At 44.9% G+C, this 60,948-nt stretch overlaps 2 protein-coding genes across 3 annotated transcripts; one reads left to right on the forward strand and one right to left on the reverse strand.

The window, feature by feature from the left end:
• Positions 1 to 562: 562 nt before the first annotated feature.
• On the forward strand, positions 563 to 5,517 carry TESC (tescalcin). 2 transcript variants are annotated; one of them, XM_082774453.1, is made up of 8 exons: positions 563 to 666; positions 3,306 to 3,375; positions 3,804 to 3,884; positions 4,166 to 4,305; positions 4,392 to 4,453; positions 4,526 to 4,633; positions 5,104 to 5,151; positions 5,221 to 5,517. In XM_082774453.1, exons 1-8 carry the CDS (start codon positions 609 to 611, stop codon positions 5,296 to 5,298), a joined length of 645 nt encoding a protein of 214 aa, XP_082630579.1. In that variant the 5' UTR covers positions 563 to 608; the 3' UTR covers positions 5,299 to 5,517. The 2 variants fall into 2 exon arrangements, with proteins under 2 accessions (XP_082630579.1, XP_082630580.1); XM_082774454.1 differs by lacking the exon at positions 3,804 to 3,884.
• A 3,527-nt stretch (positions 5,518 to 9,044) lies between these two features.
• FBXW8 (F-box and WD repeat domain containing 8) lies at positions 9,045 to 60,499 on the reverse strand (the record flags this gene model as incomplete). Its single annotated transcript, XM_082773800.1, has 12 exons — positions 9,045 to 10,410; positions 10,630 to 10,774; positions 11,494 to 11,610; positions 13,547 to 13,720; positions 17,394 to 17,521; positions 27,449 to 27,658; positions 28,939 to 29,135; positions 36,433 to 36,590; positions 49,726 to 49,814; positions 50,428 to 50,592; positions 57,412 to 57,516; positions 60,197 to 60,499. The coding sequence occupies 11 exons, from the start codon at positions 60,497 to 60,499 to the stop codon at positions 10,630 to 10,632; spliced, it is 1,791 nt and encodes a 596-aa protein (XP_082629926.1). The 3' UTR covers positions 9,045 to 10,410.
• Between the last annotated feature and the right edge of the window lie 449 nt (positions 60,500 to 60,948).

Below are 60,948 nucleotides of genomic sequence, written 5' to 3' on the forward strand. Positions count from 1 at the left end.
AAATCAAATAAAGCAAACCATCCCCCCTTGGTACCTGCTGCCAGAGTGTGCTGCTTTGCTGCGCCGCCCCACTCCTAAAACCCTAAAACCCTTCCTCACTTCCCCAGGGTGTTTTTCTCTCCCCCTACACTGGGGGAAGGCGGTTGTGGTGGGGCCTGGCAGAGGCTGAGGGTGCCAGAACCCCCCTGCTCCCTGCTGCAGCCCCCCTGGCTGGGCTCATAGCCTCAGGGGAAGAATTTCAGCCCTTTATTTTTTTTTGGGGGGGTCCCCTACCACCTTTGCCTCCCCCTCCCACATTTTTCTCCCTCCGTCTCCCCACCTTCCACAGGTCACAGGCGCACGGCACGGCCGGGGGACCCCCTTTTACCCCCCCTGCCTTCAACCACCCCCGATCCCCCGGCCTCTCCTCTCCCCGGCAGGGGGCTGTTAACTCTGAAACCTACCGACGGCGAGGCGGCGGGGAGCTCAGGGACCCGGGGGAGCCCCGCAGCAGCCGCCACCGCCGCCGCCTCCTTTCCCCGTGCGCCCGCCCTTAGCGGCGGCGGAGCCCGGTGCTGCGGCCCCCGGCGCGCCGCCTCCCGGCCCGGCTCGGCCCGGCACGGCCCGGGATGGGCTCCGCGCACTCGGTGCCCGCCGAGATGCGGGCGCTGGCCGACAGGACCGGCTGTGAGTGCCACCGAGGGGGGGGGGGGACACGGCACCTGGGGGGGACATGGGATGGAGAGGGGGTAGGGGACGTTGGGGGGCGCATGGCACCGAGGGGCGCGTGGCACCCGGGGGGGGGATGTGGGATGTGGAGGGGGATGCGGCACCTCTGGGGGGGGTGGCAGGGCACCGGAGGGGGTGTGTGATATGGGGGGGCTGTGTGGGGATGGGGACATGGTACCTGGCTGGGGGGGGGGATGCGGGTCACCTGGGGGGAATGTGGCACATGGGGGGGGGACATGGCACTGGAGGGGGCTGTGTGGCACCTCGGGGGATGTCATCGCCCCAGGGTGCTCAGAGCAGGCTGGGCTGGGGGCGAGGGGGCTCTGCTGGGCTTGGGTGCAGGGGTCCGGCACATCGCCCTTCCTGCTCCTTCCTCCCCCTCCTCCTCTTCCTCCTTCCTGGCCAAGGGCCGGGCACCGCAGCACCCACCGGGGACCCCAGGGTGAGCCCAGCCCTGCCTGCATGGGGAACATGAGGGGGCTGTGGGGTGGGTTTTGGGGAACGTCCCGGCCTGGGGATGCTGCCAGGCTGCCCAAGGGTGGCACCCACATCACGGGTCAGTCCTAGAGCAGGGGCGTACAGAAAGCAGCTCCCAAAAAAGTCCCGTTAAAACAAGAGGGATGGGGGGATTGCATCAACTGGTCCGACTGCTGGGGAGGGCTCAGGGACAGGGCAGTACACCCTGTGCCTTGAGGTCCAGAGGCCAGAGGTGTCCCCATGGTGCTGGGAGCCCTTTTTTGGGGACTATGCCTGCTCCTGGACATGGTGAGAGGCCATGGGGGCAGTGCAGAACCTCTCCGGAGCATCCCCTCCCCGGAGCATCCCCTTTAGCTCAAGCAGCACAAACAGCCGCAGGCTGGGAAGCAGCAAACCTTCCTTTTAATATATATCTATATGTTTCCCCCCACCTGCTTGGACACAGGCCCGCTGTGTCAGAGAGCTGAGGATGCTTCGCAGCGGTGCCAGCAGCCGCTGCTGCCCTTGAGGCCATCCTCCTGCCAGGCAGCCTCTGCCCTTTGGGCAGGTGCAGCGCTTTCACCCTTCCCAGGAGCCTGGCTTTGGGGAAAAAGAGAGGAAAATCCCTCCCTTTGCCTTGGAGCAGGGGGAGACACAGGGATGGACCCACAAGCATCTGTCTGGTGGTCCCAGTTTTTGTCCCAGGGGTGTTTTCTGGGACATGAAAGCTTTGGGGCTGCACCCACGGCCCCGATGCCAGTGGCTCCGTGGCCCGGCTGCTCCCACGGCGCCGGCGATGCTGGCACGGGGCGCTGGGAAAGGTCGCGGCACCACGGCCAAAATTGGAAAGTGGAGGCCAGAGAAAGTTTCCATGTGCGTGGACAGCAGCAAGGCACGAGAGGGATTTAGGGAAAAAAAAAATTAATAATAAAAAAAAAATAACCTCATATGGGTGAATGGGGCTGCCCGTGCGTCACCGCAAAGCCAGGGTTGAGATTGGGGACTGGAGGGGGGGGAGAAGGATTTAGGGGAAAAAAAATAACTCATAAGGGTGAATGGGGCTGCCCACGCATCAACGGGGAGCCAGGGATGGGGTCAGGGGCTGGAGAGGGGGCTCAGAGCCCCCCGGCCCCATCCCATGGAGGGGAAAGGGCGAGCTGCCAGCGCGGGCAGGCAGGGAGCCACCGCGAGGCGCAGGTGGGTTTCCAGAGCATTAATAGGGCTCTGGAAACGCTCGGCAGGATCAATACGGTTTCTATTTCAAGGCTGCGAAACAACAGCAAAAAAAAAAAAGCAGCGAGGGACGGTATTTAAACATAATAAAAGAGAGAGAGGGAGAGAGAGAGAGCCAGCCAGCGTGGGCTTGGTATTGACCTGTTGTCTCCCAGCTGCCGGAGTTAACCACTCGCAGCCCCCCAGCTGTATGTCAGGATGCTTTTCTCTGTAGTTTAGGATGCTTTTTTCTCTTTCTCCACACAGCCAGGGGAGGCCGACGGCGGTGCCGGCTCCGCAAACAGCCCCGGGCTGTTGGCTCCTGGGCTCCTGGGAATTGTCACTGTCAATATTTGCAGCAGAGCGCCAGCCTGGTGCCGCCTCGGGGGGTTGCGGGGCTGGGCTCCAGCCCGTGGGGAGCAGCTGGGAGAACAAAATAAAATAAAATAAAACCCCGCGGTGGAGCGAGGCGGCTGTGGGACAGCCCTCGGGGATCGGTGGTTTGAAGCTTGCCTTTGGTTTTTGGGTGCCAGTGCAGCTCCCCCCACCCAGCCTTTCTTCCTCCCTGATGGTACACGGGTGGCTGCTGTCAGTTTGGGGGGTTTTCTTCTTTTTATGTTGTTTTCTGTGTCCCATCAGCTTCCCAGCATGCGGCAAAGAAACAGCACTGACTCCAGGCTGCAAATGCTTGGGGACAGTTTGCTGGGACAGGAGCAGGAGCAGGAACAGGGGCAGGAGCAGGAGGCTCTTTGGCTCTTGCTGGGGCTGGGGGGGCTTTGGCGTCGTCCCCAGGCTTTGCAGCAAGTTTTGGTGCCCAGCGGTCTCCTGGTGGCAGTGGGGCTGTGCCCCCTGGCAGGACACGAGCTGGGTGTCCCCAGGTGTCCCGTGGGGAGCTCAGCCCCCTTCTCCTCTGCTTTTTCCATCGGCAGTCACCTCGGAGCAGATCGAGCACCTGCACCGGCGATTCAGGCAGCTGAGCCGGGACCAGCTGACGATCCGGTACGGCGTCCCCCTCCCTGCTGCAGGGAGATCCCCCCACACTTTTAGGCTGCCCTGGGGGGATGCCCGGCCGTGCCATCCTTCCCAGCCACCCCAGGAAGGCTGCAGCATTGCAAACAAGAAGAAAGAGGTGGTGAAGCAGTGGTCTGGGAGCAAGATCGCCCCTGCCAAACTTCCCCTTTACCCCAGCCCTAAAAATCAGTTTGGGGAGGGCGGAGGTGAGGTTGCTCAATAGCAGCCCCAGTGGGTTTGGCAACTGTATTCTCCCCAGTTTCAAATTGCTTTCATGCTGAACTGGGGCAAATTCATGCAAAATCATTCTTGTTGTGATTGCTTTGGAAGGACGGGGCCAGGACTTCTGTCCCAGCCCGTCAGGGGCTGCTGCAGCGCTCCCCCCTCCTCTGCTGTCTCTGCCTTGTTCTTTGCAGCAAGGAGAACTTCGACAGCATCCCCGACCTGGAGTTCAACCCCATCAGGGCCAAAATCGTCCATGCCTTTTTTGACAAGCGGTAAGAGCACCCCCGGCCCCACGGGGAGGGCTGGGGCCAGCTCCTGCATGAGGGATGCTGAGGGCAGGGTTTAAAGCTCCCGTCCCCGAGGGCTGAGATGGAGCCAGGCTGGAAATTATGGAAATTGAAGCTGAGTCTTGGGGAAAAAGCTGGTGCCAGCTCTGAGCAACACGATACCATGGCTGAGTAGCACCGGGGCCACTGGGACCCGAAAGCTTTGGGGCGGGATGGGGCGAGGGGCTCGCGGCTTCGCCCGTCCCCAGTGGCTCCGCTCTCGGCAGGAACCTGCGGCAGGAGTCGTCGGGGCTGGCGGATGAGATAAACTTCGAGGACTTCCTGACCATCATGTCCTACTTCAGACCCATCGAGATGAACATGGACGAGGAGCAGCTGGATCGCTTCCGGAAGGAGAAACTCAAATGTGAGGCTCGGCCGTGAGCGCGGGGCGGCCGCGGGGCTGTGGGACAGCAGGATCTGACCCTGCCACCCCCCTCCTGTCCCTGCCAGTCCTCTTCCACATGTACGACTCGGACCACGACGGGAAGATCACGCTGCAGGAGTACCGAAATGTAACGTGGAAAGGGGGGGACATGGCTGGGACCCCAGCGGTGCCGGCCCCTTCCTCACCCGCTGCCCCGCAGGTGGTGGAGGAGCTGCTGTCCGGGAACCCCCACCTGGAGAAGGAGTCGGCGCGCTCCATCGCCGACGGGGCCATGATGGAGGCAGCCAGCATCTGCGTGGGACAAATGGTGGGAGAGGGATCCTTGCTGTACTGCAAGGGTGTCAAAAAAATGGGGCTGGAAGGGGCCATCCTGCCCTGAGCATCGTCCCCTCTCTCGAAAGGGCTTTGGCTTGAAGTTTTATTGCAGCCAGCAGCTTTTCAGCTTTGTTTTTTTTTTTTTTTTGTTTTTGTTTTGTTTTTTGTTTTTGTTTTTTTGTTTGTTTGTTTAATTGTGTTTGTTTTGTTTTGTTTTTTTTCCCCATGTGAGAGCACCCCAGGGTGAGGCACCCCAAAGAGCACCATGCTCACAGCTTCAGTGCTTACAAAAGAGGCAGCTCCCTGCAACCCCAGGGATGCTGCGCTGGCTGGGAGCTACTCTTGGGCTGGTCATGGGGCTGTGCACCCATGGGGCCATGTCCCGTGGCCCCAAGGGACCAACCCGCAGGGGATCTGGTGCCATGGGCGCATCCGTAACGCGTTCTCTCTTGCTGCACACAGGGCCCGGACCAGGTGTACGAGGGCATCACCTTCGAAGACTTCCTGAAGGTTGGTGGCCGGGCTCAGCTCCCCACCAGGAGCCCGAGCCCGGCCCTGCTCACCCCCGGCCCCTTGCAGATGTGGCAGGGGATCGATATCGAGACCAAGATGCACGTCCGCTTCCTCAACATGGAGACCATCGCGCACTGCTACTGACCCTGAGGGGCAGGAGGAGGAGGAGGAGGAGGAAGAGGAAGAGGAGGCTGAAGCAGGAGGGCGAGGAGGACAAGGAAGAGGAGGAGGAGGAGGACGAAGCCTCCACAGCAGCACCGAGCACGGTGCAGCCGCCTGCGTGCCTGTCCCGAGCGGGGCCGCGTTCTGCTCTCTAGAAACATAAGAGGCTTTTATCTGTAATAAAAGATATTTCTCTTTTTACTCTTTGCTGAGAAATATGCTGCCAGCGCCGGGTGCCTGACGGACTTCTCCCTGCGCAGGAAGCCTCCCCAAAACCCTGCTCTCCCCTTAAACCTGTGTGACTTTTTCCACCAGGAATTACCCCAGCTCCGGTCCCCCCTGCAGGGCAGGGATGCGGGGACGCAGGCACACGAGGATGCAGGAGGAGGGTTCCCAGCAGCCTGGTGCTGCCGCCCCCACATGTTCCCGTTCCTACAAGCCACCGGAGATAACGGGTTGTTTACTGGTATTAATAACCGGGTGGCTCCAGGCGGATTGCCGGCTCTAAGGCAGCCCGAGATGGGAAGGCGGCGGGGAGGGGGGGAGGGAGAGGAAAGGGCAGTGGTTATTTTTAGAAAAGCTGGAAAGATTTGGTTTTGGTTGTTGTTTTATTATTATTATTATTTTCAAAAATAGCTTCCCCAGTGACATGGAAATAGCCCCTGCCCCGGCAAGCAGCCAGCAGCCCAGGAGCGAACACTGCAGGCTCGGCCACGCACCCGGAGCCAGCACCAGCCCCGGCCGGCATCCGTCTGTCCAGCTGGGTGGTCTGTCCCCACTGGAGGCTGTTTCTGCAGCTTTGCCCCTCTGGAAGGAAACCACGTTGGAGCACGGGCAGCCCCTGGAGCTGGGGGATCCCCCCCTTGCAGCACGTGGGGCTCGCCCTGGGTGCAAGGGCTGGGGAGCATTGGGCTGGCAGTGATGGAGCTCCCAGTGATTCCAGCACAGCGTTTGGGGTCTCCCAGTGCTCCCCGGTGGCAGCCAAATCCTTGGCTGTGCTTGTAGGGCTGCAGGACTCAAGCCCCATCCTCCTCCAGACCCCTCCTGGGCTCACCCCTGGCTGCATCAGCACCAGTCCCTGCAGAGCCTCAGTGCGTGACCTCCCAGCTGCAGGAGCTGGGACTGAACCCCTCCGCCTCCTCCTCCTCTTCCTCCCTGCACTGGACCCTCACTGCTCCCTTCCCTCCCCAGGAACTCAAGAGCCCACTGTCCAGCCCCAATCCCCCAGGTCTGAGGAGCAACCACAGGCTCTTTTCCCCCTCCTCTTACAGGAATTCCCACAGAAATGCTGTGAACAGCCCTGCTGTCCCCACCCAGCTGCAGATCCATGCCCCGTCCTTTTCCTCCGGGACCCACGCAGCGGGCGCAGCACCACTGCAAAGTGTGACCAAAAAAACCCCAACAAACCTGCAGTCCCAGGAGCAAACTCCCTAGCAGTTTTCTTGGAGCATCAGCATTTCTTGCAGCCAGCAAAGGCTGCAAGCAGCATGCAAAAAGAAGGGGGCAGGACCGCAGGGTTATTTATAGCCCTTGAGCTAATTATCTGCACCCGGCTGCTTTGTTAGGGCACAAAAGGGCAGCGTGGGGCAGCCCAGGGCACCTCGTCTGCAGCTTTGCTTCTCTCCTGTTTGTCTCCTCTATGGGAAACGGGATGAGGAGTGTGCAGGAGGAAAGTTACAGGGAGCAGATGAAAGGGACAGCAGGACTCGGGCTGACAAGCCTGAGCCTTGCCGCCAGCAGGGGACCAGGATAGAGGGCCAATGTCACCACTCCTGGTCCGGGACAGGCATTTTCTCTGTTAGTTTCTACCACTTGAGCCACTGCCTCATCTCCCCTTCAGCAGCAGGGAAGGCTCCGAGGTACCAGGGGCTGGGAGGACGCCAGCACTGGCTCAGATGCACTGAGCCATTAGAAATATGCAATGAGAAATCAGCAGCTGAAGGTTTTAGGGGACACTGAAGAGGGAAATCAGCAGCCAAATGTCATTGAAAGGAAAAAGGGCTGCAGAGAGGGGAAAAAAGTGTTGTGTTTTTTTTTTTTTCTTCTTCTTCACCATCACAGCACATCAATACTATGTGCTTCTCCACCAGGACAGGGAAGGACAGCGTGCCACATCCCAGCCAAGGACACAAAACACTTCCATGGGGTCTTTGGTGGTGCCCTAGACCCATAGTATGTGGAAGGGGAGCTGTTTTGTCAGCACAGCACTAGAGCTGTGGGTCTCCTACCTCTGTCCTTTGCTGCAAGGCTGCTCTGCTCCGCACCTCTCATCTCTTTTTTTCTTGAAGCAGAGCTCTGGCTCCTAGAAGCAGCTGGCGGCTGCGATACAGCCACAGCCACCCCCTTTGATCATGCATTCCCTTTGGATAAAAGAGGGAAGAAACTCGTGCTCCAACACTTCTCATGTCCAGGAAAGAAGTACCACACGTTCTCCTTGAATGCCTCCTTCAGCCGTCCCCAGCTGCCCAGGCCACCAGCCTGGTGCCTCGCTCCATCCCCTGCTGCAACGTCAGCCTTCAGCCCCTGGTGAGCCAACAGCACTGGTCCAAGTGCCCTGACTGCAGCTCCTGAACCTTGCCTCAAATCCACCCACCTGAGATGTCCCCACATTGAGGGAGAACCTGTGCCTAGGGGACACAGCAGGGCTTTTCTGATCATATACCGGTAGCACCAAGTCCCAGGGAGGCCCCGGCTGGGAAAGCCAAATTCATCAGCTCTCTCTGCTAAAGACTGGATGGCGACGCTGTTCTCAAAGTTATTAAGGAACAGACTTCATTTGCATCTTCTCCAGGGTTAGCTGACATTTAAACAGTTGCAGAGGCATTTGCTGCACTCCAGCACACACTTCAGCACAGTATTAATGACTACCCACTGAAGTAGGACATCATCCCTTTTCAGAATCAAAAATTAAACTCCCATCACGGATACTCTCCAACAGCCTAAGTGCCCTCATTTGCATTACGAATGCCAGTTAAATATATACACAATCCTCTGCTGTGGTACAACTTTCCTAAACAAATTCCAGTGACGTGAGAAATGGACCACCCTCTGACCCACCCAGAGGGACTGCATCCAGAGCGGGCAGGACAGGGCCTCTTTCCCTACTAGATGTTACCCCAAGTCTTCCAGTACCCCAACGGGGTTGACGTTTGGTCTCAAATTGATGACTAGGAGGTCTTCTCCATGTAAGCCAGCACATGCCTCCATCAATCCAGGTGCATCCATTTTCTAGCAGCTGCCAGGGAGCAGCACAGGGAGACAGACACATCCTCGCCCCTGGCAGTGCAGAAGGAGAGGGAAGTCAGGAGGTAGATGCCCGGAAAAGGTCTCAACCCACGCTGGCCCAAGGCAAACTTATCTGCTGCTTGCAGCAGGGAGATGAAGAAAGACCAAAGCTGCCCTGAGATAACGAGGCCAGATGAGGAGAGTCAGCAGCTTAACGAGCCGAGGATGTATTAAAGTGAGACAGGGCACAGGGTCACGGCACTGAGGCAAGGAGAACAATGAAGGCGGAAGCTTTCTGTCTTCGGCCACATCAAAAGACACAAGGCTTGAGCAACCCCAGAACTTACTTGTACTACAGGAACTGTTATTTATTTGACAGGTTTCAACTAAGCTCTTGTCCCAGCTACACATTCGTGACACTTCTGGCTGTTCCAGGAATAACGGGGGGGGGGGAGCTGGCTTCCCAGAATGGTGGAGGGGAAAAAAAAAAAGAGACCAAAGGCTTCTTGAAAAGATAAAAATTTATTCGTCAGACAGAATGACCAGAATGACTTCCCCCCTTGCACTTCTTACATCAGTCCATAACCACGAACAAACTCACTGTTAAAGCACAAACACACACATGAAGGTTGGCCTAGGGGTCATGGAGAACCACCCCAAGCCAAACACAATAAAGGGCTGTGAAATACTTCTTCCAGGCAGGAGGAGGCAGAACAAAGCTCTCCAGGGGCTGCCTCAGTGACCAGAGGAAGAATTGAAGCAATTTCTGCTTGACAGTGCAGCCAGCCCCTCTCTTGCAAAGGCTGATTTAACAGACTGTACTTACAAACTGATTCCATTAAGCCAGCAAAAAGTTGTTAAAACTTAATTTAAACTTGGTTTACATCACCTTGGCTTGCACCAGGACATTCACAATGGCAGAGGACAAAAAAAATAATTTTACAACAGTAAAACATATCCATACAGGACTTGAGCTCTTGGTCAACCTAACTGGCTCTACCTATTTCTGTGCAACCTGTGATTAAGGTAAATCCTTACTCTCTCTTTCACCTGAGGTATCACATCTTAGCCCTCAGATTCTTTGTAAAATAAGCGCAAATTAGCAATGCAGGGGGACTGCAGGCAGTTCGTCCCCTCTGCTTATTAAACTGACACAATCAATTGCCAGCTCAGCAGTGAGGAAGGCTTTGGCTTGGCCTGGTGACCATCAGGTGGCACGAAAGGCGTGAGCCATCAAATAAAGTACCTTAGGACTAACCTGAGACATGATGGCCTTGTGTTTCAGTGCACAGGGGTTATTCCACCCTAACAGACCTAAGAACAAAAAGTCAAACACACACATGTACATATATACAATCAGAAAACATTTAATCTAGGATTTTAGAGACTTAAAAAAAAATTACGTATTTTAAAATAATTTTGATATGTTTGGCCTGCTGAGTTTCCAGGCACCCAGTCTGGACGAGGCCAACCTTCACGTTTCTCTCCATCAGCCTCTGCTCTCCCAAACACCGTAACCCTCTGAGCATATTCCTGTTTCTAGACACATTCTGGTGCACTTAAAGGAAAAGAAGAATGAGCAGCTCATTATAAGGAAAGAAACTCCAATCACGTAGGGCTCAGCAAGATGCCTGTCTTTTCCCCTCAGGATGGGCAGGCATCTGCAGGCTAGGAACTCTTCGATGCGCTCCCAGCCTGCCACCATCTCAGCAGTCTGCCACTCTGGGTTCTCGCTTCCTGACCAGCCCACGTCCCCTGCCAAGCTGGGATCAGCCACATTTTTCCCCGCAAGCAGTGGGAACGAACGTCTGTTTGCACCGAAGCGTGCTGCTCCCCTTCGTATGTCAGTCTCTATTCCACCAAGCAGACCTTTGAACAGCACAGCAACATGTTTTAGTGGTATGCTCGAGGGCAGTCATACTCTGCTCTGGTTCAAAACCCCAAGGTTTTTGGGTAAAACTCAGCCCTTTTGATGTGCCTGCAGCTCGTGCAATCTTTTTGGCATTCGTCCCTCATGAACCTCCTTTTTGCCTACAGCCACGGACTTGGCAGAGAGCTGGACCACTGAAGCCAAGTAAAGTGAGTTACCTAAATGTTATCGTAGGGAACTGCGAGGCCAATGTTGTAGTTGTAGCCAGTCACTTCGTCGTAGGAGGAGCGGCAAATAGGAAGGACACTTTCTACAGCCAGCTGGTCCACTGAGAACTCGTAGGCATAGATGATTCCTCGATGCCTGTGCAAAACACAACCAGGGCAGCATGCTAGCTTAATCATATATTTTAGCAGGGCAAATTAGATTAGATTAGAGTTAGAAATTGCCAGAAAAGACCAAAATTCAGTGCTTCGGAAGATGAATATAAAAACCCATCCCCTCTGCACTGGGGCTATCTGTGCAGATTCGACATGAGAAAACTCCCACCTGCCTCCTTCCATGGACCCCACCAAGCCCTGGCAACAAACAGGGCTGAATTTAGCAACGCGGAGACATAACTGTCATCTGCTGAAACATTTCTAATCTATTCAGGAAGGGGGAAGGAAGTACATTGTAGTTTGATAGTTCAATTAGACATGCTAACATCCATCTGAGATGCAAATATCAAAACCTGGAGTTTAAATACCAGCAGCTTTCCTTCAGGAGGAGACATCATTACTAATATTAGTCAAGCAAGGGAAGGGCTGTATTCCCCGTCTGGCTTCAGTGGCCTTTAGATTCACCTGCTGAAATATGAAATGCATTTTTTTGTGTGTGTTCAGAAGTAAACAGCCAATTCATCAGCTGTTCTGAAAGTCTTCTCTCTCTCTTTCTCTCTCTCTCTTTTTTTTAAACATGCCATGCCTCTCTGTTACTGCTCTGGATGATGAGTCAGGTGCTTATTGTGCCATTTTTAAACATCTAATAGAACTGATCTTCGCAGTGCCAAAACTCCTACCCTTCAGAGCTGCCTTACTCACTTGCGGTGCGCAGTAAGGTCATCATCCATGATGCTGCTGCCTCGGGGAGTCTTCTCATCGGGGATGTTTGCAGTGATGAGGCTATGGGAATTAAACCAGATATAGCGGACTGGATGTCTGAAAAATAAACCACAGCACTGAGTGAGATGCCACTTGCATTAGACTCTTAAAATCCAACCACAGTAAAGGGTTTGCTCCGGATTAAACAAGAATTCATCTCCATCAGTGCCCCCTCTATGGTCAGGAGCTGGGAAGCTGCACCTTTGGCTCCTCTCCTTCTGTCTGAAGTAGATAAACACAGCTTTTATCACCATCTAGTGGACTATTACCAGAATACAGGCCAGAAAATATTTCAGACACTTGGCAGCACACAAGCCATGCCAGATCCGGGCTGCCTGCTTGCCTCTCTGCTATAAGGACCGCATCTGAGGGATGAGCAGGATGCTTCCCAAAGCCAGCTGCTCAGCCAGGACCTCGCAGCCCCCTCCCAAGCACTGAGCGAGGGATGATTCAGAAATCCACTCTGTGGAACAGGCTACAAGGGCTGGTGTATCCCCCTCACTGGTGAATAAACCGACCCTGAACCAGCGTTTGCTGTTCAAGTAGGGGTAACTCATCAGGTTAAGGGCACTCATCTCCATGGCCCTAACCTTTCTCCTGTCCTCTCCCCTGCTTCTGCCCTCACTTTCCATTCATGACACTGGCTCTTGGCAGGGATAACAACTCGCACACCTCTTTGGTCTACGAAGGCCTTTTTGATTGAAGTGCTCCTTTCCAAGTCCTATATAGATTAAACAGTATTTTAAACATTTAACCTAATGGTTTCACTTTGAGTACATTTTCCCCTCCACACCAAAGCTCAGCAGATCTGCCCTGCTTGCCCTCCTTCTTGGCATGCTCATTAGTGCTGCTCCAGGAGATAATCAATGCAATATTGTCCTTAATGCATCGGCTGCATCACATTGGGCTTTGTAATTCACGGGGTCAAAAGAGAAGGAGATACCTGCTATTAATCAATGACAACTCCAACATGAACTTCTCTGACTGTAAATACCTCATCTGCCTCCTCTGTGGGGAAGAGGCATTAAAAGAAAAAAAAATCAGGATGTATCTGTTCATTTTATTAAGAACAGGGCATCACTCAGTGGCTAAATCCTTGAGGTCTTCATTCAGACAAAGCAAGCTCACTGGGAATTTTACCTTGATCAGAAAATTGTGATTTGTAGTAACTAACAGTCTTCTGTCAATTCCAGGGTACTGATCTCAGCTTGTACTTTCAGCACTGAACATTTTGTGCTTTCAGTACAAACTGTTACTCTCTTATCAGCGTCCCCGAGTTTAAATCCCAATCTGGCTTCGCTCGTCACTGCTAAGGGAATGCACAAAGGAGGTGAACAGGAGCTCAGGTACTGTACCAGGGTGCAGAGGACAGAGACAGACACAACCAGTTACACTGAAGCCAACAGCCAGAAGTCCAGCATTTTAAATCCAAGTATAAAGTAAATACTGGTTGACACTGATAAAGTAAAATACTTGTTGAAGATAGGACAGAGAGAAGAAGCTGAGGTCTAAAGGTTCCAGGGGGGTGGACGGGTCAGAGAAGGAGCAGGGGAAAAGCAGCAGCAGCAAGTCCTTGGAAGTAACACAGAAAAGGCAGGGGAGATTTTGGGGGGAAATCAGTCCTCTGGTGGAAGTTTTTTTCTTTGGGGGTTGGAACTAGATGATCTTTCAGGTCCCTTCCGGCCCAAGCCACTCTATGATTCTACAAAGATGCCAGCTGAGCTCTATGGAAAATCCAGGGGAGAAAAAGCTTTCATTCTCCTTTCCCTAGCTGAAGCACTCTTTTTAACTATGAAGTAAAAAGCCTCTGAAAGCTCATGGTACACAGAAACATGCACATGAATCCAGTCTGGTTCTCAAATCACAGGAAAACAAACAGAACTCACAGAAGCTTTAGATGTGGGCATGTTGTTATTTTGGTCCTGGATCATCCCATTCCCACATTCCTCCTGTCTGCCAGCCCTTGCATAAGATCCCGTGTAGACAAAGTTACCTGGCATGCGTTTCCCAGAGCTTGGTGCCCATCCGCTGATCCCACACGCACACCATGCCCTCTTCTCCTCCGCTGACAATCTTCCAGTCATCCATCTGTACCGCAGACACCCCTAACCGGTGGGCGTAGAGGGAGCACAGCGATTCGCTTTTGCGGAGGTCGTACACCCTGACCCTAAATGAAAGCAGATTAAGGACAGAGATAAAAGCGGCTGTGCATCTGCAGCCACTCATATTAAGTGTATTTTCAACCAAACTGAACCACCAGCAATTCACCCAGAGCCTTTTGCAGAGAAAAGATCACAGGAATCACTTGAAATAGAGTAGGAGATGAGGTCCTGGCTGAGGTCCTTCCACAGCACCAGCTCACTCAGTAGCAGCTTGACACTTTTTTGTGCCACTGTATTTTCACTCGGCCAGCTATTATCAAAGATTTTTTAATGCAGACTTCTCCCAACCTTCAGGCTCTTGCTGTCTTCTTTGCAAGCCAGAAGCGAAAGAAACAGTAAGTGAAATTTGGAGAAAGCTCCCCTAAATCTGTTCCCCTCAAACAGTTAGCAATGCTGTGAGGCATAAAGGATCGTGTATTTGGCATAGCGCTAACATACCCTACCCCTCTACACCCAACCCACGTCTGCTAAGGCATAGGGATAATAATATTACAAATATCAAGGAAAGGACAAGCTATTATTATGAAGATCAAGAAAGTGAAAACATGCAGCAAATCATGAGACAAATCAAGGTTTCTACACTTGAGTTAATCACCAATACTGAAACAGAGCTATCCACAAGTACCCAGCAGACAGTATCTCTTCTGGAAAAGGTTTCAAAAACACTCCTAGTGACTTTGGGCACCTTTTAGGTACATCTAAGTTTCAAAAGTTATTGAATGAAGAGTTTGAAGAGAGACTTATTGAAGATAAGACTATGTTTAATGAAGCAGAATGTTAGAAAAAGAGCTTACGATTTCAACCAGTGCAACAAGTCCACAAGAATAAAGCTAATGGTGTTAAGTTTTAAATCCAGTACATGCCACAAAGAGTATGTTTTCTGATCCTTATGTATCAAGACTAAGAGATAAAGCAAAGTGCATGAGAGAATAAAAAAATGCAGTGAGTGAAAACAGAAGTAAAGGGGAAATACTGATCTCAGCTGAAAAGAAGCCAGAGAAAGTTCCTCCCAGCTGAGGGCTATCAAGAATGAAACCATCAGGTACACATTAATTCAAAAAAAGGCCAAAACACACTTGTTCCAATACATTAACTGTCTTTTGTTCAATACCCCCGCTATGATCCTAATGGTGTTGCAAGTCTTTCCTTTTCCTTTCTCAAATGGAGATTGCATCATATGATTTTACAAATAACACATTTCGGCAACTGAAATAAAAGGCCGCGGAACAGTCCAAAACTCCAACAGAGCAACATCCATCTGACACGCAGAAAAACATGCTGGAACAGAGCGAGGAGCACGCTTTGTGTGGCTCTGCACTCACCCTTAGGAAAACCCCCTCACAACAGTTGCTGATGGCAAAAAGGACTTCTTGCTTTCTCCAAATCCAGCAGAGAAAAGCTTTGGCTACACATTAGAGCTGTGCTTTGGGTAAGGACGGAGCGGTTTGGAAGCGTTCACACTCAGCGCTCTCCCTGTCTTCCTGCATGTGTTCTGTGTGACAATCAAAGCTTCTTCTGTTTGGTAAGCACAGTTGGAAACAAAGATCTGATTGTGTCCTGGTTATTTCATTAGCAAGGACCCAGGTTTCAGGCAGGTGTCCATTCTGGCACACCCCTGGAAGAATTACAGGCACACTTGAGTTGCTCAGATGGTTTTTTGTTTTGTTTTTTAAAAAAAGGGAAAGCATTTTGCAAATCTAATGTGATGCTCTGATGCAGACCTGGCATGGCCCTCCATCTCCTGCCTCAGCAGCTGGGCTCAGTGGGAGCACATCAGATGCATCCTAGTTCAAGGGAGCTGTAAGGAAAGCCTTCTTGTGCCCAGGCTTTGACTCTCCTGTTTGAGTGCTTGTGCAGTAAGCTCACTTGCCTTTAGGAGAAGATGGAACATGTTTTGATCCACAATTTTCAGCAATGGTGTAATACTGGGTTTGCCACACTTGCTCTCCCAATGCTATTTACTCACTGTCTCGGGTCCCACCAAGAAAAAGGCTGCTGTCATGCAGTGCATCAGTACACACTCCCTATTACCAGATCTTGTAGCGGCGTGAAGCACAGCGACGTAATCAAATAAATCACCAATGCTTCAGGAGTAATTTTTGAGAGTTTCACAGGTCCTACCAAAAACATGTTGCTTCAATGGGATCATCCATCATACTTTTCAAAATCATAGCTTTGACTAACAGAACAGCATACGCCAGCAACATTTTGGAAGTGCTGTATTTAATTCCAACAAGACATCTTCCCAGTGGCCACGTGGCAAGGTCTCTATTTAGTACACTTGCTACATAACAGGGCTATGGAGCTTCCAGTCACATCCCACCTGTAGGTAAATTATCCCACATATTAATACCTTTCACGCAGCACTGCAGGAGAAACTGACCTTTGACATACACATGGTCCTGTCTCCTGGATGCCAAACTTATTTGCTGAACTATTGATTCCTAACCTCTTGTTATTTTAGTGATGGTCAGCCCCTGAACTCAGTCAATGCTTGAGCTGAACAACAGAAAAGCTTTCTGGAGGGGAGAGGGCAAGACGTTTACTCTGATATAGAGGGAGTAAATTTTAAATCTCACTTAAAGGATATTAACTTTATCTACTCTCTCATCAATGTGGGAAAGATTAAAATCACAGGTAGTTTTACCGGGGTGCTTTGAAAAATCAATTATCTGCTTTTAGAGGGGGGAAAAAAACTCTCAGGGATTCAATTACACCTATCAAACTTCAGATATTTCCTTTATCCTCTTTGCTGAGGAAGTGTGAGGTTTGATTCCACTGCCTATTCACCGAGAAGGAAAAAAGCTGTTTGACAAAATAATCATTTTTGCAAGCTGCTGCACTGGCGGGACAGAGGTCTGGGATTTGGCAAAGGGAAGTATCCGCCTTACAATCTGATACCCACCACCACACCAGACCACCACCTGCAGCCTGATGCCCAGTGCAGAAAGGAGGAGGGAAGGAACAGGGAGCCATTAGAGACTGGCTCCTCGCCATCCCACATCTCCTTTGGTGCACTGGATCAGACCCCACAAATAACTAGCCAAAAAAGAAAACCTAAAAATTGGACTCAAAGGGTCTTTTTAAGCACTTTAATCCTTTCGCACTGACTGTTCCCAGCGCGTCCATTCCTGGCACCAGATATTGTGCAGGGAAAATCCTACTCCCCAAGCCAAGGAGTTAAAGAGAAAGCTGCTAATCAGCTAAATAGAAGCTGGAATCTGTTCATATGAAAGTCTCTCTTTTTTTTTTGTCACCTGAGGGACATCACAGTGTTCCGAAATACACTCTTGACATCATTTGGCAGACGGACCCATCTCATCCTACATGATTCATCCCTTAGGTTATTTTTTTAATATCAGAAAGTGAGCTTTTAAATGCCAAACTAATTTTGCGGGTGGTGGTGGGGAAGTGGAAGATATTCCAAGTGGTCTCGCTGGGCTGTACACCAACTGCGTCCACCAAATGGCTTAAAAAGAAAGTCTTCCCATGGAGCTTTCTGAAACAAAGCAAACTGGCAGCCACATCCAACTATTACCTAATATTTTGTTCCTGAAGTTCACGCAGGCTGCATTTGAAACATTAGAGGAGAAACAAATTCTAGCAGGTCCAGATGTAGGACAGCAGGACAGGAAGTAAGCTAATTTGAGAAGGGTTACAGCTCTTGGTAGTACCTACCTTCTGTCTTTATTGCCTGTAACGAGCATGTTTGGAGGACTGTCCTGGAGGTTGACGCATGTGAAGTCACCCATCGAGTTGCCCAGCTTCTTTAGACACTGACTTGTTTCCAGGTTGTAAAGAAGAACCTGGCAGAAAGAGAACAAACACCGGCTAAATGTAGCATGAGCCCAACTACATATTGCTGCAGCGGGAAGTAGAGCAGAGTTAGCATTGTCTCAATGCTCTAACAAGTAGCCAACACACACATCTATCCCTATTGAGATGGGCAACAACATACATTAAAAAAAAAAAAGGAGAAAGTTTCACAGTGGAAACCACTGCAAAGCAGGGATTCAGGGCTCATGTCAACCAGCAGCAGATAGGTTTAGGTCTCAGGCAGTCAGAGAAAGCTATATAGATTTTCTCTCTTTTTTTTTTAAGGTTTACATGGAAAAGCAAATCATTTCTTTACCAACTTGAATATTGGAAAGAATAGCAAAAGTAAACAGCATCAACATTTGGTAAGTTTAGACAGATGGACTGTTCAAGACAGACTCAATCAACTAGAGCGAAAATTACAGAGCAGAACCGAGCACTGACTCAGCGCTGACAGGCCCTGCGATAGGCTTTGTGCAGAGCACTCAACAAACAGATTCAGAGACATATAACATCTGAAATGGCAGATCAGATGGGAAAGGAATAAAAACATCTCAGATTTTAAGCAATATCCAAGATGATGCCGCCAAAGACTGGAAGAGAGGTACGCGTTGTTTCCCTTCTGTTCACCCTCCTGTCCGTCGGTTTAATCACATTCGCTGTCTTTCCTGGGGGGCCAGATGAGATTTATCTATATGGGCCTTTCAGCGAGAGGGAAGAAGTATTTTTAGAAACAGAAAAACATACTGGGCAAATCCCAGTGAAGCTCAGCACAGTTCCTGGTTTTACATGAACTTGGAAAAATTATTAGATTTCATGGTGATGCTCCTTTAATTAAAAACCAAAGAAATAAAAAAACAAACCCTATGACCATGAGAAGAGTAACAGTATTTAAAACAACAGAAAAAATCCCTATGGTTTCCATGGCAACATCAGCATGGCTATGTCAATGTCACTTGAATACTCTTAACTTCTACTTTTCTGTAGAAAAAGCACGCAGCTTAATAAATATTACACTGTCTGTGCACATTATTTCAACATTTGCCAGAACAGCGATTGTGATGCTGTCTGGCCTTTTACTTCCTAGCTGTGCAATTTTAACATGCATCTGAAAGGTTGAATTAAGAGAGCAGGAGATCATTTTGTGATGGATGCCTCCAGGCTACAAAAACAAACCTTTATAAACCTCTAGGAATACTGCAAAGATGGGCAGAGACTTTGCAGGTTTCCTCCTTCTGCTCCCATTTCTCCAAGCTAAAAGGAAGGCTTAGTTTTATACATGGATATTATCAGCTTCCTACCAGAATCAGCACATTCATATCCAATTTGCTCAGTTGCTTACATTTATTATCTCCTAACCAGTTCCAATTCCCAGCCTTGTCTTCATTAAGTTATCTGCTGTTTTACTGCTGTTCAAATTACTTGCCTTGAATATGGGTTTTCAATGTTTTTTCATCCCTGAAACCCCCCAAAACAAAGCAACTTTAGCCAAGCTCTGTACAGCAAGAGACACTCTACCTTTGCATGGAGACTTGGGACGTAAAAGTTGCTAAAAATTAATTTGAACTTCCATACCTACTAAAAACATGGCTACAAAATTGTTTGACAATCTTAAGTCATTAAGGTGCAGAGCAACATGCAGCCTTTTTTCACTTGCAGAGCAGTTTCCAACAGCTCACTAACCAAAACCAGGGAGAATGACATTCTGGCAAAGACGCTTTGCAGAGTTTTCAGTGCAAAGGAAATTAGTATCTCTGCCTGGCAACCAAATTTCTCCTTGGAAAGTTTTGAACAAAAGACAAAGTCAATAAACTGCTGAATTCAACTTATAAACAATAAAGGATGGGGTCAACAGCAATATATTCCAGCTCCCAATTTGTGCCCCTGAACCAGCCATTCCCAGCTGTACATTACAACTCTGGAGAAGAGAGGGCCAACTGCTTCTTCCTTCAAAGTCCCCTGGGGCTAATACTTAAAGTGAGCATCCATAAACTATTAATTTCTCTAAATGACCAGAGCTCCCATCCACCCCATAAACATACAATACATACTTGAACATGCAGTTATGACCATGAAAGACTATAATGAAAAATTGCTTCCACACAGCATTTAAAGTTTCCACTGTTTTCAGTCTGAGCAGATGTCCCATATTCTCCTGTTGCAGTCTCAATTTAGACTTGTGACAACCCTTACATGCAGGCAGCAGCAGCTGAAAAATGACTTCTCTCCACCTAACTCGTAGATGCCCATCACTTTAAAAATGTTTGCATCTGTAAGAAAGAGAATCTATAAAAGTAACAGTTCAGATCCATGAAATGGGGGGAAAAGCTTTTGTCTTCATCACCTTCTTCTACCCTTTCCAATTCCTTTTTTTCTCATGTCAGCCTTCCTTCTTTGGAAGATTGCTTTTAATTTTTTTTTTTTTTTTTTGTAACGCACCTGTGTATTTCTAGCCAATTAGCCCTACCATTTGGAAGGAAGGTGCTCTTTGTGGTTTTCAGCATTCAAGCTTCTCCCGTCTTTAAATTGAACTTCTGTCTTGAACAATTTTATGGTCTGTAAATGAATTTCAAAACCTTATGCTGACAACCTGATAGGTAAAGAAACAAAAGGAACTCAGAATGCATTTTAAGGTCTGAATAATAATTTCTTGAAGACAAGGGTTTTAAAAGCATGCTGATGACAATTTTGAAGTTGCTAGAACACTTTTGATGAGCTCTTCTCTAATATCCCAAGGCAACAAGGATTTTCTTTACAAAGGCCAAGGAAAAAGAATGAAAATACCTGGTCAATAGGGACTTGAAATAAGGGCCTGTATGTTAAAGGGCAGATAAAGCATAAGATCTTTAGGAGGTTTATAATCCTATAATGCACACTGCAAGGGGATTACCCTTTTAAAGACATTTATAATCCTATAATGGACACCCAAGACCAGTGACCTAATAGGTACAGAACCGAAGGTAAGCGAACCAAGAGCACTTGGGTGTGAAATGAAGTACCCTGGGATAACACACTAACGAGCATCCCTGCCCCCCCCGGGACTTCTGGGACACAGAGGAGGAAAAGCATTAAATACTCCGTGCAGATGTATCAGGATCTAACACACAAAATAAAAAGCGTTACCTATTAACATTGCTCAAATGAAAAAGTCTAAGTTATTGGCTGAGAGCCAGGCAATCTCCCAGAATGCTTAATAATTCAACAAGCCAGAAATAGCTAGAGTACCTTTACCATTATGTTTAGTTAAAGACCACAGAGATTAGAAAACACATTATCCATCTCAGAGGCGATTCTTTCCATGTTACAAGTCCCTTAACGACCTTTACCATCTCTCCCTCTCTCTCTCTCTCTTTTAATAAGGCTGAGCAAATGGGACTTCATTTTATCCGATTGCCACAGACTGGTGGTATTAATTATTCATGCTCGTACTCTCTTTTGTTAAGGCAGTGCATTAGACTAATTTCCCTCTTTACTGCCTACGTTGGGCAAGTCTCAACCCGTGGTCACCGTCCTGATAGACACGCTGAGAAACTGGCAAGTTCCTTAGAAGAGGCAGAGGAAGAAAGGCAAACTCACTGTACTCCAGGAAACTGCAGATCGGTGGGTACGGGGAACTCTCTTTAAATGCCGTCCAAGAACTCAAGAAAGAAGACTAAATTAATTCACAAAGTATTAAATCTCCGTAGCCAGAAGAGCTAAGCTGTGAGCTTTGTTACATCTCGCAGCTAAGTGAGGTCAAGCATGGTCTATGTACTCTGGTTGAGATACTTCCAAGAAAAACCAAGGAACTGAAGGAAATGCTGTTGATGGAACTCTTCCATGCATGTCCAATACCCCAGCAGGTGTTTCGGGATCCTGCGTCGTTGGAGATGTCTTTTTTGGACGGAACATTAAAACAACAAATCCCCAAGCACTTGTTATCAAAGAGCCTGTGGTACTTTCAGCAAGAGCAGGGGTGTTCAACCCACCGTCCTGGCTGACAGCCAGCAGACAACTGCTTTGTGAAATCGCAAGCTTCCCTTGCAATCACGCTTCTGCTTCTTGTCCCGACTTACCGCATCTCAGGGCTAGTAAAACGCTGTCTCACAACTGGGTGAAGCACTTTTTAAATATATATATATCTATAATATACGTAATTCTTCTTCAGATGAAGTATTAAACAGAGTATCATAAGCACTGGCAAAATATATGCCAGAAAACCATGCCCACAGAGCCTACATCCCTTTCCTTATTGAGTAACACACAATACATTTGAGAACTACTTTCTCAAAAAGAGCTGTCTAGGACAGAGGTTTTTAGCTGTGACTACAAAGAGCAGTAAGCAGTGGATCAAAACAACATCAAAAGCTTCAAAATCTAAGATCCCCAAAGATGCAGAGGAACAAGCAGCAAGACCGGGAACAAAATTTGCATTTATTTTCAGATTATCATTCTCCTCCTTTCCTTCTGTCCATCCCTCTGCCAAACCACAGAAAACATTGCCTGAGTACACATGAATACTGCCAGCAAAAGAAGGGGTCACGAAATTTCAAGTCCACCGTCAATAAAAAGGGAACTGGTTTTTGCTCAGGTTAATACCATTCAATCCAGAGAATATCTACAAAAGTGATAAGGCCACTTCATATGCATTTGCAGGAGAAGTCATCAAATTAAGTACAACATATGGCACACACCGCTGCAAGTATGAATTTTATTTCTAAAGGGATGTGGAAAAAAAATGTTTTCAAAGTTTACAAGCCTCGGGGGCACAGTTTCCCACTGCAACTATATTGAATTGCCTACTGTAAATAAGGCAGATAACACTGCAACAACAACAAAAAAATTTGACTATTAACAAATGCAAGGTCAGCATATTGATACTTGTATACAGAGATAAGTGTTCTAGCTCCATAAATTTAAAGATGAGCTAAGATTTAAAAGGAGCAGATGAGGGAGACAGACAGACAATCAGAGAGAAAGAAAAAGAGTAAATCATACACAAAACAGCCAGTAAAAAAAAAAAATAAAAAAAGCAGTTAATATACATGAATAATGGATGTTTGATTTAAAAGCAGTTTACTCCAATATGATGTAATTTTTGACAATCAGCCAGAGAGACTATTTTGCAAGTTCTTGCCAGATATAAGTCATTGTGTAAAGCTGGTAACACAACCATTTCTCCGAGCATGTGGAAAATTGACTTTCATGCCATCCTAAAGGTGACTTTATGCTGGCAAACAAGCACTCTTATTTCACGTGAGCTTAGCTGCAGCAAGCAGCCTTAAGCAATACTTAAAAACCCGCACAGAGAATTGCAAAAATAACAGTCTGAGCAGCTTGCAGCAAATCCAGCAGCTCAGGTGCCAGCTACCTGTTCCTCCAAATGCCCACACCTGCCAGAAAGTCACGTATAAAGCTAAAAGCAAGCAGAATACAGCTTTTCCTTTTAAGTCTTCCTTTGACTGGAGCCGAAAGTAAGACTCCACGCTGGTGGCAAGCAGCGGAGCCAAGCACCGTGCAGGCAAGCACTGCACAAGCTTGGGCAGTGCAATTCTGCCAATGCACCTGCAACCCCTGCTGTTCCAGCACTGGACACTTTGTGGGCATGGGCTGCCAGCCCCCAGCACTGTGCCAAACCTGATGGGTTTGTGATGTGGACAGATGTCTGCTAGGACCTGGAATGAGGGCACCAGACTCATTTAACTTGTGGCTGAAGACTGATGTAAGAGTCAGGTACCCTGAGATGAATGAGTATTATGTTTACACATCAAACCACCCACCCATTAAGATGCAAGCCCTAGCCCAGAAACGCTCTTTCCCTAACCTAAGAATAAGGTAGGTGAAAGGAAGGCAAAGTAGTCCTTAAAAACTAATAAATTCTCTTGGTTTCACAGATTAGTACCTTAAATATACACAGCACATCCTAGCAGCTATATTTTCAAAACCTGAGATACTTGCCACCTAGGAAACTGTGCCAATTATGAGGTATTCATATTAATGTACAAATAATGAAAAAGAAAGCAGAATGTCATTGACAGCAGTCAGTAGAAAAGGGCTTTTTTTTTTTTCTTTTAACTTGCAAAATTATTTTTGGTCATTTACAAGCATAGAAAAATCAAGATGGATTACTGCTACTTTCCAGCTAGGCAGAGGTTAACCAATGCAAAATCATCCTGTAAAATTTCTGCAAGGAAAACTTCTGGTCTCTCTGCTGGACGGTATTCCTTGCAGTGCCTGACTTACGGGCAAACCCCACATGTTCAAAATCACTCACCAGCAAGACCTGCCCTGCTACGGGTATGAAAACAGGAGTTCATGAAGATCAATTTAGTGAAAATGAGACTATTTACAAGGTTCACAGTGGTTAAGAAAACTGAAAAGCATTTACAGAATATTGAAGTCTTTGGAACTGGAGACATTATGACACCGAAAGAGACCATGCAAGCTTACCAGTACACAAAGAGGAATTCAGTTAAAATTAAGTACAAGATGTAAAGGTTCATGTAGAACAACTCTGACCTAAAAATATCATCTAGGAGAAACTGTGAAGTATGAGATTCAATTTAAAGGATTATTTTAAAATTTGTGATTTCATTTTTTTTCAGTTAATATCAGTTCAGATAACTCATGTTAGCAGGCAGCTGAAGAACTCTGTGGAAATGTTAAATAGAGGTACAGAGAGGCAGTATTTCCATCACTGATGAGAAAAGACAGGTAATATTGAACAGCATTCATCAAGTAGAAGCTAATCATGAGCTCAAAAAAGAAGAAAAAGTGACAGCATAACAAACAACTCCCTGAGATCAGGCATCTGATCGCAACATATCTTGTCTTTTGTTTTTAAGATAGAGGATCTAAACCAATTACTGTCCTCCTTTCACCCCCATCTACCTGTTCTGAAATATTGGATACGTCTGTGCAAAAAAAACCAAAAACAAAATACAAACACACTCTGAAGTGTCTTATGCACGCAACATAAGAAGTTCAAAGTTATGAGTTTGAAATTCCCTTGCATACCGTGAAGTTTCTTTGCTGCAGAAAGATAACAAATACCACCACCTCCCATGACAACAGGAGGTAATCACCAATAACTGCTGAAAACATAAGATGATTTCAGCTAAATTTTAGATAAAGTATTTTTGCTCCCTCAAAAGAATGAATTACCTATAAATTTCACAGAAATAATCCACATCAGGAGAGAACTCACGTGAGGTTACAGTAAGAGCCCAGACTTACTTGACAGCAGAAGGTCCATTCAGGGATGCTCATAAACATACCAACTAGGAGGAAAGCTTCAGTGAGATCTCCCCATCAGTGAGACAAAAGCATCAGCAATGAGATAATGTTAATCCTGACAGCCACAGCACTACCTTCTTCGGAGATTTATATTCTGACATGAAGAGGACCAAAGCCAGCTCTAGTTTAAAACTGTGAATGCCTGTGGAGTTCGAAATTGGTTTTGCATACAATATGCAAAACCTGAATTGAAACACGTGAACACCACACTTGGTGATGCTGCTGCAGCATCGGGATCACGGGTCTCCCAGCTGCATGACTCAGGGGAATGTGCAACTTCTGGACACCATCCCTCAAGGTACGTCTGTTGGATGTCATGAACACTGCTCAAGGTTGAAAGGGAAAGGTTAGGATTTAGTATCTTACCTTATTATTACCCATTTATGAGCCAGGATGGGAACAGAGATCTCAGTATTTGAATTTGGTATTTAAGGAAAATAATACATTGTATGTTCAGTTAATACAGCTGAAACAACCCTTACTAAAGATTTATTTATTTATTTTTATGTTAAGCTAACACAAAAGAGTTGGAGGACCACTCAGCAGACTAGCCTTCAAGACAATGCAGTATCCTTGGGTTTTCAGATGCTTACCAAGGTGGAAATTGAACTTTTCCTATAGATGAAGCATTTATATTCCCCCTCTCTCCTGCATGGATGCCTGTCATCTAGTAAGAGGCAAGTCTATGCCACAGATTTGATGTTTTTCTCCTCTCCAACATAAAAGTGCCTACAAAATTTATGCCTCAGATCTCTACTCTGCTGTCAAATTTGGTTAAAATTAGACAAAGGTTTTAAAAAAGGGGGACAAAGATGGTTGCCCTAACTATATTTTCTTCAGAAAGCAGGTTACAAGTCAGTAACCGTAGGATTGCGTGCCTACACTCAGGAAGAAAAATAAAATCCCTTGGGGAAAACAAAGAAAACCCCAAACAGAAGAAACCCGGCTTTTCCACCACAGCTGCATCGCCAGAACCAAGCAGGGCTGGAATTCTTCATGAATACGTTTCTGAGATCAACTGCTCTCCCAAAGACAGATTGTCAACCTGTGACCAGCGTAATCAACCCAGGCAAAGTCCCTTCACGTCTGTGCGAGGTGAGTAATTATCATAATAGACATTAGTAATTAAATTCCGGCGTGATGTCAGCTGGTGCCGCAATGCCAAACAAGCGTCCTTGTCCAACACAGCCCAGCCGTCTGCACGGCTTCAGCCCCGTCTCCCTGATTAGGATGCGTGCTGATGTGCTGCTTAATGCAACCTGCCATCAAACAGCAAATACTTCCGAACCAAATGAGGAAATATGTCCGGCTTTACAGAGCGGCACTCCGGGGCCTAAGTAGGTTTCTCTCTTCCTTTACAAGGCACAAAGGCGATCACCGATGTAATGCTCCTGAATGAGGCAATTTTACCTTCTAACCTCCCACCTCTGGGGGAAAAAAGAATTGGATTAGGACAGCAAAGGAATTAATAAAGACAGCGTGGCCTCGCAGCATCTCTCAACCCTAGAGGTATTTATGGTGGCCTCTGCATTTCCCTGGTGAATGTGAATTTCAAGGGTAAATTAGATGCAGCTGGACAGATTTATTCATAACACAGAGGTAGTCCTAAATAAAGCATTCCTGGTCTAGTTGCTTGCCAGGGAAAACACTGTGTTTTTACAACACAGACCACAGCTCCTTTCATCTGGTTGCTCACCTCCTGCTTCCTACTCCAGCGGCCTGAAGCACTCTCCTTCCCGATTAGTTATTAGCTTATCACATGCCTGAAGTATAACCACAAACAAACAGAATGAAATTAGGGAACGGGCACATTAGGAAAGATGCAGGAAAGGGATAGATACTCTTCTTGAGGCGCCTGGAAACAGGTCTATCTGCAGCCTGGTCCCTGCCCTGGAGTGGGGCATCATGGTGCAGTTGCTGCATCCAGGAGGAGGCTGCTGCCAACTGTGATCTCCAATGGGATTCCACACACAAACAGTTATTTCTGTTACCTGTGTGAGTCTGAAAACTCCCCAAAAAGCCCTTCCTGCAAGAAAGTATGTTTGAGAGCAGCTGTATTAGAAGCCATGAGTTTTCAGCAGGGTTACTAGAACAGTGTGGTTTTGACTTACCTTGCCACTGCTAAGATGTGCTGAGGAAAGAAGCCATCTGTGTCACTGGGGCTTTAGACCTATGATTATTATTTAGCTTCCTCTAATACAAGAGTCACACCACTCTCACCAGTTTGGAAGTAGCTTAGTTCAAACACCCAAGTGCACACACTGAAAAAACATCCTCCTAGGACTGCACACAGACATGTGCGAGGCTTGACACACTGCTCAGTATGTCCTCATTCGAGAGGTTCAGGGAGGGTATTGTTCTGTTGTTTTTTGTTGTTTTGTTTGTTTTTTGTTTGCTTGTTTTTTGGCGGGGGGCGGGTGTTTGGCTTGGTTTTGGTTGTGGGTTTTTTTTTTTTTTTTTTTTTTTTTTTTTTTTTTTGAGACTAGTTCCCCCTAGAGGATCACTGGTGCAGCACACAGCTGGGACTCAGGAGCAGAGAATGCAAAATATTTTACAGTGAATAGCAGGGAAGAAACAGTCATTAGCATGAAAGGTTCTTTTGTTAATTACGAAGGCGTAAAATTATTATAGAAGATAAATACCTGATTGGGCTCATTCAATAACCAGCCAAAGCCTTTGACCCCAAAGGCTGCTTCATGAGCAGACACATCAAGACACGTGACAGGCTGACCATAGACAGAATGGAGAATTTTGCCAGGATCTTCTCCTTTCAGGACATAGACGATGTCTTCTGCAGCTGCTACTGCCACTGGACTCCCCAGAACATCTGGAACCAGATTAAGGAAGTTGACCTAAAAAGAGCAGACTTTTTATTCTTATTTCAGGCTAAAATTCTTTTACATCTCTACTGCCATATGCTGAACTAGCAAAGCTATTGATAACTATTGGTTATCAGCAACCCTGATTCATCCCAAATTCATTTCAGATGAAGTCTGAGTATCGATTTTGCTTCAGAAACAAGTTTAGCTCCTATGAAATCATGTATTTATGTCCTAAACCAAGAGAGAAGTCAGGACTTGACTACAAGACAACCCAAATTTCAACCCATCTTCTCTTAGGCCTCCAGTGTGACATTGGCCAGATTTACGCGGTCCTTCCCATTTCAGTAAATGGTTAAAACACCGCAGAAAAGCCTTACCATGGGAAAGGTTGAAACTCCATAACAGCACAACTGATTTCTAACCCAGCCTTAGAAGAGTGGTATCTTGAGTGTTTCTTTTGTGTGTGGCAAACTGACATCTCAGTCAGCAAGATGCAGGCGTACAATGGATCCAACTATGATGGAGCATGGTGTTGTTTTAACATTTTTACTGTGATACTTCTTAAAATGTTTGGGGATTTTGTTTATTTTTAAGTACCATAAGATTGACTTAGCTTTGAAAGAGGGGATAAATCAGGAATGGCTTCGATCCCAACTTCTTATCCATTAGCTATGCAGTCTTTTTTTTTTTTTTTTTTTTTGCAATAGAAAAGAAGTTGCAAGACTCAATTTATTCTTACCACACTTCTTTCCCCTTTCCAAAAAATGTTGATACTCTGAGCCACAGTAGAACTTTAGAGAATGGGATAGCTTTTGATTTTTAATTAAAATACTCTCAAAACTTTAGTGACAGAAGGTGCAACCTAAAGAAGCTGCACGACTAGTTACAGCTTCACAAGTGATACTATTAGCTCATCTGCAGTATCCTGCCTCGGAATTAATCAGATAGCGTTGATCTGGAATGAGACCTTGAGTTTTAGCTCCAATTCTATGCGAGAAAACTGATTTACAAGATGAGCCAACTTAGTTTAATGTTGACAAAAAAAATAATTAAAAACAGCCAACCTCCTGCACCATATGGACTTCTATTCATTTTCACTTGTAGCTTAAGCCAGCATTTCACCCTTGCTCTTCAGTAATGAAAGGTTCATCCATTAACCTGCTAAAAAATCGTAGCCTCTAACTGATAATGCTGTTATCTATTTCATGCAACACTCTTGTAAGATTTTTATAAGATTCCTCTAAACCATATCAAAAATAATTAGCAGATCAGGAGCTCCTGGAACGAAGCTGAGTAGCCTGGAGACTCACCAATTTCTGGATTTCAAATGTTCCTGTAGTTTGCCAGAATCCCTTGTCATCAGGGCTTTCCACTTTGACCTCGAAGCCAGATGCTGTTGCTACCGTTGCACCCTCTGAACCAAGAGCTAAGGCTTGTATCCTCTGATTGTGCTGGTAACGGTGGATTGGCTCTCGCCCTGTCATCAGGCTCCAAACACTAACAGTTCCTTATAATAAAAAAAAGTAAACACTTGTGTTATCTTAGAATTTAAGAAAACCTTGAAAGATCACCTGATGATGTAAGCTTATAAACGTTTTAATTAAAAAGCATGTATACAGAAAAGAGAGTCCAGAGCAGAACAGAATTTCAGGTTGCTACATAACAACACATAACAGCTTCAGAGAAAACTTTCCAAAATTATGGGTGCAGGCATTAGAGGCTGTGTTGCTTTCTATACAACACTGACTTTCGGATAACATTGGTACCTACCTTGAGGAAATCTGCTCGACTTCTCTCCCTTTTCCATATTTAGAGAAGATCAGACTTAAAGAGGGACCTAAATTCTTACTCTACTACACACATACTTGATCGCAAGTACCACAGAAATAGCGAGGAAGAACCCACATCCAAACTTAAGTCCTTCTGTTGCACACATAAAAGTTTTAGAGTGAAAGACCTGAAGCTCTACGCACACAGCAGTCACTCTTTACATTTAGTTTGCAACCAGCAGCAAAGCTCCCAATCCTGGTACTCTGGAAAACTGAAAAAGCAAGAGTTCAATGCTCTCAGAAAGCTAAAAAGCGCAAACCTCGAGGAATACAGAAGTGCAAGTCGAGAGACGATGCATTTGCAATCGCACATTTTCCCTGCATAGATCACCGATACTCTATTTAAAAGCATGGTACATTAAAGCAATAATCTGAATAAAAGCAACCTTAAGCAATTAGGAACGTATTACAGAACAGAAGGGCCAGACAGAATGGGAGACTCCTGGGCCACCTTTGCACTGAATTAACTGAGAAGCAATCTTCAGACATGATAGACAGGACTGGAGCTGGAGGAGCCTTCCTTCTACTCAAGTATGGCCATTAATGATGAAATGATTAATGATAGCCATTCCTTCAAAAGGAGACATAAAAGCTCTGACAGACAGCTGTGGACGGGCACCAATGCCAGTTTGCAAACACTCCTCCCGCGTCCCAAAGGAGGTGAAGCAAGAGTGTGGTAATGAAACTGCACATAGTGAAATGGTATCTAAATGAGTTTAAATTGATTTATGTTTGCTTTTGTAAAGATTATTTGGTATCTGGAAAGTGCTACCAATGTGAAATAATGCAGATAATCCTTAAGATCCCTGTCTAATGGCACTCCCACTGAATATTTATATTCCTCGCCATGGGAATGAGTACCATAATGGGGACCATTTTTGTTTTATTAGGGATGCATATTTAAATTAATCTGCTATTTGCCTAAACAATTAGCTGCCTCTGTTTGTTTACACAAAGCCAAAACTGCAATTAGGCTTCCATCAAAAAGATAAGTCCCGACTAAAACTGTCCCAATGGAGTCATAAGGGCTCAGAGCAGAACTTCCCAAAATTACTTCTTAGCATAATGGTAATTATGTTAATTGCTTGAAAGGTAAATAACTGCTGAACTGGTTTTGAAAAACAGAACGCTGGCCTGCATCACGCAGACTTACACTTAAAACAAGTTAACAAATACAAACGGATGGCACGGGCTGTAGTCTCCTCTGCCCGAGGCGCAGGCTTCGCAGCACACCTCGGTCCCTGCACTGCCAGTCCTCAGCTCCTCGCCACGGCAGAGGGGACGGGTCAAGCCTGAGCTCAGGACAGCTGTTTTAAACAAGCAAACAAAAAGGATGATCCAAAATTTTGGTGCTGTCAGGTCACAGATGTTAGACACAGACCTTTTCCTCAGACAGGGAACGTCACTGCTAAACTCCTCCAGGCAGGGTACTTTCAACTTTACTTTTGCCAAAGGTTTATCCCAAATAAAGATCACTTTTGTGGAGGGAAAGAGGAAGCTGCTTTGCTTTTGGGGGGTCTTTTGTTTACACACCTCTGCAATAAGTATTTTCACAGTTTGTTTTCTTGCTTGTTTTTTTACACGCAAAGTTCTGCAAAATTCCAAAAACCATTCTAGTTACACAACCCCCTTCTGACCACATAAGCAAACTGGGAAACCTGGAATTTAGAGTTTTGCTCTCCAGAACCAGGCAGCAAAGCCACTGTTATTGCATCTCAAACATCACAAAGAGAAGACAGTGAAAATGGAGCATGCAATAATACAATCTGTTCAAGACAGGTACGTGGCTTCGTACCAAATGTTCAATAGCAAAATCTGTCCAGGACACCTAAACATTTTATCAGGCAAATACAGCGTGTGCAACACCTGATGCACAATATGGTGTGAAAATATCCCTAGTACGACCAACAAAACTAATTACTTGTAAGGTCACAAGTTAACATCTGTTTAATGAGGCAGCACAACATAAGGAGTAAAAAGAAGAATTGAGAAGTGTTATTTCTCTTTGCATTCCTTTTATAAGGATGAACAACTATTTTCTCACAAAAAGATTACTTCTCCCCTACTCCAAAACAGTGTTCTGCTCTGTATGTACATCCTCCATCCTCACTTCCAGTCAAAACAAGTTTATTCATTTGCATATGACAGCAGGAAAAATTTATGTATATTTTTATGCAGAAAAAGAAAACACTCCACTGTATTTATCAATAGGTAAAACTATTACTAGTTCTAAAAGTGCTACATCCAATGTTCTTTCTTCTCCATTTCATCGCAGAAACAGCAAAATATATTTATTGGTGTGTAAGCCTTTGTAACAGTTAATCTTGTTTGTGTAATAGCACTAAAATGTCACCATTATAGTTAAAGATATTGGTGTGGCAACATAAAAAAAAATTAGGCATAAGATTTACCGGTGCAGATGAGATCACTGCTTTACATAGTCTATCTTCCTGCCTCCAGCAGTGACCAGTTCATTTCCAAAGCAAAAATCTTTGCTAAGGTGAAGTTAAGGTTGCAAGCGTACCATGTATTTTTCCGTGTGAATACTGTAATCTTAAAAACGTTAGAAAGTCATTCAGTCAAAGTTACAAGTAACACTTTCACAGCATGCTAAAACCTGCACTGCCATTGTGATTATTCGGATTGAACTCTAACAGTTAACTCCCAAAATTGATTTGGAAATTACAGCTTAAATGTTGTCGGTTCAAGGAAACAAGTTAAGGGCAAGAGGCTGATGAAGGTGGTGTGACTGCCCGCACCTGATGTTACAATTGCTGTGCCGACCTCCTAGACTGTCCCTTCAGCCCAGGTTGCACAAAGAATCGAGGTCTGTAACTCCTAACCCAACGCATTGTTGAGATGTGGTCTGATGAAAGGTCCACCTATTGCAATTCACTCTCAATTGCAGGATATTTGGATAAAACGTTTAACTGTGAGTCCGTCGTGCCTTACGCAGCGTGCTGCTGTGTGGTCCAATTTTCGCTAGCCTCAGCGAGCATCACACACGCTCCTGCTTTATCAAAGGTGAACGGCTGGAAGCTGCTCTCCATCAACATCAACAGCGCCGGGCTCCAGTGCAGTCCCCTCCTTACAGCTGGAAGCACAAAGCCATCCTGCAAAAGCAGCTGGTTTTTACACCTGTCCTCACCTAGGTTTCTCACCAGTATAATAACCCAACACCTCTGCCACAAAACAAAGCACCTCTTCTCCTATAAACTAGCCTAATCCTCTAACGGGAAAAAGGCTGCATAAACACAGAGGCAAAAAAAAAAACATTAAATCAGGTTTACAACCATCATGACAGGGTGGCCCATGCTCCTAAAAGCTACCTGCAGCTACCTGCTGCCCTCGGCTGAGCTGAGGGAGGGCCACGTCCTGGTGCACAGCATCCTGCGCTCAGCTCCCAGCCACACATTACATCAGCTCTCCCACGTTACGATGCTGCTGCTAGCAGTGCTGACAGCCCTAGAAAATACACAGAACAATTTACATGTCCGTTACCTAAAACAAAACAAACCACAGCGAATACAGAGCGATACATATGCGAGAGCAGGGGCTCTGGACATGCTCCTGGTTTTCATTTTCACTCACTCCAGCTCGTGCACAGCCCAGCTGCACGGAAAGGCCAGGAGCTGCTTAATTCCCATCATCTCCATGACGTTTTTCCTTTTTGTAGGTCGCAGTCCTGCCACTTCCTATTTTGATTGAAGCTCATCAAAAAATAAACAAAACAAATCTGTTCCCCACCTCTGAAAACAGTTCCTATTTGTATTTTTTTTCCTCCAAGCTGGGAGCATAAATCTATTTCCTTATGATTTGGAGGTGCAGATGACAAAGCCTGTACTTCGTTCCCAACTCGGTGACTCGAGAGGCAGAATTCTCTGACCTAGGTGTAAAATCACACACCATTTAGCCAGGCCAAGGGTTTTGTATTGACAGCCACCTGCACACCTGTGTACATCTTACGTGAATAATTATACTGCTGCGTGCTACATGCAGTTTTCTTCAAAGAAACCTAAAACACTCGCTTTCCTTAGTTTGAGGCAGCCTGTTTCCTGCTGGAGCTATTTCACAGCAGGTCCTGGCACTTAGGGGAAGACTCCAAACATATTACTTCATTTCTGTCTCTGCAAACAGGGTACAGAAGGGACAACACCCGCAAGCAGCTCTAAGGGCATCGGAACGGACAAGACAGCAGATTTCCAGTCCCAGAAAGCAGCACTGCCAAAATTCCCTTCCTGGAGCCTGCCAACAAGCAAGCGCCACTTCTGATCCCTGCAGAAGCCACCTTCCCCTTCTCCAGGATGCTTTGTGTCTTGCAAAGGGCCCCCACGTCCTCCCCACACGTCTCAGCGCACTCCCGTAAGCAGGAGCACCACCCCGTCTTGCCTACAACGAGTATGAAGCGCTGCATTCAAAAACCCCCAAAAGACCAAAACCCCAAACCCAACACCCAAGTATGTTCTCTTGTCGCACCACATTGTTTTCAAGTCAAACTATGAGACTCCGGAGGGCGGGGGGAGGGTGATGGCTAAAGTAGACTGCTGTTTCCCAAAAGCTGTGGCTCGCAGCCAAAGGCAGGCAAGCATGGAGCAGATGGAGTCCTGGCAAGGCCCCTACTGTCCCTGCATTAGCAGCATCTGCTCATTACCCAGAACCCTCGCCTGCTTTATCTAATGCTCCAGGAAAAGCATTTTGATTTGATTCATTTCAGTTTGGTAACGTGCAACACAATTAGTGGTAAAATCAAACTGGAGGGCTGCCAGTGCTGACAATAGGAAACAAGGCAGAAGAAATATGAGGCCAGTGGGTTGGAATTCAAAAATCACAACTGTGGATCAAGTTGCCAAGTCCCGTTGCCCCAGGTGTACATGCAGTGCCCCCACTGAGTATTGGCATGGGCAGAGGAAACTTCATTTTCTCCCCATACATTTCTCTCTCATTTACCTCTCCTTGCAGCTTGTTCCTTGGAGGATGACACCGTCGGAAATGTTCACCAAAAGTCACAATTCAATTTTTCTTTAGTGCCATCGCGGAGTTACAATTCACTTTGGATGCAGGCATCCCAGTACGACAAACCTTTTTCCTTGCTGTATTTCCTATGCCTTGGGAAGTGTTTGCTACTACCGAACCAGAAAGCAGTGCTGCAAGGCAGGCACGGCACGAGCAGAATCTGCCTGTTAGCTCTTCCCTGTGATCAGATGCCAAGGACATCACTGCGTGAGCTCTGTTGAACTGGGAGAAACTGATGTTATCTGAACGAGTCTGCTAGCCAGGGATTCGACAGAGAAGTCTAGACTCTTTGCCTGACAGCACCACCTCCAACACTAGCAGATGGTTTCTCTGTGTTAGTCAAACTTACAAACAAAGAGAAAAGGGAGCTGGAAAAGTACAACAAAGAACAATCAAACACATTATCTTCAAAGCCGCCCTCCCCCCCCCATGTTGAAAATAATTCTCTCCACCAAACTGTAAATATGTGCTTTCAGATTCCCGTTAGTAAACGTTTCTAAAAACAGTTTTTACAATTCCCTGTTCACATAGAAACTAATCTATTCTGACCAGGGTTCTCAAATCAGAGTAACTGCCATATCACAGAGCCCATTAAAATTTCTACCCAAAAGAATAAAAGATGCAGAGCTTTATGCAAACTAGCATAGTCACAGCACACACAGGACTGACGACAAGGAGTGTGACAGAAAAAAACCCGAGACAGATTATTAGATTAGTCAGTGGGAGACTAGAAAACAAACAAAAGAACCTCTGCTATATTCATTGTTTGGCACATTGGACAAAAAGCCAACACTTAAAACCCTCACTGTTATAATTTCCTATGACTCAAGTAAATAATATTAATGACTGTTTTGTAATACCAGACTCGCTGTTGTCAGAAAATGTTTCCTATCAACAATTCTTAGCCCCAGAAAACAGTAATAGCACAACCCTGACTAGAAACAACACTACGAAAGCTGAGCTTCTTAAACATTTATTTTCAGATATAAAACATATAATTTACTTATAAAATAAAACATAAGGATTAGAGATTTTGTTTAGATTGCCCATTTTTGGTTTTGCTTCCACATGCAAAAATGCCAAGATTGTAGTATGTGTGCAATGATCTATATCTTAAAAAACAAAACAAAACAAAAGCACACAAAAGGAAAAAAAAAAAAAAAAAAACGAAAACCCCACTGTCTTTATTCACACTTAAGAAAAGGTGTAAGTGCCAAATCACAAAACCTAAAGAAAGATGCTAAAAGCTGAGCTCTGCCTGGGCAACTCAACCTGGGACTCCAGTTGTCAAGCACTGTTCAACCCTGACTTTTTTTTATTTGCTGACCCCAAGTCCAGTAGATGTGTAGTTGGCTTATGACTCTTGTTGCCCTTTATACAAACATCTAAGGATATTTAAAATAATGCCTATAACCAGGATTTTATTAGTTTCATTAAATATTAGGTCACAGTTTTTATTTCTCTATATCAAAGTACATAATAATCCAACAATGCAAACCACTATTTTAGTTAAGAAAATGTGCATCCATAAACTGCACTGGGAACATAAGAGGACACAGACTAATCAGACATGCAAGTTTACCACTATTCCCATAACAAAGCCCCACACTACCCTGAGGGAGTTTTGGATAGAGGAGAATGCTGGTGGAAGAATATTTAATATTTTTATAGCCAAACAAGTTATTTGCTTAAGATACTTTGGCTGGACTACAGCCTGGCACTCAAGCTTTGTGTAGCAGTTCCAGTAGGAATTAAACATCAGTTTTAATGGGTGCTATGTTCCAATGCCTCCTAATGCATTTAGGGTTATTGGCCAACTTTCTCACATAAAAGCAAGTGTGTGCGTGTGTGTGTATATACAGGATTACAGACACACAAAAAGCTGAGCACAGCTGCTTCATTTTTGTAAAGCTTTTTTTTTTTTTTCTCCCCTAAATAGGGAGGAGAGTTGTGGTTACTTACCGTCCTCGTAAGCTGCTACAGCCAGAGAGCTGTTTATCCTCACAAAGGAGACATGTGGCTGAGGTCCAGCATCACCAGGACCGTGCATTGGTTCCAGGATGGGGGCTGTGTAGTCCCAGGTGCGCGTGTCCCACAACCTCACTTCCCCTGATGTGTATCTGGAAAGGAAAGCTATTATTCATTCCAAAAACATCTCAAAAGAGGTAGCCGCAAGAGAAGAGAGGAAGGAACAAGAAGCGTCTGGAAACTCAACGCCATTTACAGCTCCTAGACTGATTCTCCTCGTGTTTACAACCCTATCAACTTTGTTCATTTTATTCCCATTTATTGAATGCAGCACTGAGTCTACTAAGACAGGTAAATTGGAGCTACAAGAACGACACCACTGAGCTACCACAGTTTACCAACTATCAATGTTAGCTTTACAGATAAAATGCAACGAGAGCAGGGCTTCAGGAAAAAAAGAGAAGTTAATCAGTAATGAGTCTAAATTACATCATGGCAAAACTTCAATCTGTTTCCTTTTAGTCTTTAAAAATGTATGATTGTGGTTGTGCCAAAGAAAGGCTGTTTAATCAGAGTATTTATGTACATACATACAAGCATTCACATGCATACACCCATCCAACCTACTGCTCTTTATAGAACTAAGCTCCTCAGTGCCTCACCAACAGATCACTTGCCTACAACTCTGAAGACTAATTAATTTATTCCTAGCATCAAGTGTTGTCTTTAGAATTAAAGCAATGCTTCTTTCTTCACAGAAGACTCCCCTACCAAAATATCAGGAAAAAAGAAGCTTAACATCAGACAAACTACACTTTGCTAATGAGAAAATCAAAAAACAGAAATAAGCTTCTCAGATAATACTGAATATATTTAATGGAGTGAAGGCTGTAACACAGCAACATAAAAACTGTTCTGTGCCACACAACGTACTATTAAAGGAAAAAAATAACTCCTGTGTCCTGCAGGCAAAGTAGAAGAGAAGCTCCCTCTATGACTGGTCAAAAAATATGGTCAATTTGGAACAGCTCAGTAGTTAAAGACAAGTTCTGACACTACTGTGACAATTAACAGTCTCAGATGTCTTTTTCTGCCATACCTGAGATGTGGATTCTGTTGGAAATGAAGGGTGTTTCCTGCTCTGTCAGCTTTGTTGCTATATCTTGCTTTTTAGGAGAAGAACATTTCAAGAGTGTTTCTTAACCTCAAAGGTCTACAGGGCAGAAACTTGCCTGTCCCATATTTATGACGAAAATAAGAAAGGAGTTGTTTACAGAGGTAGCAAAGGAAGGTGCTTAATAAAGGTTCAGAAGATGCTGGACTTCAGGACAGGTTATCCAGCTCTTCGGGGCGGACCATACACCTGGGCTGCAGGCACTCTGGAGCAGATTTCCAACATCTCTGTGTGGAAATTCTCCACTACACACACCTGATTAAAGTACCATAGGAGGTGGTACAAATTGTTAAGCAAAATGAGAAGCACATTAATTCCCTGCACTGAACTAGAAAGCAAAGAGACCTGTCCTTGTGAGACCTGCCTTCCTTTTCAATGCTTTACACCATGAAATAGAAGAAAATGAGAGGATCGGGAGGGATAGCACTTATCCATCCTCCTCCTTTTGCAGATAAGGCCCAGGTCTCCCCATAAATTTTGCTTTTGTTTCCCATTTACAGCAGCACTATTTGAAAAGAATACCACAAGAAAGAAGCTTCCCCAAAGCAAAGAAAGATGTTTTACTCTAGACAAGCTGTCCAGACCAGTCCACAGGAAATATCACCAATTTGCAATATGGAAAAGCTCCCATTTCAGATAGGTTTTAAACTTTGGAGATGAAGCACAACAAAAATTGCATCTGGAATGGGTAATTGCACATATCTGTTGTGGTTGCACTCCTATCCTCACTCCCTCTCCAATGATGACAGGCACACGCTGGAGAGCTTTCACTTCCATACCATGAAGCTGTGCTGCTCTCCCCCCCTCAGCAAGGACCTGCTGAATACAAAGATTTCCTAGGTGTACCTCAGGTATTCCCTGGTGGGTTTGGGGCAGATACTACAGAATACCACAAAAGAGGATCCCAGCCATAATGCTCATTCCCGTTCTGCCAGGAGAGAGAACCATGGAATCCCCTAGGTTAGAAAAGGCTTTCAAGATCACCAGGTTCAACCATTAACCTGACCTAACGAATAACATCAGAGTGGAGCATTTTATTTGCCAGGAGAACCATTGAGTGCCTACCAAACTCTATCTTCATGCATTTTGGTCCAGACATCCCACCGGTGCACTGCAGGCCAAGACAAGTGCCTTAGGTTCATCAGGAAGAGAAAGGAGGAGGGCAGTAAGGCATCTCTGCCCCCATCCTTCCAGCATCCCTCCTGCCCCGTTTCGCTCAGCCCCACCACTCACCTCCTTCCCAGTGCAGCATGGCACCACCTCAGTCCCATGCAGCAAACCTCACCGACAGAGAGGCATTCCAAGACCACACTGGAAAGCTAAATGGAGGTCTGGGTTCGGGCACTGAATCAGAATGGGGAAATGGGAGACATAAAGCACCTCCTCAGCTGACAGCACACCCCGCTGGCCATCGCCATCGGTTCCCAGAGCACGGTGGGCCCGTACCAGAACTGAACTGGAAGAGTGTCAAACGCAGATGAGTCCAATTCCAACCTAAAAAATTTAATGGTTCAACTCCCGGCTTTTAATGCTGTTGTAAAGAGCAACACACTTTCAATTTGTAACCACAACAAAAGGCTTTTAAACTATTAAAGCAATGCCTCGCTGTAAAAAAATAAAAAGGCTGCTTTATTGCAGATAATTGACAAATCTGCCATATCAATATAGATGGCTGAAGAACACGCTGCACTGCACAGAACCTATTCCTAGATAACTTCAGTATTTCTATTTATTTCCTACCACAACATTTTTCTTTTCCTTTACATTTCCCCATGAAAATTTTGCCTGGGCTACCAGCTACTGAATGAAAGAACCCCAGATTGAAGTATGCTGCCACAGAACAGGCAGAGCGCTCCAAACTCATTCAGTTACTGATTTTTCTACCACAAAGGCTATGAAAAACCCACAGAGCTTTCTGCTGGAGACAGAATAAAATATTTTTAATACAACAACAAATACGTACTATTGTTTGAAATAACCAACAGCATTCAGCTGCTGTTTTCCTCCACAGCCTACCATGCTGGGTATACTGAAATCATTATTCCAGTGGCACATAAACACTCTGATATCTAATACAAGCCAGCTGCAAAAACAAAACAAACAAAAAAAGAACACAAACAAAATCCCGAACCTAAAAATCTGTGTTCTCAAGTTGAAACAAAAATAAAACTGTTAAGACCTGATGTATTTCATCAAGAAAGGTTATTCCAAGTCTTTCTTTCCTGAGCACAACAGGGCGCAATGCAAGACTATTGCTTAATGTCCCAAGTTTTTCCTTCTCCAGATACCCTCTGACCTGATGCCTTCCAACTTCCTCCAGTGCCTGGCTTTCAGCTCTGGGGCTGCATGCTCTTCTCCCAATTCACCAGATGCAGCCGCCCTTCTCTTAGTGTTTGACAGACACTGCCCACCCAAGTCACTCAGCTTTTTTGATGGACCTACATTTCACTTCGCTCTTGTTCTTTTAAACATCTCAGTGTATCCACGTGAGTAGAAGCAGCTGGAGAAAGAAGAGATACATTTTTCTTACTATACTTCTTCACTCTGACAGGTCAGTACTGTAACTCTAGACAGATATGTATATACATCTGTAAGGGAGTCTGCAAATTCAACTTAAGCTTTACAGAGGAGTAAAATAAACTTGCTGAAACAGAACAAGAAGTGGAATGCATATGGTATAGAGAAATTGATAAAAATTAAATTCATACGTTATCTACAAACGTACTACAATAAAAATACCTGCTCGCTAATCAAAAGCATTTCAGCATCTCTTTACTGACAGTAATGTCATAATGAGATGAACAATTTCCTCGTGTCCTCTCACATGAGTGAAAGCAGAAGACCGAAGGAGGAGGAGACGGGGGTTAAAAGCTGCTGCTGTCCCACGATGGCTGGGAAGCAGGTGGTGAAGTGCAGAGCACATGTGGGAGGAAGCAGAGATGGAGGCTGTGCACTGCTCTAATGAAGTGGTGCTGAAGAGGCAGACGATTTCATAAGGAGAAAAACATCAGGAAACTGGTCAGAACACAGAATCTCATCTGAAAAAGCTCAACTGTGTTGGATAGCAATAGCCAGAACAAATTTGGGGAAGAGGAGGAGGGGGAGGCTGATCTCTCTCCAGAGCCCCAGATGTCTTTATCGTTGCCTAATGACAATTATACTCAACCAATTAAGACACTGCTATCACAGTTGCATTGTTAGTAAGCCTTTGGCCCTGAGTGTTGATGGCTGTCTAATTAGTGTTTGTGCAAAGTACAACTGCAACTAATATATAAACTGACAAATACACAAAAGAAAAACTGTTAACAGGAACATTTTCAAAACAGTAGACTCTACTCATTCAGTCCATGGCAGCAGCAAAGACAAACTGCTTTCCTTCATGGCCCACTTACTGCTGGCACTGCAGAATTTCACTTCAAACAGGCAGGTCAACCAGACCATCGCTGGCTTTCTGTTGAAAAGGGATGTTGGTGTAAGTCCGTTCCAGAGGCTGCCTCAAGCACACCACTCCAGGGCCAGTCTCACTGCACTGAGTTGGTCTGAACGCCAAAGACTTTTGGTAAGACACCTCACAAATCAGTTTATATTTTTCATATTTTTCTCCAAAGAAATCATAGCAAGAAAATAAAAAAGGAGGAGAAAGAAAAGCCTTTGTTTCACAGTCAGGTTTGATTTCCAGAAGGCAAAGTCTGTTCAGTTTCCAGATACCTGCGGTGATCAACAAAACAAAACAAAAAAATCCAACAACTTTGTTTCAGGCAGTCAGTGACCATCTGTTAATACTCAAAAGATCTTATTATGAAGTCCTTACAATGTCAATGCATTTTATTGAAGTCAGTAGGAATTTCGCTCAAGTAACAATCTCCAGCTATAGCTCTGTTTAAATGGATGCCTGTTGATAAGCAAGTAAAATAATGAGTATTTTGCACTGTCTTGCTGCAACAACGATCTCAGACCTTTCATCCGTATTCCACCAAAAGCACCTAACAAGTCCTTCATGTGGTTAATTAGGGTACCTAGTCAATGACCCCCCTCAGCAGACTTAAGAATAGAGTTCAATTAGCTATGCAAATTGAGTCCAAACACCTTTGTTAGTTGGTTCAATCTGCTCTTAAAGCTTCATTTTTCACTAAGGCTCAAGTGAGAAAGTGGTAATTCATAACGTTCAATTTCAAAAACCTCTTTTTTATTTTCAAAAACCTCTTCATCAAACATTTTGCAAGTTACAAAATGCCTTCGTTGCAACACACAATGCTGAAATTATTAAATAGATTCTGCCACCTTCTTTATACTCAACATTAAGACCCACAGCTTTTCCCTGAAGTGAGGGAGAACGATACACAGCTTACTTACGAGAGTCAGAGACACCTCACAAATAAGGCTGGATGAAAGATGTAGCAGCCCCCCAGCCTTCCTGTGCTCTCATTTACAGTTAGAGATATTGATTTTGCCACTACAAATAAAACCAGCAGATAGCTTGGCAAAGAGGTTTCTTAAGAGAGATTCAGGAAAAATGTCTAGTAGCAGTTACAGAATACAATGACGGAGTAAAGAGAGCTACTTTGTATGGCAGAAAGGAATATAAATGGAACACAATGACAAAAAATGAAATACAAGTGGGATAGAAAAGATTTTTTTCTGCTATTACACAGAGTGGCAGAAAGTTACAACAAAAACACAAGAAAAAACAGATGGAGGTAAACAAAACCAGCACTCGAAACCATCGTAACACTGGTAGAACAACTTGATGTCTGTGATTCCATCCTAACATTACTTTGGGTTGCTGCACAAGAGCAGCAATGAAAAAAGTGACTGAACTTGTACCAAAACTGGTTTGGAAACAGTTTAAGGCTTAACACGTAGGAAGTATATTCTGAGCATCCCTGCCATCAGTTCCTGAACACTTACAGAAACTAAGCTGGAAAAGAGTTTACACCTTCATTCTCATAGCCTTATTTAGGAAATCATAGCTCTAGAAAGTGGGTTAAGCTGCTGCAGAGAACATGAAATTCTTCTGTTATCTGTAACAAAATTAACATTTCACCAAGTTCTTCTGTGTGCCTTACTTTCTTATTAATTTTAAGCACATGCAAATGCCATACCAAGGGAACAGAAACAAGCCAAAGGGTTATATGGCAGGCAAAACATTTTAATGAACACTTTAAAAAGAAGTTAGAGAAAGCCAAACTGTCTCTAGCCATTTCTTTTTTAAGGCCAAGAACCTCCCATCATTAAGAACAAGGCTCCATTAACAAAAACAGCTGCTCTGACCAAGGAAACATAGCACAATGTGTACTGCCTGTGGCTGCTGCCGTGGGAGGGGAAAATATACATTTTTTTTCAAGAGAACTCAGGAGGAATTATGATGTAATTTGTGAAGGACCCGGTACATCAGCTATATTATTTGATAAAAGGACAACCCTATAATGGAACAAATAACACAGTGGCTCCGGTTTCAGACACGGGACAGAAAAGACCGTTTGAGGATGATGTAAATTGATCTGTTTGTGTATCAGAAGGGATGCAAACTGCAACACACTGCAACAGCAGAGAGGAAAAGCATCACCTGAACTTTAAGGCACTGATGGCAACAGAGGCTGGTAGGTCATGAAAACTGTAAAAATGAACTGTCCAAGAAATTCACAAAAGAAGAAAGATGGGCTGGTCCAGCCTCGGCAGAAAGCTGGGTTTTACAAGCTCGCAAATAACTGCTGTGACTTCAAAACAGCAGGCATCACTTCACATACAGCAAATCCCGCTGCGGCAACGCGTTCTTCTGCATCCAATCAAACCTGTAAGTAAACCAATAGCTTAATGGTGGGCCAGGCTGGAAAGGGAGCTGTCACAAAGAGTCAGTATCAAGCTCCTGCTATTGGTTTCACCTGAAAGGCTCTTTTTTCACCAGATGACAGAGAAGCCGATGTGCTTGTCACTTAACACAACCTTACCTACCTCCCGGAGTTTGTCATCTGACCCCTCTGAACTCGTGATGTCATCCCGTTTTCAACCTCCTAAAGGTGACTCACATGAAAAAACAGGTCTGACACTTATTACTTCTTAACAATGACAAGAACGAGTGAAGAGAGCACAAAGGGTTTGGGGGTGGTTGAAGGAAGAAGGCAAGTGTTTTTGCATCCTTCCTTCCTGCTTTGTTTTACATCCAGGCTCAGCCACCGGGAGGCGAGGGAGAAACCTCTCAAAGTTGCATCATTATGCCGGTGAAATTTAAGCAATTAAATAAGGAAGGGGTTTGCTCAGGCTGTTTAAGACTTGGGTTTGTTAACTTTTATTCATTTTCATTACTAATTAATATTTTGGTTTCCTCAGGTCTGCATACTGAATTAAGATGCAAGAGCTAATAATAAATACCTAGAGAATAGCCCACAAGCCCTATAGCAAAAAAACAAATTAGATGAGAGTTGACATGAAGTTTTGAAAAGTGCAGAAAAGTGTTTTCAAGCCTTTCGGGCTAGTTTCACACATCATAATGAAGCTAAAAAGGGTGGCAAGCCCATTTGTTAAAAAGTCATTTGCAGGTCACCTTTGAGCAAGAGGAAAGCAGTGTGGAAGGTGATCTTGGAGAACAAAGAAATCCGCCATATACCAGCAACTGCTTTAAGTCTGTATGTTGCTTACAGTGACTTAAACTGCAAGGCCCACAATGTTCAAAGACACTGCAGTGTTTAAACTCTAACTCCCATAAGACTCCAGAATAAAGACAACTTTATTAATAAAGTTATCTCGGTGCACTTAGCTTCTCAGTATGGCAGAGTCAAAAGGTATCATTACCTCTAGAACAGACGATTCCCCTAACCATGCAGGATATTTAGAGAGTTCCTCTGTTGCCTCTCATTGCCTTTATTAAGCAACACTGCCCAAATAAAGGAGAAACACCATCTGTGCCAGGTAGCTCCACCCTGAAAGGAGAAGTGTTAACCTGCAGATTCATGGAGGGCACTCAGCAGATAGATCTCACTGGCCCTTACCTCAAAAAAAGTATCTAGGAAAGGAGAAGGAGGAAAACCTCTGAAGTTAAAATGTAGAGAGAAGAACCCAGGGCTGACTCCCAGCCTATCTGTAAGGGGTGTTGAGGCTCCATGCATCCACTGATGTGTCTCTGTGGCACAGTGCAGGCATGTGCCACTTAAATCTCCATTTATGCAAGCTCTTAACTATGTACCACACATTCTTAAAAAAAAAAAAAAAAAATGAAAGAAAAAGCATCAGACACCTTTGTATTTTCAGGCCTATGGAACAGTGATCTTACTACAGATCTCTTCTGTTGCTTTCACTTGGAAAGCTGTCAGAGCTACAAACGGCACCAGCAAAGCCAAAGTGCCCTCTCTGCAAGCATAAAAATAACCAACACAATGCTCAACAGAACATCAGCCTTGGGACCGCTGCAGCCGTGGTGTGGTTGTACGCGGTGCAATGCGAGGTGAGGTGACAGCCACCAACACAGGGCAGGTTTACCACGCAGTGCAAGGACACCCACAGGTGAGCACTTCACAGAGCCAGAGAGCCTCACAACACACTACTGACCTGTTACACCACGAGATCCACTGTGCAGTGACACCACCAGCAAGCCCCAGGTTCACACTGAGATCTGTATCTCAAGGAGGACCTGACCTCTGACTACATATGCCTGTCAGCGTGTCTGTCAACACCACCAAGAAAAAAAATAAATACTGATTTTACCATCCAAATATGCTCCTGCTTAAAGAACCCAGATTTAAGATTTTATTAAGAGAAAGTGAGCGAATCCAGGCATTCTGTATTGAAAGCAAACACACAATGGTATCAGGTAAAGCAAACATAAGCATCAGTAGTAATTTATAAGAGCCAAGTAAGCAGACATAATTGCTTTAAGTAAACTCTGACTTAAGGAAGAAACTACATTTGAATTGAGTAGGGAGAGGGGGGAGGACAACATCTCTTTAAAGAAAATCCTTCGAGACATGTAACTGTAGAAAGGCTGGTGAATACAACATTGATTGGGAGTGAGGTAACCACAAACACCGCTGTCTCAAATGAAAAGGGATTCAAGGTCTGACCCAGAAAACAAGCATCGTAACCGCTGGGATAAAATTTTAATGATAAACACAAGATGCTCTGCATGCAGGCCAGATTGAATTATCTGATGTCAGCCAGTAAATGCGAGGCGCTCTGAGAAAGAAGAGCTGCTAGCAGCCACCTTCGACTCGCAGCTCAGGTTGCACTTAATCAGTCCTTGATATTCTGCCATCTTCTGGCTTGAGCTTTGGCAGCAGCACAGGGAAAGTACAAGAGAGTGCAAGAAAATAGGGACATTTCTCTAAGGAAGAGCCAACCCTGTATAGCTCATCTTTGCCTCTTTACAAGAAATTAATAAAGAGATCCACTCCTGGACCAGCTCAGGCAAGCTATGCCTCTGCGGATTACACTCATAGCCACTGTTATAAATCACCCTGTCCACAACCTGTACAAATTCCTTTTTGGAACGATTAGAACAAAAACAAAACCTCTACAGCAACTAAAATAAAGCTGCATCATTCCACTTTCCAGCAGAGTCTGAAGCAGTATAATGAAGCATGCAAGATGAGGTCTATCAGAGCACAGGTTCAAATCAAACACCGTTCTTCCCAGGCTTGCTCCAAGATCCAAAATACACAAATATGATGCTGGAGAACTTTATTCTCCCTTCCTTTTTATTTATTTTATTTTTATAACCGTTCTCTGATCTCCCAAGATCCTGAGCTGAACCTCCTGAAACCAGGGAGCAGCTGCTACGCACTGCCACAGTTTCCAGCCATAAAGGCAGAACGTAATGCCTGGCTGGCCTGACCGAGCTGAGCCAGAGCGCTGCAGCTGCTCCCCAAAGTCAGGCATCAAAAACCTGCTCAAAACTGAGTGGCCCTATTTGTCTCCAGTGCAGCAACCTGAATACAGAGGGAGAAAAAAAGGTAAATGATGCCACAAGCCACTGCTTACAAAAACAAACAAACAAAAAAACACACAAAATTCAACACCCAAAATTAGCTTTAAGATCATCGCCAACTTCTCCAGCCTTGCAAAGTCACAGGCTGTTGTTTAGCTGTATGCACATGGCAAGCCTTGCTGTAAACTATGATTATTCACATGTAAAGCTAAGCACATAAGTGTTTGTGAAACTAGAGATATAATCATTAAATGTAACAGATAATTGATATTTATACTGAGAAGAAAATTGACTTCTGTTAACCTCAGCTATTAAATTACTTCTTCAGTACTGAAAGAATGCAACAGCTAACTATTGATCACTAGATTCATTACACTTTTATGACAAATTTGAAAGCACAATGCCATTAAGTACAGTACTATAAGCTGGGAGAGAAAGGGGTGGGTTATGTTTGGATTTAAACAAAAAAACCTTCAATCTACCTCAATACTTACTAAATGTACATAATGGACAAAGTAATTCCCTGTACGGTAAAGTAATATCCTCATAAGTTTTAACTATAAGTCTGTCTTCTTTGATCTACACTACTACAAATGGAATAAAAACATTTATACAAAAATAATGCAACAAACAACAAATTTGAAAAGATCTGTATGCCCTGCCAGAGATCTGCCAAAAAAACAAGTGTTTTGTTTTATTTTTTATAGGGGGATGAACTGGAAATTTTAGTCTTGAAGACTTCATTCTCTCAGGTAGTGAAAAATCAAAAGATGAGAAAAGAGAAACAGTTGGGAAACAATGACCTGTGTATGATGCTGAAGACACCTGAGGCAGCAGACACATCCAGCTTTTGTAACAGTACCAGTAGTCATGTTTTCTTATTGTTGTATGTTCCTAAATTAGTTGGATAGTTTTTGAGATATTACCGGGAGGAGAGCAGTGTGCTATTGTCTTGTAGACTTTGATCATCACTGGCAAAACAACAAATTCACCTTCTTTGGAGCAAGATACAGAATTGCTTTTGGCTCTCAGCAATTTGCGAGATGCCTGCAGAGATCTCAAGCTATCAGAGCGGAGGGAGTGGCAAGAGGTAAACAGCAAAGGAAGTAATACAATTTTTGTGTTCTACTATCCTAAACATTTAATTTACTGAACAGGTAAAGTCAAACAGCTGAATTTGATTTCCTCATGTTGTTTTATCAAACGTACGCGCACGGCTCCATAAAAGGGCACTTCATTCTTAAAATTCATTTTCTCACTGAAGGGAAATTATTGAAGATTAATTTGAGTGAAAACCTTAATATCACTTTTCCCAGTGGAAGTGCACATGCATCTTTTCCCTCAGTTGTTTCTCACCTGCTCACTTATTTTTGTGAACCTCAATTCCTCAAGAGCACATCTCCTTTCACTATGCCAACTCAGATGAACTCACCAAAAGAATCAAGAGCACTGGAATAACTGGGAATCAGTACGAAAAGATCACCCGAAACCACACATAAGCCTAGCTTCTGTGATACACCAAGCTAGAAAATGGACTAATGAGTTTAACATACAGAACAAACCTCCTTTGTTTATTAATCCTTTAGAAATTATTCTGCCTACCTTCTATGTACTGCATGTTTGGATAAAAACACAATGGAGAAAATGAAGAAAAAGAAGAGCTGGAGATTTTGGCAGGAACATGGAGACAACTGGGGTTTCTGGCTCCCAGAGAAGTACAGGAGGTTTCATTAGAGACAGTGGAACAGACACAGTAGCATGGACCCCTAGCCAAGGCCAGGAAACACAGTGCCCAGGCTGAAGGGCACAAAAGAATGCAGGCTGCAATCTGCAGAGCTGGATCCCAGCTGCAGCTCACAGCAGCCTGGGACCTGCCATGTCCTACAGGAGCCTCTGCAGCCCAAGGAAACTTCAGCATCAGGCAGGAGCAATGCAAGAGCTGCCGTACTCCAGCGGCACGAGTTCTTCATGTCTCTTCCCACAGCCACTGTTTAGGTTAACCACTGTGTGGCACTGCCCGTCCAGAGGTCACACGTTACCCAAGTCTTCCGCAGAAGCATTTTCACCATATTAATGTAACTGATTGCAGCAGCAAAAACATTGCATGGAAAGCTGCGAAAGAGCAGCAATAGTCAATGAGATGACAGGACAGCAAAAAAACAAAGTGAGACCTCCAAAGGGAAAAGTAAAACAAGTGGGAGAGAACCTAGTAAACAGTAATCATAGGAAAAGCTTGAAATCCCCCTTTCACTCCTGTTGTCTCCTAGTTCACACTTGAGCTTTCACTTGCCCAACAGTGTGCAAAAGCATTTCAGTGTATATGGGAGTTACCTACACTTACTATATTTCAAGCCACCTTTCCTTTAACTGACAAGTCAATTTTACAGTATTTTATAGGCAGTTTTCTCTCATACCACAATGTGTAAGCAAACCATTAACTTGGAGTGCTATAAAATACAGGACTCTGGCATATTAGAGGACAATGTCCTCTGCCCCAAGATGATATCATTTTTATTTACTAGTGTGACTTCTTCTGGAAGGCTGGCCATTACTGAACCTGTAAAATTCAAGCAGAATACAGTAAAAACTTACCTCTACGGAGGCAAGACGCAAAAATCTCTGCCAAGAGTTTGGGAGGTTCTTAAGATAGCATTTTAAAAGTGTAAGACAAGCGAATAACTAATACTAAATCACAGTCCTGACAAAGTCTGATATTACGAGAAGAGGAGGTTGAGTTTCTCCACGTTTTTCTTCCTAATTGTCTTTTAAAAATGGGGTAGAACAGCGATAGGCCTAAATTTATCTTGCCACAGGACACACCTATCTTTGAAATGAGAAGTTTTTCGGGGAAAAAAAAGTAATAAACTTTTTCAATATGTGTCTACTTTATTCTGTGCGCTTCTGCAGCAAAGCAGTAGATATAGTTCACTGGAAATTGGAAAGTTCATTGGAAAGTACTGCAGTCTCTCCAGGGACTACTGTAAGCTAGCATTACAATAAAAACTTGCACTGGTGAAGTGATTTGTAGATATATATGTAGAATTATCACTTACCTTAGGGCCAAAGTTTCTCACCCGCAAGGGAACTGCAGCCAAAATTCACCCCTGTTGCTTCAAACTGATGCTGCTTTTGAATTTGTTAAGAAGCAGCCTGAGACTTCGGTGAAGGACAAATGAGCATCACACAACATACTCACCCAGCAATAACGACTCCATCAGAAGAATGTACATCACAGAGAACCTTCCCCAGCTCATACTGCAGCTGACTCACAGCACCGATGCGGTTCTGTGCAGAAAGATGAGACACGGTGTTGGTATTGCAATGCATTCATCTACCAAGTTCATTTGCTTCCTCACAGCAAACTCCAAGCTTTTCTATTGCTCCTGACAAGCTGCAGTGCAGCTGAGAGAGACTAATATATTTTATGCTTGTTTCCTGGAATTTTTTACAGATGGAAAACGAAGGAGAAAGAAGCTATCATTCTCCGTTATCATTCATAATCATTAAGTAGAGAAATGTATCTACCACAACAAAGACATGGCGCTTGCTTTCTGCTAAGATATGTAATGAACTGAGAAGGAGCCTTCATCTTAAGGACTGATTGTCGTTACCAAAGGACGGCTGAAGTAAAATCATCGCTCTTTCACCAAAGTCAAGGGAGTAGCATGGCAAACAGAAAGACTCACTCCCCAAAGTAATCAGTCACAGAGGAGGAAAAAAAAAAAAAAAAAATTACAGCTGGGGCAAAGTCTCATAAATCCCCCAGCAGCTTTTCCCTTTTAACTAGCAAAAAGAAGCTGCAATACAAAAGACCAACTTTTCACCGCCACTTGTTTGAACGTGGTTCCCACTTTTCCACAGCATCTGGATCCCATTAAACCAATCTTTCCCTTTTTACCTTCCAGTTGGTTCTCAAAGTGTGCTCTTTGGCACGACAGTCCTTAAGGGCGAGCTTCCAGCAGGAATGGTCAGAGATGCTCGTATCTAATAGGTATCCTTCCTGTTGGCACAGCCGGTACCACAACACTTCATCTTCTGCAAGTATTTTCCAGGTTCTGCTGACCTAGAAATCAAATATATATTTTCTGTATATATGTATACAGAATTATTATATGTTAAATTATTAGTAGAAGTTCAGTTTTACATAAAACAATATAACATTTCTGTTCATTCTTTTGAGAATAACTGACTCGAAACACTTGGTTTCTGATCCATTAATACTCCACACCAGTGTTCAGTGGCCACAATCCTAACCTGAAATATGAGCGTCACAGAAAATCTGTAAGGCAAAAGAAGCAAAAAAATGATTAAGGCAGTACTGTAAGCAAAAGTATGAATTTATTTTCTTATTTGTAGCTAAGAAAACCTTGCAGATCACACCACCAACCTACTGACAATGCCTGATTAGGTGGTGACAGTGATTTCACAGCATGGCTGAGGTTGGAAGGGACCTCTGGAGATCACCTGGGTCCAACCCCCCTGCCCAGCAGATTGGTTAAACAGGGTCAGGTTTAGGATTTGGAGAGAGAGAAAGTGCAGACTCCATTGTGAGTGGGGTTGGGAAAGGGCTGCCAAAGGATGAGGGCTACCCAAAGTTCTCCGTTGTGAGCACTATTTCATGGCAGCCCTAGGTGGGGTGCTGTCAGACCTGGGTGCTGGCTGAGGTCAGGAGAGAGAGAAAGCACCTTTTTGCAAGGTGTGCACCTCTTGTATTACAGCCTGCATAAATAGAAATGAATTATTCAGGTTATCAAGTAGCCTCAAGTTGCTGTTCATTTCAGAGGGTGCAGCTTCATAATTAATTGCAGGCTTAGATTTAAAGATTCAAGAGGTAATAGGCTATTTAGGTAGCATTTGTAATTCTTAATCTAAAAAAAACAACAGGTTTAACCAATGAAAGCTGCTACCAGTGAGAGCAGCAACCAATCACACACTGTTTCCGGAAGATTAAAAAAACCTTCTCAGTCTGACATCACTTTCTGGATGCTTAATTGGAAGCTGCTGTGTCTCACTCCCAGGATTGCACCTAAAAATCTAGGTCCCCTGTTCATAGGAAACTCACAGGACCACCTCCTCACGTTTACTTGCCATTCAGTCCACGTTTACACACAGGTAAAACAAAGCACTGTGGAGAGAAAAATAAACCATCACTTGTTCTGTATTTTTTGAGATGAATTCCTTTTATATTTTGTTATCTGCATGCATGCATTGCATCAGACTTCTTAAAAACAGAGCTTTTAGCTATGAAGCACAGCTTCACAAAATCATTTACACTACGAGGACCACTGAAAGTGTAAGATCCTTTTAGCTGCTACAGACATGCAGTAAGGCCACAGAGCACAAGCCACTGGAGTGCCCAAGCGTGTGCTGTGGCTTGCAGAGAGGTTGAGACCCAGAAGACCACTCGGTCCCATTAATGTGACCCTGCTTACAGTTCTCCTTGAGTCACAGGAGTGCAAAAACACTGTATACAAACAGATCTCTCCTTGGAACCTTTATGAAGCTTCTAGCTGTTGTATTTACATTGTGCTCTCTGTGTTGGTCTTCTTGTAAGGAAGCACGTGTGACATTTCTGCTTTCAAAAGCCAGTGTCTCATTAGGAGTCAGGAATTGCATCACATCTCATGACCTATTTCTTCCAAGAGACAAGTAGAGGGTTTGATACAAGAGAAAACTTTGAGGAAGACTAAGCAACATACAGATATTTTTAGCACAGCTTGGAGCTGCCACAGGGGCAGTTCAGGCTGGGTATCAGGAGAAGGTTCTCCACCGAGAGGGTGGTCGGGCACTGGGACGGGCTCCCCAGGGTCGTGGTCACGGCACCAAGCCTGCTGGATTTCAAGTTTTTCATTGTACAATTGCTTGTACAATGCTCTGAGACATGTGGTCTGATTTTTAGGTGGTCCGTGTGGAGCCAGGAGTTGGACTCAGTGATCCTGTGGGTCCCTTCCAGCTTGGATATTGTTATTTTCTATCCGTACAGGAGAGCAGCTCTCGAAGAGGAATATCCAAGTCCAGGCATTCTAGTTAGTCACCAAGAGACCTCAGTTCAGAGGACACACAACCCTTTCCCATCATCGAAGAAAACAACCTGGATAGGGCAATAACAACTGCCTTACAAATTACCAAAACAGCACCAAGTATTCTCTAGTATTATATGGCATTCTGCACCAAAAAAAACAGGGACTTCAGTGCTTGATGTTCCTGCAACTATAGGGACACTCTCCTAAAGTTCAAAAGGGAAAAAAAACAAAACAAACAACTGCAGTTTAATGGGGAATTTGCTCATGATTTGATTGTAAAGCAATATAAACCTACATAGTATTGCTCAAAGGAAAAAAAATATGAGCTTTTTGCTGACACACAAAAAAGCAGCTGTTGTGCAGTAGTTGAGCACCCTGGCCAAGCTTGGTGAACAGTACAGGCACCTCTCTCTGCCCCCAAAACAGGGGCACGTTTCTGCTGACATGGAGGAGGTGAATGCACAAACAGAAGTGAACAAAGCCCAACTATGCCCACTTGCTTTAAAAGAAAGAAAAAAAAAAAGCAAAGAAAAAAAAAAAACATAAACCTTTGGGGTTTGCCAAAACAGACGGTGTTTGTACAAACCTTTCTGGTTTCAAGGTCTTAAAAGCGTTTTATAAAGACATTAAAAAAAGGAGAGGGGAGGACGACTACATAAAATTTAGACTGCCTATTCAACTTTCAGGAATAAACATTTAAGGGGAATAGAGATCCTATTCTATTATGATTTTTTTTTTTAAATCAAATTACATCGAATCCTGCTGCTTTACAAGCATGAATTTCCAAAGGGTCCCTAACACAGCCTTTTCTTAATGCACCAAAACTGGCATGACAATCCTTTGTAAAAGCCCCACTGAGCGAGCCTCAGCTGCAAGAAATCTCTAATAAAAGTGTCTCAAGCATTTCACTTTACAGCACCACTGTGAGCTGCTGCATTAAAACCAGCCATTGGCTTGAAGTCAGCTTTATTATATCTGCTTGACTTCGAGTTTCAGGTGAGGCACTGAAAGCCAGAGTATTACAGCTTTATTTATATGCACCCATACATCCTGCTTGTTGGAGAGGAGCTGAGGCACGCAAAGCTCTTATTAAACTATGAGCATAATTATTTCCAAATCTACACCACATACAAACTCCGACAACGATCAATGACAACATCTTACAGGGTTGTTTATAGATTTAGAGTATCCAATTAAATTTTGTCGTTAGCTTTCCTATTATCCTTTTACTACAGTTCTCAACTGTTCTCAGTAAAGAAACTTCGTTTTCCCTTGGGCTCTACACGGGAACACTTTTATATCTCTAGTTCGGCAAGCAGTAATGCTTAGAAGGTCTTCAAAGGCTTTTGCTGACATAGGTTTTGCTATGTGGTTTTGTGTTTGGAGGATTCTTTTTTTTGTTTTTCTTTGCAAAAACAAGCAAAACAAAGAAACTAAAATGAACCCACCTCTTCCAACAAATCCGAAATTCTTCTAATCCTGTCTTAATCAACTGGCTGAAGTCCTAATGAAGGTTTATTCATCCTTCCCCATCTGATAACTGTCTTTGTTTCGTTAGGTTTGTTTTCTTCCCTGGTCACACAAAGATATATTCAAGGTTCATTTGCTGAATCCAGGGGCCTCAATTAGAAATATCTGGACCTTCAATTCGGTACAATGCTTGGCGCCAAATAGTATTTAAGCCAAAGCCATTCAGATGCACATTTACCAGGTGGAAGCTGCTCATCTTTTCAATTCACAGCCATAATGTTATTTTAAGTCTCATTCTGAGCCCCTGAATCAGGAAATCCTTATCCATCCGTTTCTCTGCTCTCCCTCTCCAAACTAGGAGGATGGGTGATTATTTTTACCCACACACAACCACAATAAAAAAGCATGTTCATAAAATAACTGAGATTTTATTTTTCAAACATCTAAACAGTACCAGTTTAACAGTTCCAGAAGCTTTAACAGCAAGCATCTGTAATTCTTGATTCATGCAATTCATTCTTAAATTCCTAGAATGAGTCTCCCTGGGCCTAGATACACAGTTGTCGTGTTGGGAAATGTTTCTAAATCATCTCGAGATGAAAACGCTCACACCTCTGCCCTAGCACTGCTATAATTCAATACACGCTCTCCAGAAGTATTTCACACCACAACATGTCATTTATGCAGCTTTTGGTATTTACTAGAAAGCAGTAACACAACTAAGAACACAGAACTTCCCAGATGGAACATGTCACCTTACCACAAAGCTGGCAGTTTGAAGGTCACATCCCAAGGCCATGAGTGAATTCAATCCCTGGTGCCTGCAGCATCAGCCCTAAATACCACAAGAGGTTCTAGTGTGTTTCAATGTGTCATGCTTGTGGTGTCCCCAGTGACTGTTGTCCTTTTTCCTCTACATCACGACCATGAGGAAGGAGAGGCTGTTCTCAAATCCTCATCACAGAAGTCACAGAAGAGCTGCTCATAACACGGAGCCTTCCTCCAGTGGTCAGAAGGGAAATCAAAAGGTGCTCTTAATAGTCTGTAGGGGCAACACAAAGCTGAGGAAAAGAAGTGCTGCTACTCTGCTGAGACATTAAGTCCCAGACACCTTTTTCCTCCGACTGTATAGAGGGGATACCTGCTGGGGCTGGTCTGCTGGGTACTACTGAATATGACACAGCTACTGCGATCCCACCAGAGCTCAGGAACTGGTGACACCATTAATTTATGGGCTGCACATGGCGTTAGGATTTCAAGTGCCATACGGATAGCTTGTGTTTTATGGTACTAATTCCAAAAATCAAAGAAAAGCTGCAGGGAAGAGGGGGAGGGGGAAATATCAGGGTGAAATTAAAGTTCTCCAGAGCAGTCTGTGGTGTGATTAAATCTCAAAGACACTCCACAGTCGGGCTACTTTACTGTTAGTCGGTTACCAATTTGGCATAAAGAACTAAGCAAACAGGTTTTCTCCAAAGGCACTCACATAGTTCATGATGCCAATTCCACTAACTGGCCCAATTTCACTAAAATCCCAAGGCACTTTAATAAAAAAAACATTTCTACGATAACACCGTAAAGCAGCAGGGCTTTCCATTTAACAGAAGAGGGCTTCCTCCCTCCCCTTCAAAAACAAAATCACCAAGAGAAAAATGAAAATGGTATTTATTTTTATTGCTCTGCTTTTTATTTAAACACGTAACAAGAAGCCAGCTCCCCACTAAAAGCACTGGATAGTCATCTCATTCGGAAAACCTTGTAAAAACACCAGGCATTTGCTCAGCTACCTGTCAGCTGCCACTTAGGTCCAACTGACTCAGCCTTAGAAGGCAAACGAGAGACGTGGAAAATTTCCTAAGTGTTAAACACATCTTATGAGAGCAGGTTCAAGTTAAAAACAAACGTGAGAGAGAGAAATCAAACGCAGCTCAAGTGCAGAAAAAAGGAGCAGCCCCTCAGCAGCCAATCTTTTACTATGCCATAAGGTAACCTGATCACGCCTGAGAGAAAGAAAGAGAGAGAGAATAATCTTAAAGTAATCCACTCCAAAAACGCTATCCTGCCCCTTTTTGTGGAGTGTGGCCTTTACAGGTTGTACCTCTCCATGTTAAATGGCAGAAACTCAAGCATATCTGAAAGCTTCTCTTTTCTTCTAGACAGTACCAAAAATAGTTCTAGAGATTTTTTCTCCTCTGCAACAGAAGCCTGGCAAGAGTATTTCTCTTCTACCAGTCTGCAATCCTAAAAGGCATTAGCAAGTCAAAGAATAAAGGAATAAAGACCTCTAACTATTTAAAACCATGACTTACTCATACTGAAGGGTAAAATCCCATTTTAATTTCAGTGCATGTGCAATTTGGTTAATATTTTGTCTAGTTTACCGTCCACTACAGATGTTCCCTGTCACTTCTGGGTTTTTACACACTAACATTTCTTTATCTTACAAACAGTCCAAGGAATATTTTTGAGTATAACACAAAGATCCATTCTGATTGGATTTTGCGAAGTTGCAAGATGTGCTTTGCACATCACAATTCAATAAACACCAGCCGGAAACACTAAACAGCAATCATGGGAGAAGTTGGCAACGCATATCCACAACATTCTACTCTATTTCACAGGGTAATCAGCCCGTGCTGATTAAGTTTGCTTTGGAGACTCGTTCAGAGAGGAGGTTCATCGTTCAGTGTGTGGAGAAACGAGGCAGGGACTCAGTAACATGGGCTGAACAGTCCTAAGTATAAACACATGCACGTTGTGTGTATGGTAGTAAGGCCACGTGAAGAGAAAGGCAGTTTACAACAATGCAAGAACTATATGCACGTCTGAGAACAGACTGCTGAAAGCATTATCTTAAAGCATTGCCAGAAAATAACAAACTAGGGGGGGATCAGGAATTAGCCTTACGTGAAATTATCTAAGACAAAAGTCTTAGACAAAAGACAAAAAGTTGCTACTCGACTTTTCTCTGCAATACTTGTCAGCTTTCCATGGCTCAAGCCTCATGCTATTATGTGGGGGAAGCAGCTTTGTTGCCATTCCCTTCTCACTGTAAAGTGCTAAGCTCTAAATATTACAGCAAGACAGTCACTTGCTTCTGACTACATTTGCTTGAATCAAAAGATCTTTGGAAGCATTTCTTTTAAATGTTAAGGTTTCACTTATGTGCAAGTCGCAACTGCTTTGGTTAACTACACTCGATTGGAGGCCATAAATGTAGCTCAGTTATGACTGCTTTTCAATATGCAGTTTTGGAAGCATTTCCAAAAGCGCAATCAGCTGAGCCACTAGGGCTAACACACCTTCCTTGCATCAAAGTGCCTGACTGTTGCTTGAACGTCTGCCCGTTGTGTGCAGAATAAGGGAAGCAAACTGCCAGCAGCACTTACCTGAGCACACCTTCCCAATTCAGCCTTGCCCAGGTACTGAAAGATCTTCAATGCCAGTTCATAAGGCAGCTGGACATCAAAGAAGGGAACCTCATTTATTTCATTCTGAAAAGGGAAAAAAAAAAATCCGTTAGGCTTCTTTATTGCACAACTAGATACCACTAAAAGTTACCATGGTATTAAGAAAGGGCATTGTATACTCAGAACCATCATGGGTCCACAAAAAGGGCAGAAGTAATTCTCCTTCTCCATCCCATAATGGCACAACATCAGACAGATGACGCTGGCACAAAGATATTCGAGCTACTCCCTGTTCTCCCTGAATCATATGAGGTAAACGGGAGTCATATTGCTAACTGGAGCTAAAAAGCAAATTGAAGAGGACTGCAAGGCTTGTCTGTTGTCAGATGGCGCAGGAAGGCAAGACAAGTTCTAATAAAACTTATTTTTTTTAGAGGTTTCAGAGTCAAAAAGACCAGAAACAGATGATGGAAAACAAAGTACCATTTTGATCTTAAAACTGAATGGAGATGGCATTACTGTCTGTTTCTGTCCTTCGTCAGAAACATCAATTTTTAATAGGAAATGTATTGAAAGACCTGCTGCTTTAGCTAATTATCACAAAAACACTTCTACACCAAAGAATCCATCACTTACCTAAATACCTAAATAAAACACACATGCCCTAGAGGGACTTTTTTTCCTTAACTACCGCATTATTAAATCTTCTTGAGACTGCTGCATCAAGAGTTGTCCTCTCCTGCATTTCTATCTGGCAACTCCAATTTTCCTATACTACCTAATACAGAGACAGCAAAATCAGCCCATTGAGAGCATTTCCTTAAGTCACTCTGAAGTTGTATGCTCCAGGGTTTTTTTTCCTGGTGTCTGCATCCCACCCCTCAGGTGTGTCAGAGCTCCCGACTGTTCCCCATGAGCCTCCACAGAAAGTGGAGAAAGTGCTTCTTAGTGCTTCTCTAGCCCTGATACCTTTATGTTTTTTTTGTTTGTTTGTTTTGTTTGTTTTTGTTTTTGTTTGTTTGTTTGTTTTGTTTTTGTTTTTTAAAGTAATTATCTTCTATAACAGCTCCTTGCTTGTTTAAACATAGATTCTTTGCAGTGTCAATAAACTGGCAATAATGTGTTTACTTACAGTACAATTACACAAGAAAACTATTGTATAATAAAGTGCAAGATGTTAATGTAAAGCTTTTTCCACACTAAAGACAGGTGTATAGACAGCAGAAAGATGGGCAAAGCTCCCCTTAGGCCTTTTTAGCAAGACAGCCTCAGTCTATAATAAACACTGGAACTTTGCACTTGTTCTGTAGTTACTTGAAGACAGACTTGCTGCCAAACCTCCTGCTCCTGTCCCTTCTCACGCATCAGCCTCCTGAACAAATGGCCCCTTCTCCTCTCCCTTCCTTCTCAATGCCCTCCGAACGAGAACCGCTGGCTCCACTCCCTGCTGTGGATTTCCACAAACGCTGTTTTCACATGGCTTAAACTGCACCTATTTCCAGAGGGGACACAAAGCAGCATTAAATAAATAAAAGGGGCTCTAGGAGTGCGTTTCCACGGCCACACGCAGGCAGACCTCGAGCTGGCCAGATGCGAACCAGCCCGGGTCCAGGAGCCACACAACCATTTTTGAGCAACGCGCTGCCCAAACAAATAAGATGAGCCATTCGGCAAGGCTTATTAGCTCTAGGCGTAGGAGCCCAGGCACAGCACCACTATGAACGTGCTGCTTCCAAATTGGACTTGACTCGCTTCCAACCAGCAGAACCTGCTCTGGCTGCACGTACCAAAATACATCATTGGATCCAGGCTGCCTACAGACAGGCCAGTATAGGCACAGCACTCAAGACTGACAGCTCCTTCATGGAAAAGTTAAAAAAAAAAAAAAAAAAAAAAGAAAGAAAAAAGCAACTATACAGATTTTTAAACTGTGGGAGTGGCTTATAGTCAAACTGTAAGCACGGTGCTCATAGTCAAACTGTAAGCACAGGCTTGTGACAAAGCACAAGCTCACACCAACTCCTTCCTAAAGCAATCTCAATGCTAGGGAGAGATCCAGATCTTCCCTTCCTACACCCCAAATCCCCCCCAGCCCGTTAATAGTACAGCGCTCAGTAACGTTAAGTCAGCAGCAGCCCAACTCCAAGTCTACTGGAATGAATCCAAATCTCAGATACTGCCATCCCCTCTGAGACAGATTTGGGCTCCTGTGTACTAATGGAGCGCTAATTCTTTAAATGGATTAATTTGTGCCTTGCAGACAGAAATTTAATCTGTTCCTTTTAATTTTTTTTTTTAAGCAAAGAGTAATTAGTCACAGCTAGGTTAGCGAGAAGCAAGAAGATGGGTTTCCCCCCTAGTTTTCCTACGCTGTAAATAAAATCTCTATTGCATTTAGAGGATTTACCAAAATAACTTTTAACCGGTTCAGAACTGTGTTTAAGACTATTCCCCAATTAACTCCTCGACGCGAAGAATCCATACTCGTGTTCCTACTACGCTGCAGCGTCACAGGGCAGGACACCCTTAATTACAGCATGCACATCAGACAGCTTGAATAAGCAAAAAACACACAATATAACCTATTTTAAACGAATAAAAGGCCCCGATACCGCCTCAAAGGCTGGAAGGCAAACTCAGGAGGGCTGAGAGGGAGACTCTAAGACCCTTCAGGGGCCGACCCCACAGCCGGGGGACTCTCGGAGGTCCCTCCGGGAGCTCTCCCCCCGCCGCCTCCCCTCAGCCCCGGCTCTCCCCGTCCTACCAGGTCTCGGATGAGCTGCCCCAGGAGGTCGTCGCCGTCCCCTCCTCCGTCCCCCGCGGCCTCCTCAGCGGGGCGGCCGGGCGGAGGGCTGCTGCGGCAGCGGGCCGGGGCTTCGCCGCCATCCAGCAGGCCGCGGGCCAGCACCAAGTAGCCCGGTTCCCCCGGTTCCTTGGGCTCCCCCGCTTCCCTCGGCTCCCCCCCGCCGGGCTCGGCCTCCTCCCTGCGCCGCCGCTTGCCGCCCCCCGCCAGCTCCTCCCGCCAGCGGCGGCGGAACAGCTCCAGCTCCGCCGAGCCCCCGGCCATGGCGGCGGGGCCGGCCCGGCCCAGCCTCCCGCCGGCCCGGCGTGGAAACCGCCCCCACGCGCCCGCCCGTTCCGCAGCGCCATGGTTCCTACCGCCGCCTCCTCTGGCGGTGTTTTGGGGCGGCCGGGGTCGTTCTCGCAGAGCCGGGGGGACGCGGAGGGGGGCGGTGGGAGAGGGGCTACGGGGGGCGGCCGCCGCCGGGATGAGCCCCCCGGGACGGGGCAGGGAGCGGGCTGAGGGGCGCCGCCATTTTGTGGGCATGAGGGAGGGTGCGAGGCTCAGGGGCTCGGCGTGAGGGGCCTCACGGGGGGCTCAGAGGGGCTCAAAGTGGCTCAAAAGGGGCTCAAAAGGGGCTCAAGGGGGTCTCAGGGGTCTCACGGGGGTCTCACAGGGTCTCAGGGGCTTGCAGGGGTCTGAAAGTGTCTCACAGGGGTCTCACAGGGGGCTCT

The sequence above is a fragment of the Aythya marila genome (genome assembly GCF_965140915.1).
Source record: "Aythya marila genome assembly, chromosome: 17".
Lineage (NCBI taxonomy): Eukaryota > Metazoa > Chordata > Aves > Anseriformes > Anatidae > Aythya > Aythya marila.

What these genes read in the sequence shown, in the direction of transcription:
- TESC (XM_082774453.1), top strand. Translation starts at nt 609, where the DNA reads ATGGGCTCCGCGCACTCGGTGCCCGCCGAGATGCGGGCGCTGGCCGAC. An exon ending in CGCTGCAGGAGTACCGAAAT is followed by an intron (nt 4,454 to 4,525) that starts GTAACGTGGAAA and finishes GCTGCCCCGCAG; the next exon opens with GTGGTGGAGGAGCTGCTGTC. An exon ending in CCTTCGAAGACTTCCTGAAG is followed by an intron (nt 5,152 to 5,220) that starts GTTGGTGGCCGG and finishes GGCCCCTTGCAG; the next exon opens with ATGTGGCAGGGGATCGATAT.